The 70665-nt window shown below is 45.2% G+C and overlaps 4 protein-coding genes across 10 annotated transcripts; 3 read left to right on the forward strand and 1 right to left on the reverse strand.

Moving 5' to 3' along the window:
* Window positions 1-8031: 8031 nt before the first annotated feature.
* On the reverse strand, window positions 8032-16151 carry lyrm1 (LYR motif containing 1). Of its 4 annotated transcripts, XM_056429901.1 has the most exons (6): window positions 15794-16151; window positions 14677-14753; window positions 9510-9691; window positions 9362-9422; window positions 8574-8605; window positions 8032-8486 (listed from the first exon to the last, which is right to left on the reverse strand). In XM_056429901.1, the coding sequence occupies exons 3-6, from the start codon at window positions 9666-9668 to the stop codon at window positions 8373-8375; spliced, it is 366 nt and encodes a 121-aa protein (XP_056285876.1). In that variant the 5' UTR covers window positions 9669-9691; window positions 14677-14753; window positions 15794-16151; the 3' UTR covers window positions 8032-8372. The 4 variants fall into 4 exon arrangements, with proteins under 4 accessions (XP_056285876.1, XP_056285875.1, XP_056285878.1 ...); XM_056429900.1 differs by lacking the exon at window positions 15794-16151 and having other exon boundaries at window positions 14677-14760; XM_056429903.1 differs by lacking the exon at window positions 15794-16151 and having other exon boundaries at window positions 14667-14744.
* On the forward strand, window positions 15188-23577 carry dcun1d3 (defective in cullin neddylation 1 domain containing 3). Of its 2 annotated transcripts, XM_056429899.1 has the most exons (6): window positions 15188-15246; window positions 15488-15528; window positions 16164-16205; window positions 16459-16541; window positions 18975-19507; window positions 21596-23577. In XM_056429899.1, exons 5-6 carry the CDS (start codon window positions 19086-19088, stop codon window positions 22137-22139), a joined length of 966 nt encoding a protein of 321 aa, XP_056285874.1. In that variant the 5' UTR covers window positions 15188-15246; window positions 15488-15528; window positions 16164-16205; window positions 16459-16541; window positions 18975-19085; the 3' UTR covers window positions 22140-23577. The 2 variants fall into 2 exon arrangements, with proteins under 2 accessions (XP_056285874.1, XP_056285873.1); XM_056429898.1 differs by lacking the exon at window positions 16164-16205.
* Window positions 23578-23836: 259 nt separating this feature from the next.
* Window positions 23837-39978, forward strand: LOC130204059 (katanin-interacting protein). 3 transcript variants are annotated; one of them, XM_056430556.1, is made up of 29 exons: window positions 23837-23902; window positions 24406-24515; window positions 25943-26031; window positions 26291-26451; window positions 26875-26987; window positions 27066-27167; window positions 27314-27463; window positions 27700-27940; window positions 28100-28231; window positions 28372-28523; window positions 28715-28821; window positions 29776-29872; window positions 29985-30194; window positions 30559-30696; window positions 31360-32188; window positions 32576-33331; window positions 33460-33668; window positions 33899-33977; window positions 34061-34238; window positions 34488-34653; window positions 34799-34965; window positions 35062-35126; window positions 35581-35691; window positions 35783-35922; window positions 36015-36116; window positions 36201-36361; window positions 36979-37005; window positions 37271-37356; window positions 37473-39978. In XM_056430556.1, exons 2-29 carry the CDS (start codon window positions 24504-24506, stop codon window positions 37529-37531), a joined length of 4839 nt encoding a protein of 1612 aa, XP_056286531.1. In that variant the 5' UTR covers window positions 23837-23902; window positions 24406-24503; the 3' UTR covers window positions 37532-39978. The 3 variants fall into 3 exon arrangements, with proteins under 3 accessions (XP_056286531.1, XP_056286528.1, XP_056286529.1); XM_056430553.1 differs by lacking the exons at window positions 23837-23902; window positions 24406-24515 and having other exon boundaries at window positions 25367-26031; XM_056430554.1 differs by lacking the exons at window positions 23837-23902; window positions 24406-24515; window positions 36979-37005 and having other exon boundaries at window positions 25367-26031.
* Window positions 39979-40040: 62 nt separating this feature from the next.
* LOC130204061 (gap junction delta-3 protein-like) lies at window positions 40041-42601 on the forward strand. Its single transcript, XM_056430560.1, has 2 exons — window positions 40041-40364; window positions 40668-42601. The coding sequence occupies exon 2, from the start codon at window positions 40876-40878 to the stop codon at window positions 41743-41745; it is 870 nt and encodes a 289-aa protein (XP_056286535.1). The 5' UTR covers window positions 40041-40364; window positions 40668-40875; the 3' UTR covers window positions 41746-42601.
* The last annotated feature ends 28064 nt before the right edge of the window (window positions 42602-70665 follow it).

The following is a 70665-nucleotide window of genomic DNA, read 5'->3' on the forward strand; positions in this document are numbered from 1 at the left end:
TACTCATTCAATGTGTTTATGTAACTCTGTAATGATTCCTTCTGGTCACATGACATCTATTGCTTCTGTCCATCCTGGAGAGGGATCCTCCTCTGGTGCTCTCGGTTTCTTCCCTTTTATCCCCAGCGAAAGTTTTTTATCTATTTTTTGGGGGAGTTTTTCCTGATTCGATGTGAGGTCAAAGGTCAGGGATGTCATATGTGTACAGATTTTAAAGCCCTCTGAGGCATATTTGTAATTTGTGATATTGGGCTGTATAAAAGAAACTGAATTGAATTGAATTAAAGAGTCTCTTCGGTCTCTCTCGTGGCTTCTTTAAGTTGTTTTTCTCAACCTTTGCTCGTCGTAGGCCGCTCGTCATCACCCAGTCTGACACGCTCGCATACGCTTCACACACTTTCCCCTAGTGGACCGAGTTCAACCACGCGTGCATCATCACCCGTCTGCGCCCTCTCTCCGTCCTGCAGGCGTTCAACAATACTCGCTACACTATACTCGAGTCGACCCCCCCCCTCTCTCTCTGCTCATCTCAGAGTAACTGCTCTTGGAGCTGAGACAATGTGAGAGCGAATAGTCCAAACAAAAGGCGAGAGAAAGACAAAGAGCGAGTGGGACGGGAGCGAGCAAAGGGAGCCGGAGATGAGACAAACGTCTGCGGCTACACGAAAGGGCAATTAAACGCTTGATCATGATAGAACATATCATCCTTTCATTGTCTTCTTTGTGCCATTCCAAATATAACACTCTCGTGAAAATATATTATCACTGTCTGACATTTTTTTGGGGGTGTTTTTTTTTTGTCGTCATTTCTCATTGAGACTTCTGAGGTAACTCAAACAGCAAGTTATGTGCACTGAAAACAACTATTATATGACATCATTTTTTATATTCTCTGCTAAACCTGTGTGCTTTTGCCTGTTGCATGCGAGGCTGTGGCTATTATCTGCAAAAATGTCTTGTTATCTTTTTATGGTTAATGGAGATTATGTGTGGCAAAGGTCTGAATAAATGTGGCACTGCATCACAGATACGTATTCTCTATTTATGGAAAATATATTCCATGTATGAATTTATCTTTTTAAGTGTTTTATGAAGCCCTCCAAAAGATATAATCGATTTTAGCCCACTCACTGTATAGAAATAAAATGCCTGCGAGTCTTTGAAATGAGTACAACGCATAACCCTGACGAGTATGAATTGTTTGGAATTGAATCACAGCAGCACCTAATCAAGAACTAACAATCATTTAAATAAAATGTGCAACGGAGAGCCGCGATTGTGCTTTTTACGTTACACAGCATCAGAGGCTGTCAAGTGTAGCCCACTGATTGGCTCATGGAGGCAAATAATTTAATCGACCAATCCAGGTCCAGAGTCTTGATAAATATCCAGGTCAAGGAAGGTCACTACCTGTTTTGATTGGCGTACCGGACAGCGCGTTGTACGTGACCAACGTACCTTAAATGTTATATATTCCTTGCAGACAGCGGTCAGGTTTTTGAGGTGGTCAGATGCAGATGACCACCACTTGGTATCAGATGGTGAGATTCCCACAAGTTGGATCAACATGGATGACCGCCCACTTTAACCAAGTTTATTTTTCATTATAAATATATGTGTGTGTTACTTGATTCATGTTGAAATATCAGTAAAACCCTTAAAACTGAATTATTTGGTTTGGTGTTTTTTCCCACAAGAATTGAACCTGGTGCCTAGTGCATATAGACTTTGGTTATAATTATTAAAATAGAGCCACGGGTACAAAATATACAGCAGCAAATGCTGGAATATTATGGCTGTGGTATTGTTATTGCAATTAACAGTAAAAAAAAAAAGAATTAAATTGAATAGCTATTAGAACATAGTATGTTATGGTTGGTCTTGTTTCTTTCTTTTAATCAGCATTATTATTAGTAGCGTTATTATTTGCTTTATCTTGGTTATGACTGCTTTGTCAAGTGAAATTAAGGACGGATAATAATGTGATCGACTTCCAAGCATTTTAGGCACGTTGACAAGATAAGATGAGGAGTTGGATTTCCCCATTTACAAGCATCTATTTACCGTTATTACCCGAGTAGAACATTAGATGTCCACCCCCTGCATCATTCTTTACCCTGTAATTTTGCTTTTTTTCCTGCTCCCACTGGTTCTTCCACCATATTTCCCCCAGGGTCTCTCTGAAAAGCCTAAATAATGCACACAGAGTGAAGGGCTTTAAGGGGCTGTATGATGGATCGCTCCCCTTTCTGGAGCTGTTGTATTCTTCTTGCACTGAAGCTTATTTATCATTTCCATAATGAGCTTGCTCTCAGGTGAGTCTCCAAATATCTATATTTATACCAGACCAACCTTTTTTTTTCATGAGCCAGTTTTTTTGTACGTGACATCATTGCAAAAATGGGTCACATGCCTGCTTTTAGACTTTTATTTTGAAAGTTTTTTACAAACAGGGAAGTCCGCAAATTGTCAAAATTAGTAGTACTTTCAACAACTTCAGATTATGGTGTTAATCTGAAATTGTTGAAAGTACTACTAATTTTACAGCATTAGGGGAGAAACATTTTTAAGAAATTCTAATTACAAATCTTTGGTATATTTTCTTTACAAAATCAAATCAATATCTCCAAAAATACACTGAAAGCTCTTTTTAAATGTTTTCAATGATGCAACAGATTCCTTCATTTGTTAATTTGCTTTATTGTCGAGACAGAGATCTTAGGTTTTAAAACGTTTGTTCCTGTAAATAAACGTGTTACTCCGATAATCCAAGAAGTAATAATAAAGATATAAATGCACCAAGGAAACAGATACAAATCCAATAAATTGTTTTGGTTGAACTTCTTGGCTTGTGAATAAAAGAGAAAATGACCCAGAGAGGAGTTTTCTCACCACCCTGAAACACATAAAGTCTGTTTAAAAGATCAAATGAAACTGTAATGGTCCCCGTTGGGAAATTAACCCGCTGTGGAAGAATAATAAAATATATAAAAACACTACAAAATACTAAATATTCCCCTCCTGAAGAAGTTTGAAGGTGAAATAACTTCTACCCACTTTATTGTAAATGTAGTGTTAAATAACACAACATGTTTTCTAATTAAAATGTGTATTCTGTGCAGGATAGGACAGATGGAGTGGTCACAGCTATAGATATAAATATGGTTTATATGAGGTCAGCGAGAGGTTGTTTCCCATACATTCTCCCCCAATGCAGCCTTAAATTATCTCCACTAACTCTTTAAATATGTACCTTCTCCACCTGTGTATCAGAGTGTTATAAGATCCACAACACAGCTACATTTACTATGAGGCACCCTCACTGCACACACTAGTCCAGCGAAAAGAGTCAATACAGCTGACGATGATGGGAAAGCCTTTAGCTCTTTATTCAAAACTAAAGTAGGTTTTGTGTGTTCAGTGCATTAGATTTACAGAAATAAATCGATTCCAGATACACTATTTATTCATAAAGCGTTTTCAAATGGGAATTAGTGCAATTGGGCATGATTCCCTGGGCAAATGATGGACTTCTCTGACCAAGTAACACATGTTCTGTAATTTGTAAGTTCTTTAAATGAATGAAATAAATTCCTAGCAAGAATGACTGAAAAGAAAAAGAGCAGCCATTGTTCAACAGGAATGCTATATCAGGAATGCTATATATATATAAATATGTATATATAGAAATATGTATACATATATATATATGTATACATATTTCTATATGTATATTTCTATATGTATATTAATATATATTTATTTATATATATATATATGTATACATATTTCTATATATATAGATATATCTATATATATAGAGTGAGTTACTGCTCGGCATTAATAACAATGTTTCCAGTTAAAACCGGCTGCTCTCCAATTAGTGGTCCTTTATAGTGAGGAGAGTGATTTGAGGTCACAGGAAGAGGACGAAGAGAGCAGCAATATCCCCACACGTAAACTTATACTGAGTGTATCTCATGTGCGTCAGACAAGTATTTAAGTCTGAAGTTTTAAAAATATACTTTTGTGGAAAGCTGGAGACGAATAATATTTGTCGCTCGGTTTAAGTTAAAAGTTTCTTTGCTAATTCCTGAGCCGAATGTGTTTTACACTGACCGTGTGTGTGTGTGTGTGTGTGTGTGTGTGTGTGTGTGTGTGTGTGTGTGTGTGTGTGTGTGTGTGTGTGTGTGTGTGTGTGTGTGTGTGTGTGTGTGTGTGTAGGTGTGTGTGTGTGTGTAGGTGTGTGTGTGTGTGTGTCATATTTAATGCCAAATGAATGATTGGATCACACGTAGCTCGAATGCACAGAAGAGCCAGTGGACCAGTCTGGTGAAGTTATGTCATGGTTCTGAAGAGTGAACCCTCCACCAGTACTTGGTATGGTGCGACCCCTGGTGGCCACAGAGGGTCAGGACTGGGTTCAAAATGTTCTCAACTGCTTCCGATCACAGGACACTTCCCATTTAAGATTTTGTGGTCAATCCAGCTTGCAAAAATAGTTAAATGTATTCATCAGAGATACACACTTATGTGTGAGTTTTGTTAGTAAATAAACTCACACATAACAAGAATAATCAGGCTGAAACTGTCGTTGAAGTCCATAATTACTCATGACCGGCTGTCTTCTTACTGGTCTAAGTTTTTTGTTAAGCTAATTCTGATGTTCCTGCGGCCTCCTTTCCCCGCTGTGTCTCCTCGTCTGACCACTTGACCTTCAGGAGATTACTTTACAGAGAGTCTCCCTTTAGTTGCCTTTGCTTTACCTTATTGTTGTGTCCCGTGTACCTTTGTGTAGGATCTGTGATCTGTGTGACTGAAGCATGTCTTCACTCTTTCTTTCTATAGGACAAGTTAGCTCCAAACCCAAATGCATTTCATTCTACCAGGTCTGGTGTGTTGGATATCACTCAATAAAAACATTTTTTATTTCCACTTGTTGCTGATAAGTGGAGCAGAACATAATCGTCCCCACAGGATACACCAGAGAGGGCGTTTCAAGGACATTTGGGCTGTGGACGACTCAAGGAAAAGAACCCAACATTGAGGTGGAGGTCCATCATTCACGCGAGCTGGTTTAATCTTATAATCAAGTTAAACTTTTAATTAGTGACGCTCCACATTTCTAATTTAGGGAACCGATTGGATGAAAGTACATCTTTAGCCTACCCTTGTGAATACAATATAATTAGTTTAAATGGCTTTACCGCCTTTTTAAAGGAAAGGTAATTGGTTCTCTTGGAACGGTAATTTAAAAGTGCATCTTTTAGAGCAGCAGGGAACATTTTCACCAACACTGCATAGATACATTGCATGTGGAGGATTAGTATGCTGTTTGTAATACAAGAGCACAAAATTCACAAAATATGGTTTATTATGGCGAGTTTGATTTTAAAGAGAGCAGAAATGTAAACATTTACTTTCTGCATTGTCGTGGTATGAATAAACAGTTGCTAGTTTGCAATAAAGAGCTCAATATTCAAAACATTTGCACACAAAGCAGAATAAATATGAATCGTTGACCCTTTTATCCACATTTTAAATGAATCAACAGGTACATGAAAGAAAAGCTTCTCTCGGCTCTGATTTCTGAATAGAACTGAGAGTGATGCTCTTTCCCCCCACTGGATTCATTGTTATGGAGAAAGTGACAAAGAAAACATCAATATCAAAGCAAACCAGATATTAAGAGATCCAGAAATGTTGTTATTCTGAGTATGTAAAAAAATTAGGGCTGGGCACGTTAACGCGTTAATCTTGCGTTAACGCATCAATTAATTAACGCCGACAATTATTTTATCGCGCGTTAACGCAGGTTTTATTATTTATTTTATTATTGTAAAAGTGTGTTGCTCACAGGCTTTTATTTTGTAAAAGTCTGCTCCTGATTTCTGCGGAACCGGAAAAGAAAGTCATTCGCGGTTTAACAAACATCTCAACAAATGACGGCAGGTATGAGACGCCCTCAAGACACACATCACACGGAGAATACACGAGTTGTATGAAAAGGAGAGGACTGCAAAAGCGTCAGCTTTACAACGTGCACCCGCTGTTGCTCTCACTGGGGACGACTAGACATAGGGTGACCAGACGTCCGGTTTCCCCCGGACATGTCCTGCTTTTGAGACCTAAAAAATGCGTCCGGCAGGGATTCCAAAAACGTCCGGGATTTTGCTTCGTCGGATATTTGTGTTTCTCTGGGTTTTCATAAACTAGTTTTGGAAATGGTATCTCCCTTACGTTCCACCTTCTTGCGTGAGCTCTGACAGTATAGAGAACAGTCATTGGTCGACCGATCTCAGGGTTGCCAGATACACGATAATTATCCTCCAAATACAACCATTTTGAGCCTTTGATACGATACTTCACCATTTCCAATCTGGCAACACTGAGCACCTTGCCGCCTCCACTAGTTGCATTGTTATTTGTGCGGCATGCTATAAACTACTACCAGCGCCGCCGCTCCCATAGCGCGCACTACACGCTGTGCGTAGGACACCACGTCCTGAGGGGGCTCCACAAAATAGGCAACTAAAAAATCCTCATAGTTACAATAATTATAATGCCGATATTATTTCAGTCTAGAAATATTAGGCACCTTTTAGGCATGTATATCACAAAACAGGCAGAACAAGAGAGATGTTTAATCTCCGCACCGTGTGTTTGTCATTTGACAATGTCCTGACAGATTTTATGGCACTTTAGTTCATATGGCAGTACATTTAAAATAAGTGTCAAGTTCTAGGAATTGACAAACTGCACTGAAAGTGTTTTCTGGTGTCTCACTCTAACAGGGACAACAAATGTTATGGCACTTTCATTTATATTGCAGAACATTTCAAATAGAAGTGCGCTATATACTACTTTTGAATTAATTATTGGATTTTGCATATACAAATGCGATTAATCAGGGAAATCATGTGATTAATCGTGATTAAAAAATGTAATCGTTACCCAGCCCTAAAAAAAAAAAATAATAAGAAATAAATATATAAGAAATGTTGACTACATTGACACATTGTGGCCACTTTAAATTTATTTACACCTTTCATCTGGAAAACCTGTGAAGCATTTCCATGTTTTGAGAAGTCTATGTCCAGGAGTATGACTTGGAAAGTTTTAAATGCTTCTATTCACACACATAAGGCGTCTGTAGCTGAGTTGGGTAAGGGGGTCGTCTTGCAACCCCAGGGTCGTCGGTTCGATCCCCGCTCTCCCCATTAGTTGCAAGTCGAAGTGTCCATGAGCAAGTCACTGAACCCCCAGTTGCTCCCCGGCGCATCACTGCAGCCCACTGCTCCTTAATAACGAAGGATGGGTTAAATACAGAGAATACATTGTCGGTGCTGGTTACCTTCTGCCCCCAATGGATGGGCTTAGATCACCCAGTTGTTGGATTACCTCCCCTCCCCCCTTCCTACTCGTTGCAAGTCATGTCTAAAATGTATGTGCTTATGTGCTAAGGTGTTTTTTTCCTGCTCCCACACTGTACCCCTCTCGGGGCATAGTCGGGGGGTTGGTGTTTTTTCTCGCCTTCTTCCCTCATGTTATGCTGTAATCTTTCATCCACCCTTTCTTGTAATTTCGATGCTTTTGTACCTGTACTCTGGCAAACGACAAATAAATATATCTATCTATCTATCTATCTATCATTTAGGTGCCTGTGTACCTGTACTCTGTGCAATGACAATAGATTGAATCCAATCCAGCTCACTGTCTTTACTTCCCACCTTTTATCTTGCCTCTCATAAAGTTTACACGGTTCTGTTTTTTTCATCCCCTTGGTTCCCTTTTCGATGTCTTTCTGGAAAGCTCTTTGTAAATTCTGCCTCATTTTCACTACTGCGAGTGCTTTGAGGTCTGTGAAGAATTAGAAGAAGAAGAAGAAGAAAAGTCCCTAAATATTAGCTCCATTTCTCAGCTCCTAGAAACATTCATGCCAGAAAAGAGAAGATGCCGAGAGTCTCAAAGATCTTACTTAGATACGACAAATAATCTTCACGTCAACTCACAAAGGTATAACTAGAAAAACATTTTTTTTCTGACAACTTTATTTTATTTTTTTAATCAGTCGTGTGAAACAATCATATATTGTTTTTCTTGCACAGGAACAGACAAAAATATACAACGTAAACTTATATTACAAGGCCTTCCTGAGCCGAACAGAAGCAGAAACCCTTTAGCTCCACCGAGGAGCTCATTAAGCAAATATAAAGTAAATAAATAAATAAAAAGACAATGAAAAATGCCCTTTTTCCTGATGGACTGGTGTTCTAGCATCACAGAGTGCTTGTTACATCTCACCCCGTGAGATCAACTTGTGACTGCACTCTAGTTTCCTACTCGTGGTAACTCGAGCTGCAGCTCGAGCATCAGGTCTCGTCATATGACTGTAAGTATAGTGGCTTGGCCTGCTTCCTCAGGCGCTGCTGTGCTTTCAGCTTCCTGCCTTTCTGAGTAGCCAATCCCAGCGGTGGCAGGTACGTCTACAGGGAACAAAGCAATCGTAGGAGATATATCGACAACACAGGGAGAAACTTATCCAATCTGTCTCATAAATGCTTCTTACTCACAGGCCTTGGATACGGGTTCCTGTAATGTAAACCTGGGGAAATAATGACAGCGTTAGTCACTCTTCCAGTCTATATGACCATATAGCGGAGCAGCTGATTCCCTCAATTTATAAGTGATTTATGGTGCATTTTAATTAGTAATTGTATCACTTTTGCCTGATTTACTCCTTTCAAAAGGCAGAATGTAAACTTTTGTCACAGGCTATACATGTTCAAGGGCTGAACATGAATACTAAATGGTAAATGGACAAGCTTTTCTAATCTTCCGACCACTCGGAGCGCTCTAACCTATCAAACCTATCCATACACCGACGACAGGGGCCACCATGCAAGGTGCCACCTGCCCATCAGGACTGTTTCATTATTCATACCCAGCCTTGTGTCTTGCCAAAGGGCACATCAACATGGATGAGTGGAGGCGGTGAATCGAACTGCAGAATCTTCGATTGAAGGACGACCCGCTCGAACATTGATTCAGTCACACCATGCTACTCCGTTCGGCAATATTTTATTCATGACCATGTTTTGATCCTACTTGGATCTTTGTCAGGTTGGAATATTTAAAACTCCCATATTTATAAATAGTGTTATACCCATGTCCACAAATAAGACTGGGCCACGCTGTTGTATGACAGATTCAGTGTCAAAGTGGAAGTATGACACGTGGTTTATAAAGTCTGCATTTGCATATGATAAATAGAAAACATAGAAAGCAGAACAGTATTACTGTAGTCTTCACCAGAGTCAAGACGTATGTAAGGAAACTGGTGGAATCTCTCCCCGCTTACCTATTTCTATCCTCGCTTCACATTCTTCTATACTCCTTTGTATTGATTCTTGATCTGTGAGCTGAGAAGGAGGAAACAACGAGTCATACAAACTGCCATAACAACTACTACGTCGTCATTTCTGAGACCAGTGTAGTGTTGTTCACACCTGCTGGTTCTGTCTGAACAGAGTGCAGGCCTCTTGGAGTATGTAGTTCCTCTCCGTCTCTGTGTCACCTTTCACTCCACTCGGCGCCTGCCAGCTACGGGCGATGCGAAGCACCCGCATGTACAGTGACAACACTGTCCTGCGGGTGGAGGCCGTCATCGGGGATCACAGACAGCAGTTACCTGCACCACAAAGTAGTTTTGAGTTGGAAATGATTAATGGCTTCACAAGTCATGTTACTGATTTGTTTTTGTATGCAGTATTTGCCCAGAGACCAATAAACCAACCAGTCCACCATGCTGGATTAAGGCCCAGGTTCAGTCAGGTCAGTGTCTCAGTAAGTTTAATTAAACTGAACTTTATTTAAATATATCATTACATCATGCGAGTAAAACAAAAGAAAAAAGAAAATAAACAATTGTCTACAAGAAGTTCCTACAATAACAATAGTAGCTAATCTATATATATATATATATATATATATAGTATCTTACGGTATTAAAGCTTATAGGAGGAAGCTCAAGGATAGCTAGCTTTGTGTTGACAAGTGCTGCAAAAGTATTACCTTGAGCTTTTTGTTTACCAAACACGAATTAATACAAATGCATGGGCATTATTTATACAAAACTTGCTTTAATACCATACGATACTATATACATGGTATATTATGGTATTAAAGAAAGTATTGTATTAAATAAAATGATTCCCCTTCATCAAAATGGCACCGTGCCAACGGCAGCCTGTTGCAGTAGCTGCCCATTGCTTTATTTTTTTGGTCTTTTTTTTCCACTTTTCCTCTCTTTTTCTTTTCCTTTTCTTTCACGTTGGTCTAAGTTACGGTCGGACAATGGACAGTAACTACTTTTTTTGCTACTTTTCCCGTGGCATTTAGTTCACTTCGTCGTGTGTATCGGAGAGCCACAACAAACAATGACGGGGACCGTGGCTTACTCGCGTGCTCAGCTGATTGCGCTGTGCAGGCCGCAGCTTCTGCCTGGAGACAGACCTGTGATCCCGGTGGAGCTACGGAGAAGGGCTCGGGGCTGCAGGGCGGGTGCCAAGAGGCGGGCTAAAACGAGGAGATACAAACCCTCGGTACCGGCGATCATAACGGGGAATGTGAGGTCTTTGGCGAATAAGACTGATGAGCTCGGTGCGCTGGTAATGACAGAGGATCTTCCGTGAGAGCAGCCTCTTGTGTTTTACTGAGACGTGGCTGCACGCGGACTATCCGGATCACAGCGCGTCCGTGCCCGGCTTCAGGACTGTGCGGGCGGACAGAGACGCTAAGAGCGGTAAGAAGAGAGGGGGCGGGATCGCCGTTTATGTGAATGAACGGTGGTGTAATCCCGACCATGTGTGTGTGAAGGAGCGCTTCTGTAGCCCAAACATTGAACTGCTGGCCGTGGGGATGCGCCCTTATTATCTACCGAGGGAGTTCACGTCTGCCATTGTGGTTGTCGTTTACGTGCCACCATCAGCTGACGCTGAGGAAGCTGTGGACACCATCCACTCCACTGTGTCTGCACTGCTGAATCAACAGCCTGGAGCTTTCATGGCTATCACTGGTGACTTTAACCACACCACATTGGATAAAGCTCTGCCAACCTTCCATCAATATATAGACTGCCCAACAAGGAACAATAAAACTCTGGACTTGCTGTATGCTAATACTAAGGATGCATACAGTGCCACTGCCCTTCCCCCCCTCGGCAGGTCTGATCATGACCTGGTCCGGCTGACACCCAGGTATGTTCCTCTGGTGAAGAGGCTGCCGGTGACCACCAGGACTGTGAGGAGGTGGTCTCTGGAGGCTGATGACGCTCTACAGGACTTCATCGAGTCAACGGACTGGGATGTGTTGTGTGGACCGCACGGGGAGGACATCAACAGGATGACAGACTGCATCACGGAATACATAAAGTTCTGTGAACACACCACCATCCCATCACGGACTGTGCGCTGCTTCCCCAACAACAAGCCCTGGATCACCAGGGACCTGAAGGCGCTTCTTAACATGAAGAAAGCTGCTTTTAGGTCTGGGGACAGGGATGAGCTGAGGAGAGTCCAGCGCAACCTGAAGGTGAAGCTCAGGGAGGGCAAGGACTCCTACAGGAGGAAGCTGGAGGCCAAACTCCAGCTGAACAACTCAAGGGAGGTGTGGTCTGGGATGAAGCAGATAACTGGCTTCAAGGTGGGAGGTAGACAGCCAGGGGGCTCCCTGGAGAGGGCCAACGAGCTAAACTGTTTCTTCAACAGGTTTAGTTCACAGCCCTCTCCTGTCTCCTCCACACATCACACCTCCCCCTCTGTCCCCCCTGTTGAGCTGCACATTCACCGAGCCCTCATCAATGGGCTCTTCCACCCTCCCCCCTTTCTCTGTCAGTGCGTTTACATGATGGTATAATTCGAATCTTGCTTTAGTCGGACTATGCTATCTTTTGGGGGATCTGCTGTTATCCCAATATACATGGCAGTGAGTAATTCGAATCATTGGCCGAAAGCATGTCATATACGATACGATAGGCGGCGCTGTTTTCATTACAACTCGTGGTGATACAGCCATTTCCGCTTGACCTCTTGACCACCACCAACAACAACATTTCGAGAAAGATGGCGAACAGAGAGCAAGGCGAAGCTACATCCCTCTGCTATTCTTCCATGGTGTTAATAGGAGTACAGCGAATGCAAATGGCGCTATTGGCTGAGTTGATAACGGAGAGAAGACGCCGTCACCGAAGGTACACGGAGAATTTAATTTATCGTCTCTTTCGACTTCCGGGTCACGACATGGGAGGGAGGGAGGGAGGGAGGAGGGCGGCGGGATCTCGAGCATGCGCAAAGACGCAAAGTCCAGTTCCGAATCGAATTCACCGTTACATGCCGCGAGAGTCGAGTTATCAACTGGATCGGACCGAGCTATCCAGGGGTGTTAATCGGATCGAAGTCGGACCGCACATAGTCCGACTAAGGTGTTTACATGAAACGGATAATTCGATTTCAGTCCGACCAAGCCAATAATTCGATTGCATGTAACCGCACTGTGTGACTACTGACCAGGTGAGAAGACAGCTGGAGAAACTACACCAGCGCAAGGCGGAAGGTCCTGATGGCATCAGCCCCAGGGTCCTAAAGACCTGCGCCACCCAGCTGTCTGTGTCCTGCAGCACCTCTTCAACCTCAGCCTGAGGCAGGGGGAAGTCCCGGTGCTGTGGAAGACGTCGTGCCTGGTCCCTGTCCCAAAGAAGTCAACACCATCTGGCCTCAACGACTACCGACCGGTCGCCCTCACCTCCCATGTGATGAAGGTGCTGGAGAGGCTGGTCTTGGCCCACCTCCGGCCGCAGGTGAAATCATCGCTGGACCCTCTGCAATTTGCTTACCAGCCTCATGTGGGAGTGGATGACGCCATCATCTACCTGCTGCAACGAGGTCAGTCGCACCTGGATGGAACCGGTGTCTCTGTGAGAGTCACTTTCTTTGACTTCTCCAGTGCATTTAACACCATCCAGCCACTGCTACTGAGTGAGAAGCTGCGGGTGGTCGGTGTAGACGCGTCCACCATCTCCTGGATCACTGACTACCTCACAGGCAGACCACAGTTTGTCAGAATGGGCCGTGTGCTGTCTGGAACGGTGGTCAGTGATGTTGGAGCCCCACAGGGAACTGTTCTGTCTCCCTTCCTCTTCACCCTGTACACTAGTGACTTCCAGTACAACACGGAGTAATGCCATCTGCAGAAGTACTCTGATGACTCTGCAGTGGTCGGGTGTATTAGGGATGGACGGGAGGAGGAGTACAGGGCAGTGGTGAGTGACTTTGTAAAGTGGGCCGATGAGAATCACCTGCGGCTGAACGTGGCCAAGACCAGAGAGATGGTGGTGGACTTCAGGAGGAAGGCGACAGCTCCTACACCTCTGAGTGTCCTGGGAGTGGACGTGGACATGGTGGAGGAGTACAAGTACCTGGGCGTCTCCATCGACAGCCGACTGAACTGGAAGGCCAACATCAACGCTGTATACAAGAAGGGGATGAGTCGACTCTTTTTCCTGAGAAAGCTTCGATCCTTCAACGTGTGCAGCAAGATGTTGGAGATATTCTACCAGTCGGTTGTCGCCAGTGTGCTGCACTTCGCCATTGTCTGCTGGGGGAGCAGCATCGGAGCCGGTGACACCAGCCGTCTTAACAAACTGGTTAGGAAGGCTGGCTCCATCATCGGCTGCCAGCTGGAGCACCTGGAACAGGTGGTGGAGAGGAGGACGTTGAAGAAACTTGTGTCCATATTGGACAACCCGGACCACCCTCTCCACCACCTCCTACAGGGACAGAGGAGTACTTTCTCCAGACGTCTCCTCACGCTCTGCTGCCACAAGGACATATACAGGAGAACATTCCTGCCGACGGCTATGAGGCTCTACAACAGATCACCTCTTGCCAGATCATAGTGCAATAACTGCAATAATAACTTCATATCCACACTATGTTGATCTGCACTTCACACATTTCATTTACTTACACTACACACATACACTTCATTTTCATTTACACTACACACATACACACACTTTGCATTTTGCACACTGTCTATATTTAATATTTTTATATTTAATTTAATTTGTCATTAGTATTGTATATTGTGTATGCATATATGTTGTATAGATACATATATATTTTATTTTATATTTTACTTTGTATACTTCTTGTATACATCTTTATCTTTCATGCCTGTTTTTTATATTTTATTTTTTATTCTTGTGTGTTTAGTTTATTGGTGCTGCTACTGTTACGACAAATTTCCCCTTGGGGATTAATAAAGTACATATCTATCTATCTATAGTATATTAAAATACTTGCTTTAATACCATAAGATACTCATATATTTAAAAAATCTAAAATTATATATATGGTATATTATTGTATTTATTGAGATTAAAGCAAGTATTGTATAAAATAATGCAATTAATTTGTATTAATTCGTGTTAGACTTTCGCAGCACTTGTCAACACGAAGCTAGCTATCCTTGAGCTTTCTCCCGACAGCGAAAAGAAGACACAAACATGAGGACGGAGCTCAGATCAATAGAGAGACGAGATCCATTCACATCAAGCGACTTACGTTGCCGCTCAATATGTTTTTCAATGTTACGATGTTACAAACCTTGACCTACCGACTGTTTGGAGAGGAGGCAGCAAAAGCGCATATGTCGCAGGGCGATGACGTCATCCCCGAGGTGGTTTCTCAAGGCTGCAAATAAGAAGGAAAAAAACATTAGAATAATCTTGGATAAAGTTGGCGATGTTTTACACATTTAAAGTCGTAGCATCATCTCTACAATTAATTATTTATAGGGAAACATTTACAAATTCCCTATGAATTATCAGGTTTTCCACACATATTTGGGTTCTGTAAAATGTCAACAAAACACACGCTTGAGTTACGTTAATTGGTTTTCGTGGCAGTATATCCTCCTGTGTATGATGCGGCATTCACATTTGTTTTTATTTATTCCCAATATATTTCGGCGTATTATTTTTATTAAAATGTGTACAAAAAATAAATACATCTCGTCGTTGCCATCGCTGAGATGCAGATCAGCTGTTGGCTGCTTGTCGGCAAGGAGGAAGTGATGCAGAAATGCCCACCGAGTAGCTACACTCAATGACTAAAAGGGGGAAGCACAAAGAAATGGACAGCTTTGGTGCGGGATGGTCCTTTAACTCACTCTAAAGAAGCGACCGTAAGTCAGCATTGGTCAGAAAGCACCCTCTGGTTACCGGTGTTTCACCTCTTCTGGTTTAAAAGCGGGGGGAGGGGGGGGCAAAGGCGACACGATGTGGAAGTTTTGTAGTCAGCTGAGCGCTACTTAGCTTTAGCTTTCTGAGTGAATGCGACGAGTTTGCCTCAGTTTGGTTTCTGGTCGCACGCGCTGAGCTGACCGACTTTACTTTTCTTCTTCACTCGTAATGGCGAAACTGAAGTGATGCCCACCCCATTCCAGACGACACCGTTCCCCAAAAAGGTGAGTTTGTTGACGGGCGTTAAAAAAAACTGTGTTCAATCGGAAGACCTAGCTTAGCCGGGAGCTAACTTTTTAGTTGACCGAGCTGATGCTAGCTAGCTGTGGCGACGTCGTCAGGGCCAGGCATTAAACGTCCCGATGGCTCGGTGACGTCAGTCAATAAGTATTTTCTGAATAAGTGGATGGGTGAAACACGCCGGGTGTTTAATGGCGACCCGAACACCGCTTGACGTGACATGTGTAATTGTCGTGCTGTTAAACTCACTTGATCCTGTTTATGTCGCCGCTTCCCTCAAGACCATAACGTGGTAAAATGACGTTAACGCTCGCTTGCCTTTTTGTTTGGAGGACACTTCTGTTCGTTGTCACGCAGTCAGAAATCCAGCTCCAACTTTTGTTGTCTAACAGTTTTCGAGACTAAATCTAGTTCAGACATATTGTCTTGATTGCTTGGCGTTAAGTGTTTGGCTGCCTCAGCATGCCGATGATATTTGAAACGGCCCAATAAATTATCCATTAATGTTTTTAGCTATGTGAGAGCTGGAGTTGGCCAGAATGTGCCGGTGAGACACTTGCCTCGACATGCCCCATGTCGATGTGCTCCAATGCAGAACACATGTTCATTATTATCCTAGGACCAAGGACGGTGATGAACACACAGAGTCGAAGTTTCAAAAGTAAGTCGAAAGTTATGGACTTTACAGCAGTGCAAATGCGTTGGAATAGACACCTACGGAAATTTAACCAAAGGTTTATTATCTCTTTTTAACTGTCTTCTTTGTGGTTATAAATCAGTAACTGAACAATCCTTCTCTGAGGCTAACTGTTTCGGGTATGCTCAAATTACATATTCGTGTCCATGTTAACAAATAGTCCTGCGTGTGAGGGATCACTTTCTGCTTATGATGACAAGGTAATGTGTCTTTTCAGCACTGCGGATGTCAAGGTCACCACGATGGAGCAGAATAGAAAGACACGTTGATCTGCTGTCAATGCCTTCAGAGGGATCGTCTGTAAGTCATTTCCAGCTCCTTTTTCTTTTGCTCGTTATTGAACTCCCGATCTGTTAAAGCTGAATGATTTAATTCAATTCAGTTTATTTTGTAGGGATGCGCCGATCTGATCGGCGTCGATCCATATCGGCCGATGTTTTGATCGGCGTTCTCAAAACAGCTTGTGCTGTAAAGCCCACGAGCAACCTTCGCCCCGAGCCTTTCCAAGCCGACCTTGAGCAACGGAGAAAATGAGCCCGGCGAGGGCCTGCCAACAGAGTGCAGAGGTCCCACGAGGGGATCCTCACGCACCGAGCGGCGTCCCTGTCCCGCTGAGTTGAATCCCCCGAGCAGACTGCGCGGGCCCCACCCGTTTACCTCTCAACGGTTTCACGCCCTGTTGAACTCTCTCTTCAAAGTTCTTTTCAACTTTCCCTTAAGGTACTTGTCGACTATCGGTCTCGTGCCGGTATTTAGCCTTAGATGGAGTTTACCACCCACTTTGGGCTGCATTCCCAAGCAACCCGACTCCGAGAAGACCGGACCCCGGCGCGACGGGGGCCGTTACCGGCCTCACACCGTCCATGGGATGAGCCTCGATCAGAAGGACTCAAGCCCCCGAGCGACACCGGGCAAGCGATCTTCCGTACGCCACATGTCCCCAATCCGCCCGTCGGACGGGGATTCGGCGCTGGGCTGTTCCCTCTTCGCTCGCCGCTACTGAGGGAATCCTTGTTGGTTTCTTTTCCTCCGCTTCGTAATATGCTTAAATTCAGCGGGTTGTCTCGTCTGAGGTCGTGGTCGACTGAGGCGGCACCCCGGAGGACGGCAGTGTGGCTCTGGCTCCGGCAAAGGGAGCAGAGGCTCACGGCATCTGGTTCGTCGGGTACCCCGCCGCGGCACAGGAGACGGTCGAGTCCACCGGCAGCCGCCCGCACGAACGGGCACAGAGGGGCGCGCCTGCCCGTCCCTCCCCTCGCGAAGGGGCAGTGACAAGCAGGGGGGCGAGAGGAGGTTTACGGCCAGAGGGGCGAGACCGACAAGGGCCAACGCACCGGGTATCCCGACGGTCTGCATTTAGGGGTTCTACACTGGAATGTTGCACGTTCCCTGCAATAAAACGGATGGTTGTCAATTCATGATACTCTCTCGTCGCGTAATTTAAATACTTAAAATACAAAACAAATGTTGTTAAGAATAATTCATTTCATAAATAATGCTACACAATAAATAGAATGCTTCAATCAACTCGGTAATCGGTATTGTCGGATCGGCAGATACTGATTTCAGTGATCGGTGATCGGCACTAAAAAACCTGATCGACGCATCTCTATTATTTTGTATAGCTCAATATCACAATTTGCCTCAGAGGGCTTTACAATCTCTCCACGTACGACATCCCTGTCCCAGACCTCACATCGGATCATTGCATTGACGTACATGTAAAATCATGCCAGTTTGTGAGGAATGGAGTAGTTGAGAGATGATTCTTTTACACATTGCGTTATAATAGTTTATATGCACTACTATGCAATTTTCATCCTCCTCTTCAAATCATAATCTCAAGCATTCCCAGCTTGTTGCACGTTCAGCATATTACGTTTTTTTTATTCTCACGTTATTTTACTGCGGCAACATGTTAGTTCTCAGTGTGACATCATTCCCCTTATCTTTTCCATGCCAATGTATGTTCTTTCTTAAAAGACTGAAAACATGTAAAGGGACACGCATGAAGAAGTAGTCATGTTCTCACAAAAGAGCCTCACGTTCAATTTTTGCTGTGGAAGGTTGGGTTGTTTGTCATTGGCAACCAGTAGTAGCTCCACAGATTGCTATTTTTGAAATAAGCATTTCATGATTGCATTTTTATTTTTCATCTGCTGCCATTAGTGCTGGGATGTAGTAAGACAGCAACACTGCCTATTGAAGAACCTGGTGAAACTGTCTCTGTTACTGTTTTCACTCCTAAAACCAAATACGTCATTTATATGCACATAGTACATAAGATTATCGTGAAATTCAACACAATAAAGCCAATAGGTAACATAATAAATGTTCATCAAGTTAAAGGAGAACCTTTTTTAGTGGCTCTGTTTAACACAAAACCACTTGAGTACATGTTATATGGTTGCCTGTAATGTTTGTTCTAGTATTTATTTTGTAGAGGTTTCTATGGTAATCAACACTGTGTACGCATTGGATGCATGCATACATATAGACTGTTTTTTTCTCTGGTCTTCAACTTTTTAGGGGTTTTAAGTCTGGCAGTGAATCGTGGCAGATTTGGCACGGGTACCGTAACTTCCTGACCTTCAATGCTCAAAAATCGTTGTAGTTGGGGCTACGACTGGCAACAGAAATGTGGATCCTGACCTTTTGATTTTGAGGAAGGCTGACTCAGTCCAGGGCTGCACTCTACCACGGTTAACATGTTCCCATTGTTCTCCTCCTCAGGCCTGAGGGTATGTTGAGACTTCTCGCCGTGCTAGAGAAGAGGCGTCTAGGTGGCTCGGACGGGGACTGAGGGCGAGGAGGAAAGACAGACGAGGGACCAGGGAGGAAGACATGGGTCAATGTGTCACCAAGTGTAAGAATCCGACGTCCTCACTCGGCAGCAAGAGTGGAGACTCCAAGTCCCACCACAAGAAAGGCGGTGGCGGGGGCCACAAAGAAGAACCCAGCGGTCTGTGTAGCAAAGCCACCAGCGAGCTGTCGAATGGCACAAAGGCCCTGGAGGTTACCGTGGAGATGCCCGTCATCGCTGCAGTAATGGGGGAAACTCGCAAGGACGAGCGTCTGGACAGAGACGGGCTGTCAATGCTACGCATCGACGAGCTGTTCCACTGCTACAAGGACGGAGAGGAGGATGCCATCTTGGAGGAAGGCATGGAGATGTTCTGTAACGACCTGTGTGTGGACCCGGCAGAGTTTCGTGTGCTTGTTCTCGCCTGGAAGTTTCAAGCAGCCACCATGTGCAAGTTTACAAGGTACGACCGAGTTCTGGGAAATGGGGGCGTGTTGTTACTGGTATCTGTTCATCAGGATGAGCGAGCATTACTACTGCACAGTTATTGGGTGTCGGAGAGAACTGCACAGGACTGGTATTTCCTCATCCCTGACGACTGAAACATATAGTTTAATTATTGCCTGTCCTGATTTAAATGACCAAACAGTATGCCGGTCTTTATATATTTATTTGATATTCAATTGGGCAATTCTTTCTTTATTTTGTCTGGTGGTTATTATTTTGTTTATCGTGTGTGTGGGGTGGGGAGAGATTCCTGGAAGTTTACACGCACAATTTCATTTTACACACAATGACGACCCAAAGAAATGCAGTTGCAGAGATGTTGGCGTGATACGGTCGTGGTCAGGCGCCAACTGAGCAGTTAGATGATTGGTTGCTTGCTCAAGGAACAAGTAACTCTCCAGCTACCAGTCCAAACTCGATACTCGGGCCGTGCAGGACTTCAACTGGCCAACCTCCAGTTCTCAAGCAAAGTCCACATGGACTAAGCTATTGTCACATACCGTATAACTGCAACGTCAGTCATTGGCCCAGTCGAGCCACAATTTCCCTTTTTAAAAACATCAACAAGATTAAGTTAAAAAAAAAATTTAAGCTTGTTCATAGTTTTTATTAACAAATAAAACCAGTTGCTTCATAAACTGGTCCTTCCCTCGGTAACATGCTATCAACTCAGTTACACCATGTGAAAACGTTTTCCCTGTGGGAGCCAAACGAGGCATTAAGAAACGACTCGTTGCACCTTACAACTCTCTTTAGGTCACTTCAGTGGCGTTTTTACACCACGTGCTAAAGTATTGTTCGAGAGGCATTCTTCCTGCCACTAAGTTCCACGCTGACACTATAATATGGACTACGGTCCAACACATTTCTGAAGAAGATTGGCATCGCCCTGCATGTTCTACGGACAGCATAGTGGTTCACCTTCACATGACCAGCACCATGTCAGTGACGATGCCACTGCTATTCCTGACGAGGCAGTTTGCCACAGGCTGCGGATGTCAGTGCTAATGAACGATGAAATGACACATTTTGAATAAATGCGAAATACAAAGAAACTTGGAGGACTTTAAAAACAGCTCTGTAATGGTTACATTTTAATTAGAATGTATATTATAGCTGTAATAAACTGGCTATGGACTTTGTTTATTAACAGACCCATGAGGTGCAGATGGAATGAAATCTAATGCTATGAATCTCACCAGGATCTTCTTCTTCTTAACTTTTTTCTATCCTTGTCATCTCTCCCCTATTGTGAACACACACACACGCACACACACACCTTTATCTATCCTGCGCTGCACTCCCAGTTGATGTCTGAGATGAATAGACCTGGCCGGATCACTTGTCACCTCCCCCCTCTGATTTTTAACTCAGCATTTTCCGTCCAGAGACTTTGGACAACGCCACACTGGTTTCCAACGTGTTTCATTGTCAACTAATGCTTACTGAAGCTGTTCCTCTTCCATTTGACTTTGAAAGCCTATATTTTTGGAGTGCTCACATATCAAAGTATATCTGCTTGAAGTGATAAACTGTTTTTCAAAGTTTCATTAATGGTAGTACTATGTTTAAATGTTATTCTGAAACTGCAGGGGGCAGGGTTTCGTTATGTTTCTGGTGGTGTGTTCAAAGTAACAGTACAATATATTTAACAGAGAAAATACATACAACAAAGTTATAGATAGTTGTTGTAAATGTAGTTACTAGTTAGCTCTGGTGCTGCTAATTCATCTCTAATAATTATTCACCTTTCTTTCTCCTGGCATCAATTCAAACACAAACTGGTTGTTTACAAAATGACAGATCAGCAACTAAAAAAGCATAAATGCCGATGTCCTGCAACTTTTACTGAATATTGGCAGATATGGATCGTTAGTTGAACTTTATTGCACACTGTGATGGTCAATATTAATTAATCCAAGGTTCACATGCACGCTACACCGTGAAGGGGTGATCTGTATGGATAGCAGGATTGACAATGGTCCGTTACACCACTAGTCCACGATCATTCTGATGTCTGTTCCTGTTCCCTTTGTGTCACCAGGAAGGAGTTTGTCGAAGGATGCAAGGCCATCCAGGCCGACAGCCTCGAGGGCATCTGCTTGCGTTTTCCCGTCATGCTGCTGGACGCCAAGGGCGAGGAGAACTTCAAGGACCTGTACCGCTTCACTTTCCAGTTTGGCCTGGACGCCGACGAGGGCCAACGCTCGCTGCAGCGCGAAATCGCAATCGCCCTGTGGCGCCTGGTGTTCACCCAGGACTCTCCTTCGATCCTGGAGCACTGGCTGGACTTCCTGTCAGAGAACCCCTCAAGTATTCGGGGCATTTCGAGGGACACGTGGAACATGTTCCTCAACTTCACCCAAGCTATCGGGCCTAACCTGAGCAACTACAGTGAGGATGAGGCCTGGCCCAGCCTCTTCGACACCTTCGTGGAGTGGGAGCTGGAGCGCAGGAAAAAGGAGGACGAACAGGCACTGACAGAAAAGGAGGAAGAGGGGAGGTGTACTGAGACTGAGTGTTTTCCCACCACAGATAGACTTGAAACGGAGGGAAGCTGCGGCTCACAGACGTGGGGGGGTCACTGACCAGGAATCAAGAAATAAGGGAGCGCACGATATGATCTACACCTGAACTGTACATCTGTGAATCATTGGGATGAATATTAGTAGTATTACAGCTGTTCATTTTGTTCTCCTTTTTTCTATGGGTGGGATTCCTGCTTTGCACCCTTTTTTGTTTTTTTGAAAGGGCTCTACGAACTGTGATTTTCAAGCACTTCTGTTTAAGTTATTATTTTACCATTTATTTCTCCTCCCATGTGTGTTTTTAAATTGGATATGTGGTCCATTTCCACCTCCATCTACCGACCATGACCAGGCAGAGGTAGCGCTTGGTTTTAAAAACTGGTGACAGGAAGCCATTACTGTTTCCCCACAATTATATTATAGACTATTCACTCTAACTTAATGACACTGCGGATACGTTAAGTACAAGGATATAGTGAAGAAGTGACATTTTGGCAACCTGTCCATAAATATTGTTTTACTATCAAAACATGAGATTAACCAAAAGGGTCTGGGTCAGTGACATCATCTTGATTGGACTAATCAAGTTAGATTTTATGCTTTTTTATCTTGCAGTGCTGTGAAGATAAATTTGCTGCATTTGTGTCGCCTTCACAGCTGCATGGCAAACAGTAATGGATTACAATTCTGTCACACGGGCATTTGGTTTTTAACAATAATACAATGTTGAAATATCTATCTAAATCCAAGTAGATGGTAACTCTGTGTGGAGTGTTTTTTGAGTGCTACCGGTGCAGCGAGTGACTTAACCTGTGCAGCTGGCTCTGCTCCCTTTTGGCCTCTTGCATCTTCCATTTTGATGTCAACCTTCTTGCAACAAGCGTTTAAGTGTGTACAACACAATGATGCTGGCTTGTCTCATTGGTCTCATTTTAGGAAGTCCGTAACCCACAGATGGGCTAAAGCTGTAAGCTTTGGTCATTTATCAACAGACGATGCCTACTAAACCTGCGTTACATTCATGACCATTAGAATGGGCTTCACACAAAGCTTTTATTGTTTACCTTGAGTCATCACATCCTTGAACTTCGATACAACATTTTTTTTAAATGATGCGTGCATCACAAATATTGTTGACTGCTGCTGGTAATGGTTGTAATGGATTGCACAAAACAATGGCATGCTTAGTCGCTATACTTGCAACACTTTGCAGAAAGATTGATGTCAACCTAATTATTTTAATCTCAAACCTTTTCCAAAACTAGATTGATCTTAAGTATAGCCTAGGGTGTTTTGGGATGAGTGAATGTAAACAAGGCATGCTGGCTAATCAAGGGTCCAGTGTGGTAAGAAGGTGGCGATAACCTAATCTGTTTGGTTTACATCGACAATGATTATATTTCAGACCCCCCCCCCCCCTTGTCCTTTTTATATATAAAATGTATTGATTTATAATAAATAAAAACAGTGTTGATTTTTTTGACTGTTGCACCATGAACATTGTGTGATTATTTATGTCTTGTTTTACTTCAATGTCCCTATTGCTTTATAATCTTCTGCTGTGCTGATGCTGACATGCTTGCATACCAGTCTCCAATGCCCCTGAGGGTGGTTATGCAGCATCGGGTAGTGTGGAGGCTTGTCTGGATATGGGAGCGAGGAGCAGCAGGCAGGGGGCGTGGCTAACACCGACGCGGCTCTCCCCATTGGTAGACAGCTATCCTGGTTACTAACCAACACTACTGACTGGGCACATGAGAAAACACAAGAAAACTCGTTCATTTTAAAGCTAATGGCGAACAAAGTGTAGTTTAACAAGGACAGTAAGTATGTTTCTAATATTTACATGAACCAGAATCAAATGTGTCCGCGAATATAAGAGCAAGAGCCTTTTTTTGTGTGTAATTTAATGTGTTTAAATACATGCTGACGCTAACTAGTGAGTATTTGTTATTAGCATCGATGCTAACTTAACTGCTCGCTAACGTTGCCTCTGTCACTAGCAGGAAATAATACTGCAATAAACTGTTAACCCGTTAGTTAGGTGTGTAATGTTAACAGTGAGAAACGTGATCGCTGTTAATGTCAGACTCATCAATACGATGAGCAAACGGTACCACACATCTGTAAATGCCCTGCAATAAACGTAACGTCAAGCTAAAACCTGGCTATAATAAGATGGGTAACGTTCACGTTCGGCGCGGAAATAACGGGTATTGTGTGAGTTGTCCAGCGGGTGGGGCAACATTGTAAACAAACTGCATTCAAGGACATTTATGTTTTAATGTCGCATACCTCGGGTCTCTCATCTGTGTTCCCTCTGCAGTGGTGATCAAACTCCACACAGATGCAATGATCTCTTTGAAGGATCACCAATATGGGATATATAGGATTATGTGAGCAGCAGCTGTCTGCAGCCGCACCATGGACAACGAGGTGAGCTTCTCGTCAATGTCACATTGACATCTTCTGTCATATTACTCGACATGAGGCCATATATAGAAGCTCTGTGGTTTTCTGAGCAATACACAAAGCAACGCATGTCATATTTAAGAGCAGTTGTCTCTGTTTCTCTATTCTCTGTCACTAACAAGTACGCTCTATTCTTCCTTCAATTGTCTTTGCGTCTCTTCTGATTTTAACAGATGCTGTAGCCTAGTTGACTTGTAGACACAAAGTAAGGGCTTTCTGTATTTCTTGGCATGAATGGCATGAGCTGTATCTAGGTGACTGTGTTATGCACACAACTGATGCTCCTTCCCAGACACACGCATCTGTCACATTTACCACTGGCTTTGGGTAAAGGCCAACATGTCTAAGCCTGAAGCAGACAGACATCTGATGTTTTAATGTGGATGATTTCATTTAAATTGAGTCCAGTTGAGGATTGCTGCTGGACCCTCACTTTAGAATTGTAGCTGATGTATTTGTTTATTTCTTACAATAAAACATCTGATCATGGGTGGCTTTTAAACACAAATGGTCACTTGTTCATCACTCTCTATTTCCATAACATTTCAAGTGACGGTAGATTGATAGTTGCATAGATTTGTGACACGTATTGTCAATGATGCATTATGTATCATGCAAAGACACAGTGTAGTCGCTCTAGTTCCAGTCACTGTGTCACCCCTGTAGTGTTCATACCTAATGAGTACATGGTGGCACCACCTTTTTAAGTAGAGCATGAATTTGACATGGCATGGATTCATAAGAATGTTGGGAGTATCTCTACAGGGACCTTGGCCCATGCTTCGTCAGGTCGACAGTGAAAGTATGCATGGCTAAAATGTTCTCTAAATATTGGCATGATCCAGAACATCAATGTCTTAGCGTGTACACACACACACACACACTATATCTAGCCGGAGATAAAGTGAAAACAAAAGGTGTGTTTTTCAGCAGAAAATATGGATGGATGCACATGATCTCCAACAATGTTAATGTTTAAGTACTGATCTGTTCTTATTCACATTTTTACCCTCATGACAGACACTGTATTAATATCTTCTACCATCCATGTGCCATGAGTGATTAAACAGGCACATTCGGTACCACAGACTACATTGCAAGTCACATAAATATGTTTTGTCTTATTTGTTATGTAACATTAACATCTGCATTGCATTAGCCGTATTTATATTTTATTTACTCCAGAAGTCTGGATGAACAAGTTGTTTGCTTACAGTTATGCACAGAATAAAATGGATATTGATTGTAGTCTGTGATTGTAAGTACTGGTGCAACAATGCGGTGTATTGTATACACAATACACCGCATTGGACGGTTCTCCTCAAATGTGTGTGCGTGTGCGTGTGCCCGTGCCCGTGCCCGTGCCCGCCCTCATGCTGGTGTTCTTAAAGGAGGGTACGAAGTGCCTGGGAGAGAAGCTAGCCTCGACTGTGGACGACACCCTGGATGAATATTTAATCGCCCTCCAGCAGAAAAACAGGTGAAGTGTGAGCATCGGGCTGCTGGGGAGAGACAGATTAGTTTTCACAGAGGAGTTATGGAACACCTCCATGACTTTGCACTGATTAGTTCTTGGCTTTGAGATAAACTAAATTAGTGTGTTAACTGTGGTTAAGTGGAGGTCAGAATAGCTTTAAAATGTTTCACGGCCTACTGTGAGTCTCAAACATCTGTCACATTGTTGGCCAGATCTTTACTTATAACTGTAGAGGAAGTCAACTGTTTTCTTTGCTCCTCAGGATCCTAAAGCGCCTTAAAGTCAAAGACTCCAGGGAGATTGAGTTGGAACAGCTTGAGCAAGGTTTCTCCATTTATCTTAACGGAGCCAATGCTGAAGACAATAGGAAGCAACCCAGGAGCGTCACCTCCTCACCTGTTTGGAGACATGCACGTACAGCAGGTATGCTGCTGCTGCTGGACTACGATAAACCTATAGACACTCTAAATTTGCAGTGTTATATAAGACTGTTATTTATTTATTTTAATGTGTAGAGAGAAATATTGTTCTCGTGCATGCAATACTTTTTTACACTGGAATAGAAAGTGCCATCTCATACTCATATTTTGGTTGCTTCTGTCATCTTCAAACCATATGGAGCACGAGTTAATGGCCACCACTCCTCAGTTTGTAGTTCGCTTGGTATGATCCTTCCCAGTCCCAGTGAATAAATGATAGTGACAGTTGTATTTGGCAGCCAGTTCTTCGTCCTTCCTGTGTGCCATGTGGACCATCTGCGTATGTGACTGCCTGTTCCTTCTCCACTGAGGCAAGAGTCTGCTGCAAGCTGCTCATGTTCTTCTCTGTGCCGCCGCTCATTGTCAGATGTCTGTCGAAGCGGCCGCCGGTTGACTGAAGACAGCGGTAATGTGGAGCAGACCCACAAGAAGAGGAGCCACACTGCCCCAGAAAAAGTCCAGAGGAAAGAATGGGTGCAGGTAGGGGGCTTCTAATTCCTTCATATATTAAATCCTGCAGAATACATGTTAAATATTTCCTCTTTTGGTCGTATGTAGGATTCGGTCAAAATTCGAACCGAGGGAGGACCAAGTTTGCGGATCTGTCCAGAAAAGCACTACTCTGAGGATTTTGAGCCATATGAAAGCATAGATATGGAGGTAGAGTCACGACATGATGACGCCTACTCAGCCTGTATGGGTGTTTTTTCTTAGGGGAGGGGCTATGTGTCAGATTTAGCTGTGTGTACTACTTAGCAGCTCTTTATCGCTGCTTCCCCGTCATCTAATCACCTTGTTTCCTACAGTGCTCCTGTCCACGCTCGCCTCGTAGTCCCCGCGCCCCGAGAGACACCTGCAAGGTGTCCCACTCCTTCAGCTCCAGGCACGAGAGCCAAGCAGGCAAAGCAAATCAGGAGCACAACGAGAAGGTGCTTCTCAACCCCGAGGAAGTGAAGGTGAGCAGAAGAAGAAACATGCCCAGTGTTATATTTCATCATGTCAAGGCGGCATGAGATGTAGTGAATCATCTGAAAGTGTTTCCTCGCGCTTGGGTGGGAATTTATGACATTTCTTCAGTGGCATTCGCACAAATCAAAGTGGAATGCTTAAACTGTCAGCATACACATGTTGCGTCTCAAACCAATCGCTGCCTCCATGGATGCATGCATAATCGCTGACCTTTGCAAACTAGGTTCTGCGTCGGAGCCTGGAGGTTAGCATGCGGCGAAGCAACCGCGGCTCGGCGGGGGAGGAGTCCGACGAAGAATGGGTGGAGGAGCAGATTGAGAGGGAGGAGAGCACCGAGAGTCTCGATGAACTGGGGCTGCCTCTCTCATCCTCCAAGTCCTCCTCCAACCCTCGGCCCAGTGGCTCCCGTAGCCATTTTGACTCCTCAAACCTCATTGTGCTGGACTTTGGACCCTCAACTAAAGGTAGGTTTTAGCATCCACTTTCATATGTACATTTCTATTGATTTACGGGGTGAGTCTCAATTTCCCAGAGTGATTCAATCTCCTCCATATCGACTTCATCAGCCAACTGATAGCCCTGATTCTAAAATATCCTTGTTTTGATTTTCTGTATCATTCCAGGTCGTAACATTGAACGCTCTCTGTCTGCAAAAAGGAAAGAACACACTGACACCTTTATACCCACCAAGCCCATGTTGGTGAAGAGCAAAACATTAGATATGCCACCTTCCAAAGAAATCTGGGAGGGTCAGAGTGAGTCTTAACTAATGTTGAACGCTCTTAAATGTGAAGTATACCTTCCACAAATACAAGATCATAACTCCCATCATGCCCATCTGTTAGAGAGCGTGGTGCACGATTGTTGTTTACAAGATGTCTGCTTCTCGCTTAAGGGCCGAGGAGTCGGGTGGAGAGGCCGCTGTCGGCAGCCAGAAAGCCGTCTGCCGAGGAGCCCGACCCAAAGGAGATGGCGTGCAGGGTGCGCCAGGCCATCCAGAGAGAGAATGATCCCGTGCAGAATCCTGAGCTCTTCAACCGCAACACGGTCAGCCGGCCTCACGTCGTCCACGTCCCACTGCAACTTTAGGCCCCGAATTATTAAATTCCCCTTTAACAATTGTTTTTATGCTCATTTAGAGGCACTGTGTGAGATTTTTAAATAGAGTGATAGTGTTATGGTTTATGGCTTAAGCGTATGCTTCTCTGACTCGTCTATGTTGCTTCCTCTTTATCCAGGGCAGGGGACAACAGATAATGAATGGCTTAGTGCACCGCAGCAGCCACAACAAGGAGGAGAGCAGCGTCACTGTGGCCATGCAGAGAATTACGCTTCTGGGCCCCGGGTACGCTGACAGCACATTGCACCTACACACACGGTTGCTATGGTGACGACGCACATCGGTTAGGCCAGGGATTCCCAAAGTGTGGTGCGCGCACCCCCAGGGGTGCGCGAGCTGCCTCTAGGGGGTGCGCGAGAGGAAAAATGTAATGGTGGTCTAATGGTGTAATAATTAATATTAAACATTCTCAGGGCTCTCAAGTGTCATTTCGGTCTTAACTCATGCACTCCCGCCACACATCGTATTTCTTACGCTGAAAAAAACTCTCGGCTATTTAATGTTTGAATGCAGGGGTGCGGGTGCTCAATACGTCGATCGTGGTCGCCGCAGACCCCCCCCCCCCCCCGTCAACAACTCTTCTCGGCTCGATGCTGGCGCGCGTAACGCTCAGCCGTGATGCGCGCACAGGTGAGCACACGCTCACTAGCACCCCCCCCACCCCCGTCAACAACTCTTGCATTCTGTTGCGTTTTTTTTTAAGGTGTGGGGGATTGGGGGTGCATGAACCCGGTCGGGATGTAGAAGGGGGTGCGTGGTCTAAAAAGTTTGGGAACCCCTGGGTTAGGCCATTTAAAGCATGGCGACTACCCAGCTGTCCGCTAGTTAGGGAGCTAGATGGCTCATTTTCTGAGCCGAAACAAAGTTGTATACTATCTATCTGGTGATTAGCAATGAGCTGTGACGAGCGTGTGTGGATGAAGCAGTACGTTGTTAAATTTGACCAGAGATGAACTGATAAGTTTCTTGGAAAAAAGTCATTCAGCATTTATTTAAGACCAATCGACTAAAGAAATCTTTCAAATTGGACCAAGACAACCGAATAGTCAGAAAGTGATGGTGTGGGCACCCTCTGACAATGAAGAAATATTCATCATCACAGGCACTTATCATTAATTTGAAGGTCAGGCACCGGAGACGAAGCTGTGGAGCTGAGGATGTGATCCTTTTTCTCTTCAGGCAACAACAGAAACTGCTGAAGGCCTTGGAGAAACTCGAAGCAGGACCCAACGACAACATACCTCAGAGTTTTAAAACGGACTACAGCAAGCAACCGGTGAGTCAGTAGCACCGTCTCGCAGCATGAATAATCCCAACACCACGGGTGTGATCGACACATACGTTTACCCAGGCACTTGTGAATGTATTTTTTTAAATAATCATTGCAGAGAAAGATATCTTCGGCTGAGGTCACCCCTGCGTTATACGTTACCATGGAGATCCTGTCGAACTGGGGGAACGCTTTGCAGGTCGGGCTGACGGAGTTGCAATTCTTCTGCCTCCGAAACAAGAAGCTGTATGTGTCTCCTCACGACCTGGACATCAGAAACACCGACTACCCCGGGAATCTGGGGGCACTCGTCAACGGGAAGGTGAAGGTGAGCCTCCCCTCATTTAGCTAGTGTCATCACAAATGCAAATTATTATTTGGATGAAATAAAAAATCCAGTCAATCCTTTTCCAGCATTCACAGACATTTTGGAGACAGACATTCGCAGGATTGCACATTAATTATGACTATTCCATTTTATTGTTCCGGTAGGCCGTGACGGTAAAGTGTGCACGATAACAGAGCTTTAATAACTAAATAAGATGCTGCGGTCGTTTCACATCTGTCTGTTGTGTAAAAGGCCTCTTACATACAATGCTGCAAAGTGCAAACATTTGTGGAAACAAAATCTCACTATTTACATGAACAATGTGTTTTATTGATTTCTTTTGTTTATTCTCTTGGGTTGACAGACCACCAAAGAGCGTCACATGTGGACGTGCCCGCTCCACCCCCCTATCCAGCTCTACTTTATCATCAGGAACACTGAGTGCTCCCCAGACTTCGGGATGTCTTGCATCAAAATCTGGAACTACAACAGAAGCCTCAATGTATGTGCTTTTTTTATTTATTTGTGGAAATTTTGTTCAACAAAATGTGTTTCCACATAACTTTTGATTTTGTGCAGAGATTATTAATTTAGCTGTCTGTAGATCTCGAGGACCTGAATCCAACATGCTTGTGTGTTGTCACGATAATGCAGGCACATGTATGTGCGTGGTTCCGTCAGGGTCGGTCCTCTCTTATCATTGGCCGGCTGATCTGCCAGTCACACTGTCCTAATGTGGAACAGTGAGAGATTAGCCTCAGAGGATTAGTGTGTGTGTGTGGGGGGGGGGACGTGCACTTCTACCTCTCAACCTCACTGCTGTTCATAGAGGGCTACAAATACCCCGCCGTATCTCTTCCTATGTTACCATAGTGATCTAGAGTTGCGTGATGTCTTGAACCTGGAAGGTAAGGAGCTGCTGATGGGGATTAGATTCTAGGTTAACTGTATATTACTGTCTCTGGGATTGAACATATTTGAGTTGGGCTTCAGCCATGACTTCGTATCTGAGTGCTAATTACTGCTAACTTAGAGGACTCTTACATGCATGTAAATGTATAAATTATACGTTACGGACATTTCCCAAGTGATATCCAAAATCTTGAATAATCAGGCATTTTGTAGCTTTTTTAATAAATAAATTGAAGTTCTGTTTCTTTTTTAGGATCTTGACATTGGTGCACGGCATATAAAGCTGTACCTTAACAGCACCTTGGTGTTTGAGGGTGAGCTGGAGAAGGGCTGCGGCAACCAGGTCTTCGACTACAGCACCACAATTGACCTCCAGGATTTCCAGGTTTCAGACGCCTTGTTTTCCAGCCCTGTGACCTCAGGACAGAATGTACGGGCGACCAGCCCCCAGCACCATGAGGGTGGGGAGGGCGGCAGCACCCAGCACCAGCGAAGTTGGAATCAGCAGCCATCAGACGCGGGCCAGGCGATGATGGACATGCAGGAAAAACCACATTCACTGCTCCCACCCATCGCTCCTTCACCGGCGGGGGTTTCACCCTCAACTCGTTGCTCCTCCACCCAGAGAAACTCTTCTGACCCGTCGGTCTCAGAGGAGCCTCTCTCTCAGCAGCCTGCGCCCATGGAGCAGACGGTCACCACCCAGCCGTCCTCCTCCCGGGTGGCCCCGCAGTGGCTGCAGCCCCTGAACAGAGGCGCTCCGGAGGGCTGCGAGGCCAGCAGGGAGAGGCCCCGGTGGCTGGTGCCTCAGCACTCCGCAGAGCCCAAATCTCCCTCGGCCTCGTCGTCGTCCTCCTCGATGCTCCCGGAGCTGCCGTGTAACCCTGGCCGGGTGTGTAGGATAATCGAGGGGGCAGCAAACGGGGGTCATTGGAAGGCGGACTCTGACCTGCTGGAGGAGCTGGCGGAACAGAAGTCGGACCGGCCCGTCAGCGGGCGCAGGAGCTCCTTTCGAAACAGTGCCGTCATTGCAAGGCACCCAGAGGAGCCGCATCATAACGCTGCTGCGCTGTCAACCACGGGTAGGAATGTGAAAGTTATGATACCAGAAACAAAGGGAGATTTTTATGTTGACATTGTGCTTTTGTTTTGTGCCGTATTTCACAAATTAGGGCTCTCAGAAGTTATTAAAACTCTGGATTTAATGTAATAATCTCTTAAAAGGATAACTAATTTGTTAGTTAACTCTACCAACTCCCAAACAAGGAATCGGAAGAAAGACTTAGCAGACAGTGCGTCAGGGTTCTTCACCCAAATACCGAAAGGCTTTGCATGAGTACTATCTTCATCACAGAGACAGAGGAGATGTTTAAATGTTTAGGCAGTTTACAGTCCTACAAGAAAAAGGCTTATCTTAATTCTTAATTCTGCTTGTTCGTGAATAACATCAGTCTTTCTGTGTTCTCCAGAGGAGCCAATGTCGCTGATGAACACGAGCAGGAGGCAGCACACCTCTCTCAGCCAACAGGATGACACCCTCATGGAGTCCTGGGACTCTCTGACTAAATTCAACCAATTCCAGCGCGGACGCATCTCCAACATGGGGTTCGAAGGCGACATCTTTGACGAGTTCCTCCAGCGCCAGGGCCGTGGTCCACCGACAGTCCCGGTCAACCTCTCCACGGCACCCAGGAGCCCACATTCCCCCGTCCCCGCGCAGGGGGCGCTGTGCGAAGGCCTCGATGACGATCCATCCACGGAGCGGGAGGACGAGTTTGAGATCCCCGTGCTGCCGCTGGGCCAACGGCTGGTGCTCAACATCCTGTCCACCTGGGGCGATCGCCACTACGTGGGCCTCAACAGCCTCGAGGTGTTCAGCTCCAGCGGAGCGCCCCTGCGGCCCGCTCACATCTGCGCCGACCCGCCGGACATCAACGTCCTCCCCGCGTACGGCAAAGATCCGCGCGTGGTCACCAACTTGATCGACGGTGTTAATCGTACCCAGGACGACATGCATCTGTGGCTGGCGCCGTTCACGCCCGGTCGCAGCCACACCGTCTTCCTGGACTTTGGCGCTCCGTGCCAGGTGGCCATGATCCGTGTGTGGAACTACAACAAGTCACGTATCCACTCCTTCCGAGGGGTGAAGGAGGTGGAGATGCTGTTGGACGGGATGTGCATCTTCAGGGGCGAGATCGCCAAGGCTTCCGGGACCCTGTCTGGAGGTAGCTGACCGCAACGGCCTCACACATCGTGTTACGCTCCTTGTGTGTGTGTGTGTGTGTGTGTGTGTGTGTGTGTGTGTAGCTTTTGATCCAGCTCTTCATTTGTTCCCACTCTGCTGCCACTTCAGAGCTGGACCAATTTGGTGACACCATCCTGTTCACGACTGACGATGAGATCCTGGAGGCCATGTCTCGTTATGATGAAACCTTCCTCGGTGACGCTGAGGGTCCTGAGGGCCTGGTTGCGGAGGAGGAGCTGCAGAGGCCACGCACCGCGAATGGAGAGGGGGAGGAGAGACCCTTCACACAGGCTGGCTTCCGGGAAGCAGACCTCAAAGTGAGTACATGGCTTATCAGCACTGGGGGCAGTTGTGTTTGCCTTATTTCCATCTGTGACCCCAAACATTCAATTCATCAGTTCAGCTCAATTAAATTAAAATTCATCGTGCAGGAACTAAACAGTATTTGTAAAGACGGTAACAGGCATCAAGAGTAAATTAGCCATCGCAGCATCTAGAATACAGTGTCACACTGTTCTAGTTTCAATCTGTTTACATGTTGTCTTAGTTAAAACTCCACCTCAACCCCACTGTGAATCAGTCCGAGGAAAACATGGAGCTTATTCCTGGGATGTACACCGGAAAGTGTGAGTAGATCCTCGGCATCCCGTCGTCACACGACCGGTTTCTCTGTTAATGGATCCTCCTAATGGCGTCCCCTCCTCTCCAGGCCTTCGACTAGAGCTGGTGTTGACGTGGGGCGACTCCCACTACATGGGCCTGGCCGGTTTGGAGGTGGTGGGGAAGGACGGAGAGAGTTTACCCATCGACATCGGCATGATGGCGGCCTCTCCCGGGGACCTGAATGACCTGCCCGAGTACGAATGCGACCTGCGCACACTCGATAAGTACGCCTGACACTATGCGGAGAAGGTTGAATACACTGTTGTTGGTTTTTTCATGTTCCGTAGATGTTGTAGAATAATGTTTATTTTTGAGTGATCATTTCCTCCCTCTACTCTGAGTATGAATACATGACATGTCACTCTCTTACACCCTCACTTCCCCTCACCCCGCTCTCAGAGAACTCTCCAGGGTCTTAGATCGGATCATTTCTGTGTGTCTGCTGTCGGCTTCAACGTCTGTTTTCTTTACAGACTTATAGACGGCCACAACATCACCACTGATGATCAGCACATGTGGCTGATCCCGTTCTCCTACGGAGAGCCACACACCGTGGACGTGACATTCAACAAGGCTCAGACTATTACTGGACTCCGTATCTGGAACTACAACAAGTCCTCTGAGGACTCTTACAGAGGGGTGAGGAACTGTTTCTGTCGGGTATAAATTATGGAACAGTGTCTGTCGCTTCAGGTGGAGCCAGAGATCAACTCGTGTGTCGGGAGGACATGGATTAGATATTAGTTTCCATTCAGGAGACGATAATAAAACATATTTGGTTCAGGTGAAGGTCATCCACGTGTTCATGGACGATGTCGCCATCTCCCCACCGGAGGGATTCCTGATCAGGAAGGGACCCGGCAACTGTCACTTTGACTTCGCCCAGGAGATCCTCTTCATCGACTTCCTCCAGACGCCCACCGACAACCGGAGCACGGAGGAGTTCCACAAGTAGGAGTCGTACATTCAATGTGCACGAACTGCTTTTTCATGCCGAATTTTGGGGAAAACTTGCACTTATTTTTAATGTTGTCGTCTCTAATTCAGAGGACGCTCTAAGAGGCAAGAACAGGCCAGCATGGACTATGAAGCTCCCATCATGCCTTGCGGCTGTATCCTGACATGCAGTGGAAGACATGATGCCTAATTCCTCTACATGCGGCCATGTTTTGTGCCACAGTAACGGCTGGTTTACACTCCAGTCGTGCTTTAATGATAATTACTTTTCGATTATTATTTCTAAATATAGATGTGCGTGTGTCTCGTCATCGATTCACAGAAAATAGAGGATCTGTTCAGATGTTTGTGTCTGAAAAATCACTCCAACATTCACTAATCCCAATTTCTACAGTGGGATTTATGACATTTACTGTATAAAAAAAATCATTGACAAAGTCGTGCACACTTTCATGGTCACTATTTATTTATTTATTTTGTAATCATTATTTTTGAGGGATGTCAGATTCTCCATTGAATGATAAGCGGGTAAATAAAGTGCACTATATAATATATATATAGTGAATGACTTGGACTTTCATGTTATATTCCTTGACCTTTACGCATCAGTCATCTTTCAGCTGCAGCTGTTAACGACCTGGGGCGACCCCTACTACATCGGCCTCAACGGCCTCGAGTTTTACGACCAACACCACGAGAAGATCGGCCTCAGTGACAACAGTATCCTTTCCTCTCCGTGTTCACATTGCCCGTCACTGCACCCGCCTCCACAATCCCGAGTATAAAACCTCCTCAGCGCGACATCTGTCAGACATCGCCGCTTTTCCCGACAGCGTGAACGTCCTGGACAACGTGAGCGGAGACGTGAGGACTCCGGATAAATTAATAGACGGAGTCAACAGCACCCACGACGGAAGGTGCATGTGGTTGGCCCCGATGCTCCCCGGACTGGTGAGGATCTGAGAGAGAGTGAGTTCAGCTACCGCTCCCGGAGGAGAGCGCTCCATCACGTCTGTGTGAGCGTATCGGTTGTTTCCACGCAGGTGAACCGCGTGTACGTCGTCTTCGATCGGCCGGTGAAGGTGTCTATGATCAAACTGTGGAACTACTCCAAGACGCCACAAAGGGGAGTGAAGGAGTTTGGGGTAAGCCTCTCCGTCTGCTGTGAGATGAGCAATCTCTTTATTTTTTACAAGTGCAGCAACTGGTCCGCCCCTCTGTGTGAACAGCTGTTGGTGGATGACCTCCTGGTGTATAACGGCGTGCTGGACAGCGTGAGCCATGTGGCTCGAGGCATCCTGCCTACCTGTGATCCGGTGGTGCCCTACCACACCATCCTGTTCACTGACGACACCTACATTGCACACCGCGAGAAGAACACCGTCATCAGGTACCCCGTGCTTTTTAGGGTGTAGATCAGGGGTGTCAAACTCATTTTCACCGTGGGCCACATCAGCATCAAAGGGTTGTAATGAAATGTATTAAACTTCTTAACTACTCAAACATATTATGAAATAACTCTTTGCATTTGATTATTGTTTATTTGAGTGTAAACATATTGTACATAAGAGCATTTCTCTAATATTATGACAAATCTATTTCATTTGAAACCTTCAAAATAAATGCACAGGATATTTTTCTTAAATGTCTTGAAGAAGAGGTGATCCTATGTCTTTCAAGTTGTCAGGGGCCACATAAAACGATGTGGTGGGCCGGATTCGGCCCACGGGCCTTGTGTTTGACACCTGTGGTGTAGATGAATGATCGACTACTTGGTTTTCTTTTCTTTTTTTCACTCTTTTTATTTTATTGAGAGTGGGCTCAGGGATGCAGAAGAAGATGCACTCTGATGAATATCAGCAACCAACCATTAATATCTTTATCGATAAATACAGAAGGAACTAAGACGTAGTTTTTCAGTTTCACCCTTTCCTCCCGTTTTTCGGGAGGAACACAGATGGTTGAACCCATGTATATCCCTTTTTATATCCGTTGTGTCCACTGCAGCCCCCGTGGGAGCAGACACGCCCCACGGTAAGTAACAGAGCTTGTGAAAGCCTCGCTTCAGCACCCCCCGGTGGTCAATCCCTGTAATGAAGATTCCTGTAGTGACCTCAGATGTCCCCCGCCATCCCACACACCCTCCTTCCCATGCACTTGACTTGTGATGCCCCAGAACATTCTCCCTCCTTTGTCGCCTCTCTCACTCCAGTATTTGGGCTAAAAGTTTTGAGTTGTTCCAGTTCTCATAGGCGCCACCGATTTTGCTGACATGTTATCTGCCGTGTCTTTGTTGCAGTAACTACGTGGAGGACCAGGATGTAAAGATGACCAACGAGAATCAGATTGTGCATCACAACAACAAGAAGCAGACAGCAGATCCAGGTGAAACAATCGGACGTTTTCATACACAGTGCTCGTCAATCATCATCAGTACATATTAGTCATATTGCCGTGTCCTAATTCTTAACTAAAAGCTCCTTTGCTCCGCCTCGTTGCAGCTCTTCGGCCTAAAACCTGCATGACTGACGGCGGGAAACTCGGAAAGAGGAGGTACTGACGGACAGACAGCGGATCTGAAAGAGAGGAAGACTGTTTGAGCCCAATGGACCACTTCTCAACGTTTACTCTCATTAAAGACCCAAAGCAGCCGTGGTTTGTAATAGTAGCTCACATGGGCCACACTGAAGAGAACAGCTTGCATAGATAACGGTACACACACACACACACACACACAGGATTCCACTTTGTGGTTGAATCCCTTTCCCCCCCCCACCCAGACACTTTATCCTGAACCTGCACTGTCTGCTGCCCCCCCCCCCTCCCCCCTCCACAGTGCCAGGGTGAACCTGCGAGGCTGCATTTGATCAGTCTGTTATTGTGCCTCGTACTCAACACTATATCCGCGGCTGCTACGTGTGACTCGTGTGCTGCATATTCAAAATGCTGCTTGTGGCGTGCAAATACTTACAAAATAAAAATAAAAACAGAAGCTCCGAGGCCACTTGAATACACTCTGGCATCAGGGCGTGGCTGATGTGACGGTTATAACGAATGAATCATATCCACTGATGAGCCTTCGATAGTCAGCTCTCTGCCTCCATGAGAACTGACTCACTTCACCCCATCGTAATGCTATGCAGACACTAATTTATATATATAAATATATATGTTAATGATTTATAGCTGTTGGCTAATATATTTACAAGCCAAATGCTTTTACTTGGAAGTGCTTCCAGAGAGATTTTCACGATTAGGTCAGCGGATTTTTTTCTGCTTTGCATCAAGGTGAAAAACTAATTGTTTGCAATCCAAGTGACCTTTTATCAAAGTGGATATATGCGGAAGATTTGAAAGGGGCAGACATTTCATGAGCCATTGAAGCTGTTTTAGAAATTTGGTTGGAAATCGAAGAAAATAAATCTACATTTGCCAATTTCGATTTTCAGTAGATTCAGTAACGGGCAACTTCTAATATGCAAATACTATAACCTTACCTCAAATTGAGAATAATTATCTTTAAAAAGGGATTCATCTGATTCTACCTTCACTATATTTCTTGGTAATTGATGTTGTACTATTAATTCATTCAATATTTACTGTACTTGTTGCATGGGAAATTAGCTGTTATCTTTAATTGGTAGACATTTTTATTTGGAGGAATTTTTACCCTTTACTCATGATGGGAGTAATTGTATATGAAATGCACTTTTATGTGTTTTTATTTCAGTTCAACAGCAAGAATGGTCATTATTACTCCCATTCCTGCTCTATTATTGTATGTGTGACATTTAGGTTTTTTTTTTTTATTTAATTATTTTTCGAATCTTGATTAAACATGTATATTTGATGTTGGTTTATTTAAAATGAATAGAATAAAGAATAAAAAAAGGTTGTTGTGAATTGTGAACTTGTGTGGACTTATGAAAAGATTATATCTTTTCAGACGTATAGCTTTGGAAATGGCAGTCCCGGATTCTTCCAGGAAAAGTCCTCTCTCCTCTGGTCATCCCATTATTGGTCATAAAGTACACACACGTACACACACACAACAAACAGGTTATTGATACAAATGTAATTTCTGATATTTAATTTTCATTAAACATGTTAAACCTACGTATATATTATATTAAATAAGAACATAAAATAAATGATATATTGTTTTAATGAATATTTAATTTATGGAAAAATTATATATTTGTCAACGAGTAAGTGAAATAAAAATGTGTACGCATCTAGTAGCTTGACTGCATAATACCTGTTTGAAAGTCTAGTTTTAATCTCGTAGTTTTTTAAATGTCTTTAATAATTCACTTGTTTGTTTCGGCTTGTAAATATTTCATTATTGTTAATTTTATATTCAGAAGCGAGAGACGAGCCCTCACGAGCCCGTCTCCCCCTCCACTGCATAATCCCGGTTTGCAAGTCTAGTTTTAGTCATTACATTCTTGAAATGTCTTTAGTAATGCATTTGCATGTGTTTGTATTTTCCCTGTAAATATTTCAATGGTTGTTCATTTTACATTTAGAATTTTCTTTTTTTTCTTCTCCTGATTGTGTTTGGACTTGTTCACCTCGGGGCTAACGTCTGGTGACACCTCATCTGTCTGTACAAGTTAGGTTCTCAGTTGTCAAACTATTGGTGAGAGAGGAGCATCAGCTGCACGTGTGTGTGTGTGTGTGTGTGTGTGTGTGTGTCTATCTATATATTTACACTGTGATTTAATTGGGATCTGGTCATTGCGAAATCTGAATGGGTAAGAAACATTTAATTTCCACATCAAGAGTTGGTAAAGACACACTGGCTAAGATTTTTTAAATTTTCTTTTTCAAAAGTTTAGTTTATGATCATTTGGAGGAAGTAATTTATGTTTCTTGTTGGACCGACCCAAAATCATATAAACACAAAAATACAATCTTTGTATTGCTTGCATAAAATAACCAATAGTCAGGTATCATGGAAGCTGCTACTGACTGAATAAAGCGCTACTCTGCAGGGACACTTTTCTTTGAGTTTGTCCTCATGTTTTCCACCATGGAGAAACCTCCAGAGCAGTTTATAACAGATCCTCCCTACTACTGAGGAAGCTCTTTGAAAAAAAATGCTCATTAAGACTGTAAACACGGCTTCTGTCTGGGACCCTTGATGGGTACAGATTAGGACGTGTTTCCTAAAGTGTGGCCGCCCTCTCAAACCTCAATCCTGTGCCCTTTTGGAGCGAGAGAGAGAGAGAGAGAGAGCGAGAGAGAGCGAGAGAGAGAAGCTGGTGTGCACATGAACGTTCTGTTGGACACAATTTCTATTTGTTCGCATCTTCCTTTGGTTTGTTATCCGACTGGGAAAAGACAACGAGGACAACATTGGAAAACCGCTTTCAGGATCATCAGAGAAGGTAGGTGTTGTTATGCTAAACCTGTTATTCTTAAAAGCTGTTTTATGTGGAAACTTCAGACAGACAAGTGCACACAAGTAGCAGCTTGTAGCAGATACAGGCTGTAGTCATAAAGTCACTAATAATCTCCCACTGTTGGGTTCAACTGTTTTCTCTTACAATCTCTTTAAGATCAAGTGTTGAATTAACCTAAATCTGACTTACATTGGGTTTCTTAATACAGGCAAATGTTGTTCTTTTATTCTTTTAGTGCTTATATCTATTATGGCAGGCGGTATAATCATGTTTAATTTTTGGTTTCAGGTCATTGGAGCGGGAACCTCGCCACTGTGGGCTCATAAACCTGAAATCGACTGTTGACCTGAAGATTGGTCCGATTTCATCTCACCATGAGTCACGATTGAATCAATTCCAATAAGACAGTTTAGTTTCCTTCTTGAACCAGAAACGTACGGACGGATACATTGACGAGATTTTTTTTTTAAAAGAGCCATATCCAGAAGACGAAATCATGAGCGAATGGGGCTTCCTCGGCGGACTCTTTGACAGCCTCCAAGCCCACTCGACGATGCTCGGCCGTTTCTGGCTCTTGCTCATGCTTGTCTTTCGGATTCTGATCCTGGGAACCGTCGCCAGCGACCTGTTCGATGACGAGCAAGAGGAGTTCGCCTGCAACACCCTGCAGCCGGGCTGCAAGCAGGTGTGCTACGACATGGCCTTCCCCATCTCCCAGTACCGATTCTGGGTGTTCCACATCGTCCTCATCGCCACGCCGTCGCTGGTCTTCCTCATGTACGTCATGCATCACGACAACAAGAGGGACGCTCGCTCTAAAATCCGCCGAAATAGCAGGCGGGTGTACAGGGAAGACCTCCATTTGAGGAGGATGTACGTCGTCAATGTGGCGTTCCGCATATTCGCAGAACTCGGCTTCCTGGCAGGCCAGTGGAGGCTGTACGGCTTCAAGGTGGAGGCCCAGTTCCCCTGCAGCCGCTTCCCCTGCCCCTACACGGTGGACTGCTTCACCTCCCGCCCCGCGGAGAAGACCGTCTTCCTCTGCTTCTACTTCACCGTGGGGGTGATATCGGCGATCTCCAGCTGCGCCGAGCTTCTCTACAGCTCCTTTAAGTGGTTCTGCGTGAGCCGGCTGCCCTTGGCCCCGGAGAGCTCCTGCGTCTGCCACAACCTCCTCAACATCAAGCATGAGGAGGTGCAGGAGGAGGAGGAGGAGGAGAAGCCACGAGGAAGGACGGCGTCGGAGCCCGGCAACACAAGGCCGAAAGGGGGATCGGTGAGGAGCGGCGCCAGCAGGAAGGTCTCCGGCGTCGGCCACAAGCCCAGGGGAGGCAAATATGTGAGCACCAGGACGTTCATGGTGTGAGGCGGCCATGATGCTACGTGATCGTTAGAGCGATGCTCCTCGTGCCTCCTCGCTCTTTCGAGGATATCACATGATAACGAAGAAAGGGTGTTTCATGACTGCAGACATCATGAGGAAATGCTCGGGAGAGGTCGCAGGAACAGGAAGTGAACGCCGACAAAAGGAGAGCGACGGCTCCGATAAGGCCGGCGCGCGTTGTTGATTTGTTTGCTCTCACGAATCAGACCGACCCGTAAACAGTTCGGGGGGAGGGTGGAGCTTGATACACTTGTGTAACACTGACTCTGTCTCTGTTTCAAAGATAATGGGTTGTGTGCCACGCCCTTCCTAACAATAGTGAACGTTGTGTTATTCCAGTGATTTTGGGACATTGAAGTTAAAATCTATAGATGAAGATAACTGCCGGAAACCGTTTCCTGGCATGGCACACACACTGGAAACGGGCTCTCACGGGCTCAGTGATCTTTCATCCAGATGTTTTACTGAATGTAATGAATTGTTAATATATTTAATTTTCTTTGCACGATAAGATATGTATGCTTATCTTTTTTTGTTTAATTGCACTGTAAAAAGTTAAGTGGAAACCATATCAGAATGAGATGATTTGTCATCTGCTACTTTTAATCTCAAAAATTACATTTTATTCTCTCACTCAAAATGTGATTTCTATTTAATCTTTTTTTAAATCACTCTTCATCCAACCACATTAATAGGATATGGTCCTTATTAACCGTATCACTTGGACACTCGTTAAACCTGCCTCATATCATCACCTGCAGAACATTAGAAATACACTCAAAAATGTGTTTCCCTTATTATCAGATCAAGTTTTTATAAATAAAAAAATGGAAATATGTCTGGAGGTCATGTTTTCAACCTACCACCTTGTAGTCAGACGTTGACACCTGCACAAAATAACAAAACACTATTCTCTCTCCCCGTTATTAGTTTATTTTCTAAATGTATTTCTTAGGAAATCATCAGTAAAAAAATTCCATATAAAACTTCAGGAATTTACAGGAATATATTCTGGAATAATATTTGTAGAAAATACTTTGATAACGACAACATCACCAATCGTCTTCCCTTCCTCCTTCTACTCAGTGTTGTTTTCTGTCTCACCACTAGGTGGCAGCATTGAAACAGAAACAAACACGCCCACTTGAATTATTACGCTCTCTTCAGCAATATGACTTAATTTGACACCTGACAGCCTCCACCCGGCTGAGTTCCCACTGGAACATTTATTTCCCGAGACCTCTGCATGACACCGCGTCGTTAATTTGTGTAAATCATGGAGCCAAACGTAAGGACCTGAGTCTCTGTTCTGATTGGCTGCTGTATTTGCACTGAGCAGGCTCTCAAACGCCGGACACGTGGTTGTCATTCGAAGACTTAAGCAGTCAGAGATCTGAGTAGCTCATCTAAACACAAAGTAATCTAAATACTCTCCAAAGAAGCGTATTTCTGACTCAAAAACACACCCACACGCACACACACACACACACGCACGCATGCACATGCCTCCTGCTGTTCCCGGGATGCATCATGTATGCAGATAGCAAAGCAGTGCAGGCTCTTTGATGTGCATGGAACAGAATTCTAGATGTGTTTTATGAAACCGCTCGAGAGGGGAGGAAGGAAGGATGAAAGGAAGGATGCAAGGAAGGAAGGAAGAGGGACTCCAGTCAAAACTTTCCTTGTTTCCTTTTGTTTGCCGTGCGTCTCCTCCACCTTTTCATGTCTGCCTCGTCGAACTGGAAGTCTAGCCTCTTTCCGTCCTTCTTTACCTTCCTCCACAACGCTTCCTTTCTTCCTTACCCCCCTCTTTCGTTCCATACTTCCGCCCCATCTTTTTCTTCTGAATCTGGGAAGGCCTCAAAGAAAAATGTAGGGCATTTGTTTCCAGCGACTCCCTTCACACCGACTCGGAGGAGGCGATGGAAGCGAAAACATCTTTCTCTGCATCTCTCGTCTCCTCCTCTTCTTCCTCCTCTTCCTCCTCTGTTCTCTCTCCTCCTTGAATGAGACACTTCAGGGGCTCCATTTGCTCTGTGGCTGTGTCCCCAGTCCACTCGGTGCAGCTGACTGACACCTCCACGAGCTCTCAGAGCGTCTCCCGTTCTACCGAGTCATGTCGACAAGAAGCTTTTTCTTCTTTTTCAAGGCGGTGAATTCAAGAGACGTCACTCCAGACAGCGACGGCTCACTCAGCCGCATTTATCTTTGATTGATTTATTTGCGGCGGAGTAATGTTGGTTAATAAAAGAAAATCTATTTTTAAAATGTGAAAAAACCCAACGTATTTCTCAAGAATCTCCTCCGGGGGGGGGGGGAGTAAGTAAAAATGTTCACATTAATTTCCTTCGAAGGACTAAAAATGTAAATGACACGGAAAGACTCAAGTAAATATTCATTCAGCATTAGGCTCACATTATTAGTATTAATTTTTATTTTTTAATGGAAAGTATACGCATCAATTAGACAGATGTCTTTCAAATAATTCACATTGCATTTGCAGATTTTTTAGATGATGCTCAATTTAGTTATACACATTTAGAGCAAGGGTCTCACTTTACTAAGACGCGTTTTATATTCATGCATCAGATGACCTGCTGTGTTATGATGATCCGGAAATTTACACTAAATTATAAACTCATTTTGTTAAAAAAATAATTAAACGTAGAATAAAAGATCTTTTTAAAAAGTTCAAATCGATCCGACCTCCAGCTTCTCCCAGTCAGATTGCATTGTGGGGGTCTCCTTTCACCTCTGAGCACCCATTGGCTGCAGACTCGCACACCAAACGTGGCTTCATTATATTTTGCCCAAAGACCCAGAAAACCAACGGATGACGTCATGCTGGTGTAGCCAGACAGCATCAGTAACTAGCCCGTTAGCTGAGTGGAGCATTTAGCGGCTTAGAGAGACGGATATTACTCAAGAGAGACCAAAACACAGCAAAAAGAGAGTGAATATTGGAAATTTTTTAACGAGGACAATAAATATGAAGCTCCAAAACAGCTGCATGTTACGTTAGCTTAACATACATAAATATATATATATATATACATATAGATACATATACACTACCGTTCAAAAGTTTGGGATCACTTAGAAATGTCCTTATTTTTCAAAGAAAAGCATTGTTTTTTCCAATGAAGATAACATTAAATCAATCAGAAATACACTCTATACATTGTTAATGTGGTTAAATGACTATTCTAGGTGGAAACGTCTGGTTTCTAATGAAATATCTTCATAGGTGTATAGAGGCCCATTTCCAGCAACTATCACTCCAGTGTTCTAATGGTACATTGTGTTTGCTAATCGCCTTAGAAGACTAATGGATGATTAGAAAACCCTTGAAAACCCTTGTGCAATTATGTTAGCACAGCTGAAAACTGTTTTGCTGATGAGAGAAGCTATAAAACTGGCCTTCCTTTGAGCTAGTTGATTATCTGGAGCATCACATTTGTGGGTTCGATAAGACTCTCAAAATGGCCAGAAAAAAGAACTTTCATGTGAAACTCGCCAGTCTATTCTTGTTCTTAGAAATGAAGGCTATTCCATGCGAGAAATTGCAAAGAAACTGAAAATTTCCTACAGCGGTGTGTACTACTCCCTTCAGAGAACAGCACAAACGGGCTCTAACCAGAGCAGAAAGAGAAGTGGGAGGCCCCGTGCACAACTCAGCAAGAAGACAAGTACATTAGAGTCTCTAGTTTGAGAAATAGACGCCTCACAGGTCCTCAACTGGCAGCTTCTTTAAATGGTACCCGCAAAACGCCAGTGTCAACGTCGACAGTGAAGAGGCGACTCCGGGATGCTGGCCTTCTAGGCAGAGTGGCAAAGAAAAAGCCATATCTGAGACTGGCCAATAAAAAGAAAAGATTGGTATGGGCAAAAGAACACAGGCATTGGACAGAGGAAGATTGGAAAAAGGTATTATGGACAGATGAATCCAAGTTTGAGGTGTTTGGATCACACAGAAGAACATTTGTGAGATGCAGAACAGGTGACAAGATGCTGGAAGAGTGCCTGACACCATCTGTCAAGCATGGTGGAGGTAATGTGATGGTCTGGGGCTGCTTTGGTGCTGGTAAAGTGGGAGATTTGTACCAGGTAAAAGGGATTTTAAATAAGGAAGGCTATCACTCCATTTTGCAACGCCATGCCATATCCTGTGGGCAGGGATGGATTAACCAACGGGCCTACCGGGCCCAGGCCCAGGGGCCCATGAGCTCAGGGGGCTCCTGGGCCTGAGCCTCCGCGCGTGACGTCGCTGTGATTAACATTGTATTGATATGAATATGATGATATGACACGATGCGCCGTATGCCGGTATATGCTAGGCTTAAGTCATTCATGTCAGTAACAGGGCCCCAATAGTCCTACTGAGGGATGGATTACCGAACGAGCCTACCGGCACCAGGGGCCCGTGAGCTCAGGGGCCCGTGAGCTCAGGGGCCCGTGAGTTCAGGGGGCCCGTGAGTTCAGGGGGCCCGTGAGCTCAGGGGGCCCATGAGCTCAGGGGCCCATGAGCTCAGGGGCCCGTGAGTTCAGGGGGCCCGTGAGCTCAGGGGGCCCATGAGCTCAGGGGCCCGTGAGCCCAGGGGCCCGTGAGCTCAGGGGGCCCATGAGCTCAGGGGGCCCCTGGGCCTGAGCCTCCTCGTGTGACGTCGCTGTTATTAACATTGTATTGATATAAATATGATGATATGACACGATGCGCCGTAGCCGGTATATGCTAGGCTTAAGTCCTTCATGTCAGTAACAGGGCCCCAATAGTCCTACTGAGGGATGGATTACCGAACGAGCCTACCGGCACCAGGGGCCCATGAGCTCAGGGGGCCCCTAATCCAGAGCCTCTGCGTGAAGTAGCTGTTATTAACTTTGTATTGATATGATGATATGACACGATGCGCCATAGCCGGTATATGCTAGGCTTAAGTCATTCATGTCATGGTCATATAATTCGCGTTATGTTGTCTGCTCAGCTCCGGTATCGTTGTTCCATACGGACTGTTTTGTTAGCGATGTAAAAAAAAAATAGATTTTTTTGCGGGTCGGGGGGGGGGCCCTTGACACGTCCAGGCCCAGGGGCCCGTGGTTTCTTAATCCGTCCATGCCTGTGGGCAGCGCTTGATTGGAGCCAATTTCCTCCTCCAACAGGACAATGACCTAAAGCACACCTCCACATTGTGCAAGAACTATTTAGGGAAGAAGCAGGCAGCTGGTATGCTGTCTGTAATGGAGTGGCCAGCACAGTCACCAGATCTCAACCCCATTGAGCTGTTGTGGGAGCAGCTTGACCGTATGGTCTGCAAGAAGTGCCCATCAAGCCAATCCAACTTGTGGCAGGTGCTTCAGGAAGCGTGGGGTGACATTTCAACAGATTACCTCAACAAATTAACAGCTAGAATGCCAAAGGTCTGCGATGCTGTAATTGCTGCAAAAGGAGCATTCTTTGACGAAAGCAAAGTTTGAAGAAAAAAATTAATACTTCAAATACAAATCATTATTTCTAACTTTGTCAATGTCTTGACTATATTTTCTATACATTTTGCAACTCATTTGATAAATAAAAGTGTGAGTTTTCATGGAAAACACGAAATTGTCTGGGTGATCCCAAACTTTTGAACGGGAGTGTATATATATATATATATATACACATATATATATATTTATATATACATACATATATATTTATATATATATATATATATCGTTTAGTAAGCATAACAGGGGACGGCAGGCAGATTGTGTTCAGAGCTTATAGTTAGGGCTGAATCAGGTTCACCTGGTCCAGCCCCTGGAGACGCTGTTATAGGCTTATAGCTGCTGGGGGACGTTTAGGATACACTGAGCTCCTCTCTCCTCTTTTTTTTTCTCTCCTTAGGGATGAATTTTCATCTCTCCATCACACATTACTAACTCTGCTTTCTCCCCGGAGTCCTTGTGACTTGACGTCACATGGGGTCATCGGACCCTATGAGACGGCATAGATCCTATCTGCTGATGGAGCATCGAGGTGGAGATGATGTGGGGGGGGGGGGGTGGGCATCAAGAATATTTCACTGTAAATACTGGGCAAACCCCACTTCATCTTCCTCGCCCCTTCTTCATAACATATTGCGTAAAAAGGCCCCTGGGCTCGGGCCATTTAACCACATTGCCATATAGCCAGGGGTGCACATAACTGGTACGCAGGTACGCATGCGCGAAAATAATCAACAATGCGTAATGCCACTTGTTTTACTTCGCGCCTTTGCGTACTTGACCGATCTGATATTGATCGTCTCTAACCAACAGCATGTCATTCTGTCTCTACGTGTCACGTTAACACTTCTCGGCTCTCCGTCTCCCGCGCCGCAGAGCTCCGATGCTGGCGTGTGCGCGCACATCGGGCCGGAAATGCAGTCACTTGCACCCCCCCCCCCCCAACACCATCTCCTGGTACTCACCTGAGTAACTCACTGAAAAGGTTATGTGCACCCCTGATAATAATGTACTTTAACGCAGCCAGGGAAGCATCGTTGTCGTCAAACAGAGCGATATCTTGTCAGCGGGGGTGGGGGGGGGGGTGCAGAGCAATCAGCTCATCCACATATGCAGGGGTGCACATAACTTTTTCAGTGAGTTACTCAGATGAGTACCGGGGGAGATGTTGTTTGGGGGGGGGGGGGGGTGCTAGTGAGAGTGTGCTCACCTGTGTGCGCGCGTCACGGCTGAGCGATGCGCGCGCCGGCATCGAAGCTCTGCCGCGCGCGAGACGGAGAGCCGAGAAGTGTTAACGCGACACGTAGAGACAGAAATGACATGCTGTTGGTTAGAGACGATCTATATCAGATCGGTCAAGTACGCCAAGGCGCGAAATAACACAAGTGGCATTTCGCATTGTTGATTATTTTCGCGCATGCGTACCAGTTATGTGCACCCCTGATTATTATGTTTCATTTGTATCATTGTTCCGTCTGGACATCTGGGTTTGAAGAGCTCTCCGAAAAACAAGACGTTGGCCCGCGGTACCGAAGCCCAGAGCCAAGAACATCAGGTTGCAATATCTTCACAACATAAACACGCTGTGTTTTTTGGGACAGGCAGACGTCACATGATTCTGATTTATCTTTCTTCTGACTTCCATCTAGTGTGTGTACAGTTGTTTAATATATTAGATAAAAAGTTAAATCAATACTTTTCTGTGATTGGCTGTACCCGCAAACGACCGACAGCATGTACAGAGTGCTGTGGAGGTGAATGGATGGAGAGATGGGAGGAAGTAAAGTTGGGAGGTTTTGGATGTCCTCACGGCCCTCGTGGGAGATGACTGTGTGTGTGTGTGTGTGTGTGTGCACTCAAGTGCAAGTTCTGTGTGTCCTTGTGAATTTAAACCTGTGTGCGTGTGTGCAGAGCTGTCCAGAGTGGTGTGCTCAGCAGTCGTGCTCGGCTGCACACTAACGCGATGTGACAGGGTAGAAATACCAGTACCGACCGCGCTCTCGCCCACCCACAGACACAGACACACACACACACACACGCACCAACTCCACCCGCCACAGCCACCTCCATTACCCCCTCCCCCATTCCCTCTCTCACTCCTCCGCCACACCCCATTGGCTGTCTGCCTCAGTCACTCCACGTCTTCTGCTCGGAGACAGCGACACATCAGCCTACATGGTCTCCGCCCCCCCTCTTCATTTCAACCCCCCAAAATCCTTTCGCCCGGGTTGTTTGCTCACCAGCAGCATTAAGGGGGGGGGGGGGGGGTTCTAATGTGTAAGTGACATATTGCTCAACATCCCATGTCGCAACGCCACATTTCCATATGTTCATGCGCCCGGCCTCCTGAGGCAGCTTCTTCCCCCCCCCCTCTCCTCTGCTTACACTCTCTCCTTCCTTCCAATATCTCCGGCCTTCTAAACGATGAGCCGAGGTGACGGTCACAGCAGGGGGCGAGTCGTTTGACATTTGCACTTGTCGACAGTTTGAACTCTGACCTCTTGTTCCCTTTGCAGCTGGCGAGTTCAAGCTGATATGACAAGGAGAAAATTGAATGCCACGATCTTCTCGTCGTAACGCGCTGGTGTCAAATGCTCATGAAGATACCTTTCTCTTTAACCTTCAGTGACGGTATTCGGGGAATAAAAGTTGACTTTTCATGCAACCCCTTGCTTCACATATTCATAGCATGACACACCTTTTCACACCCGGATGCTGCTGGATATAAACATGAACTCTGGCGACTATAAGCAGCTCCACTGGAGCTCTTGAGCTCCTAGTGCCTTGCTCATGCTCAGGGACATTGCTGCTTTACTGAGAGCGTTTCAATCGTGATGAACAAGCAACAAAAGAACAGACGAGATCCCTCTCTATACACTCCCAAGGTTAAACGAAGATGCTGTATCTTTTCATTAAATGTATGTAATAGCATGTTCCGTCTTTTTCTCATGATATATATATATTATAAATAATATCTCACTGTGAACGTATCGTCTGTGAAATAACACGGGAGGTACTTTGTGCAACACTCTTCATTGTAAAAATGATGAATTCATCAGGGTCATTATTTATAAATTGGATAGTTGGGAAACAAGCAATATTATCCTCTATGATATATAACAGATATGGTTTACACAGTGGAGATGCCAACAATGTCATTTGTTATAAAACCCCTTGCAGTGCACACAGAACAATGAAGGTGCCATCTGGAACCGAAAACGGTTCCTCAGAGTGATACCATTTCTGGTTCCACAAAGAACCATTAAAACCAGGGTTCTTTAGAGAACCATTTCCTTAAAGAGTAACTTCAAAGAACCTATAATGGGGCCTCAAACAAAAAAATGGCTCTTCAGTAGGTAATTGTTCTCTCGTAGAACCACGAAGCCTTGTAAAGAACCATTTAAGAAGCTTTATTTTTTGTGTGTGTTTAATATGTCCTATAAATATACTTCTCATGCACCAGTGCAATGTAAAAATACTCTTTTACAAGTAAAAGTCCCCAAAATATATATATAAATATATATATTTCTAACTGTTATGCTATTACTATCATGTTATTGGATTGTTATTACTGACGTATTCATGTCATAGTAAAAAAAAATTGCGGTGCATTTTAAGTGACTATAGTAATAAATGCTGCATGTGGCATGAAGATAGTAAAAAGAAGTATAACGTGTCATGAAATATCATAACCATAACCATCACCCAGGAGAAAGCCACCTGCGCCTGATTCCTCCATTGTCACTGGGGGAAGGTAAGAAAGTACAGTTGGATTGTATTTTTATTTAATGTTACTCATTTAATGCTATTTCAGTGGTAAATATATGATGTGCTTTTTACTCCACTGCATACACTTAACAGCTGCACTCGGTTATTTTTCAGACCCAGAATCGACATTAAAATCGATGTCTCCTTGTTTCAGACGATGTGTCGTTAGCAGTTCCACTCATTAGTGATTTTATACTTTCTGCTAACACATAACATATTTTGAATGCAGGGCATGTACTTGTTATGGGTTATTGGGTTATGTTTCCTCCACCGTGGGTGATAAAGATGAGAGAGAAGGAAAGGGACGATTAAGGACACAGGAGGGACGCCATTTCTCCCTCTCCTCGCCATTTTGACCTTTTATACAGAATAATCTATATTAAGACTGAACACGCTGTCTACATGTTCTTTCTGCATCACTCTCCCTCTCGCCTTCTCCTCTCTGTGGGCTTGTGTGCACTTTCTCGCCCCCCCCCCCCCCCTCTTTCCTCCTCCCCTCTCTCCATCCTGTGTTTTTCCTCTCTCCTCGGGGAGGCGGCTGCATTGTGGATCACTGAGCTTCGAAGACACCGGCTCTAAAAATTTCTCAATTCTTCCACAGAGCGTTTTCGCCTCAAGCCGCCAACTGAGAGGGATCGGCAGTTTGATATGATGCTGCAATTTTCTGTCTTGGAATTTGTCCTGTGAGCTGATAGATAGGGGGAGGGAGGGGTATAGGGGGCCTGATGCATTATTGATGTAAAGTGGTTTTATTTTGTCTTTGTCACAGATGTTCAAGTCATATTTGAAATCTTAAAGTAGTTCAAAGTTGACAATTTGTGTTGCACGTGATGTGATATTATCCGAAACATGGATCATCATTTGAAATGTATAAAGTGAGAGCGCTGATGGATGCAAAGCTCCTCTCCATCAGATTTCATCCACCATCGTGTAGGTTTCACAGCCCCGGAGGCATCCAAATTGGATCTTCTCCAGTCCAGTGGAGGTGTGGGATGGGAGGGATGAGGGTGGGGTTGGGGGACTACATTCTGGCTCCCTTCCAGCCTACTGGGCATGAAGCTGGCCTCAGAGGCTCCTGGGATTCCCCCCCCCCCCCCCCCCGTGCCTTACATTAACCAATTAGAGACAATAATTGCTTAACTGGACATATAAAAGACTGCGTACAGGCGGTGGGAATAAATCAGGGAGTATAACGGGAGTCACGAAGAAGCACCTTGGGAAGGTAGATGACAGAGAGAGGGGGCAGAGCGAGAGTGTGTGTGTGTGAGTGTGTGTGAGAGAGAACTGTGCTCATATAAAACACAGGAAATATAACGCAGGCCCCGTCAAGCTCCATTGCATCTGATTCATAGGCCGTGCATTCCAGACTCAGATGTGTGCTGCCGAATACACAGGCCCGTGATAGATGTTTATGAGCTAATGTCAATTTTCCTCTTTGAATTTACTGTCAGCGGATGATGCATGCACTCAATATCCCCGGTTATTCTTCTCATATATTCTCTGCAAAGGCGGAACATTGTCGCACGTCCACCAATAGGTGTCGTCATTGTCCAGCTTGTTGTCAGAACTACTGTGTGTGGTGTGTGTGTGTGTGTGTGTGTGTGTGTTTGTGTGTGTAATGTAGCATTGTTGCCACAGCCCTGTCAAGAGAAAGTGTGACAGAGGCCAGGAATTGTTTAATTTGTGTCAACGTTAAATGTGTTTTTATGTGCACAGACGTATGAATAAACAAATATTTATGACGTGGACGCCGAGGCTTGGGTCCAGAGATGGCCGATGAGAGCAGGTGACAGGTGAAGGACAATGTGTGTACACAGTGTCACCTCACCCTGGCGGTTCACCTTTATGTGTCAGTCAGTGTGTGTGTGTGTGTGTGTGTGGGCCTGTCCTTGCCCCGGTCATGCTTTTGTAAGTGACCCACATCAATTCATAAGGATTTTGCCCTTTTCCTAGGGCTGTCTATGAAATGCAATGTGACATGTGGGATGAGCAAGACGGAGAAAAGGGAAAGCAGGAGGAGGAGGACGAGGAGGGGACAAAGAGGGATAGGTGAGGTTGTTGTCGGTAGATTCCAGAGAAACATCTTACGACATATTTCACGTTGCAACAAAATGTACATGAATGATCACGAATCCACCAATTTTGGAAGATTGTCAATTATTAACTAATCAATCGTTTTGAGCTCCTCAGTACATTAGACTTTGTAACCTGTTGCAGTGGACAGGAAGACAGGAAGTTTTCTTTATCAGCTTTTCAAAATGACCAGTAAAACCTGAGGAGAACAGCATCTTGTGTACCAGATCATAAATGTGTGAGTGGATGGAAAAATGTATGAAATCTACGTTAACGTGTTTGCCGCTGGAATAGATGGAGAGAGAAGAGAAAATATCATTGAATTCCCTCACACCGTTTGGACTACTGCAGCCGGTGGTGAGCAGACACTCGTGCCCCCGTGATGGGCAGCAGATGAGAAAGAGGGCGAGAGAGGGACTGACAGCGAGGGAGAATATGAGTGAAGGTGGAATCTATTAGTGTGACGGGCCTCCCATGAAGCTGGAGACCTCTGGGGACGCACTCCGAGTGCTTAGCACCAAGAAGAAGAAGAAAAAATGACAGAGAGAGAGGGGAGAGACATGGGCGAGAGACATAGGACTAACATTTTTTGAAAATATGCCATAGATGTCCAGGAATGGATCTCTGTGCATGAACAGAAACCCCTGAGCTTGAGTTATCAGACAGCCTGGATGGGAACGTGTGTGGAGATTAATAGGCCGGCATGTATATGCGTGTGCATCTACCCCCCCTCTCTCTCTCTTGAGTGCTACCAGGATGAGTGTGTTCCATATGTATGTCATCTCCGATCCCTCAGTGAAACAAGGAGGGGCAAAGGGAGAGGAGGGGAGCGTGCGGAGACTCTACACTCGTCCATGGGTGACTGAGCATCTCAGACTTGAGGTGAGAAAAAGAGAGTTACACAGTGTTTTGGGGAGGAGGTGATAGATGAGAGTTGAGAGAAGGGGTTCTTTGGGGATGGAGGGATGGATGGAAATAATATTCTTTTAGTGGTTTCAGCTCCTCGGGAGAATTACTGTTTTACTGCTGACATTAGTACCTCCCTTTCTTTCTTTTTTCTTTCTTTCCTCTCCATATATTTCTGCCTCTCTCTCTCTCTTGACTGTCAGTCTCCATCCGTCTCCCTTCATACTGCCCCACCCGAGTGTACTTTGACACCCAACTCCCTCCCGGCGAGGCAGAGGGGCCGGCCCCCGGCCTTCAGTGTCCTAGACCTCAGACATGTGATGCTGACCTGCTATGTTTTACAAGGCTGCAGTGCAGCGAGGGGGGCCTCTGAGGAAAAGGGCTGTGTTCACCAGCAGCAGGTAACAGAGCGCAGCTTGGAGGGGAGAAGTGGAGTGTGTATTTATGTGCGTGTGTATGAGTGTTAGTAGGGGTGGGGGTGTTCAGGAAGCAGCAATTCAAGATATGGGACTACGCTGTTAAAAAAAATCGAGAAGTACAGCGTTTCCATGCGAGGCCGCGTTCAAACGTGTGGACCGCCTGAGATGGAAAGTCTTTGATCAAAGCAAGTTGGATTTTTTCCACCTGGCTGACGTTAGATTTTTCAACTCTTATTGACATGCTTAGATGACCTCTGGCCTTAATCTCCTCTCCTTCACTCGCTCTCTCTCTCTTCATCTCCCTCGCAGGCCTTAAATCTCACGCATCTGAGCCTTGTCTCCCCTCCTCTCCGACTCTAGTTTACTCCCAAATGAGTTGACCATCACTATTGCACAGCTTGCTGCGCGGCCGTAATCTATGGCTGGAGACGTATCCTGTTGCCCTCCCACGCAAATGCACACGCACACACTAACATGCGCACAAAAGAGACTTCATACAGCAAAGTAAGGACATCAAAGATGATCAGGGATACTCACAGGCCAGTGTGGTCACACACAAGTACATGTACACACACACACACACTGCACACACACACACATTTGTGTCATTCCTAGGAGATTTTAGCCCATTAAACAAGCTTGCAGCCCGGTCCAGTCTCTCAGATAGCTGCTGCCCCCCCCCCCCCCTTTGTTCCCAAAATCAGAAACAGCTGTGCTCCTCCACAGTTGTAAGTCACTCACTCAGTGGACATTTAAAAGCCATTAACCGAGCCCCTCACTGCTACCCCACCCCTTTGGTGTGTAGGAGAGCGAGTGTGTGTCTCGCTTATCTGCCTCTGCACACAGACACACTCGTATGCTCACTTGTGTGTACACGTCGAAAGCCAAAATACCCCCTTTTGGCCCCGGCGCAGCATATTTGAGCCGGCGTCTCTTAAAGCGGCCTCTCTTGTCAAATCATTGGTTTTTTTCAAGTAAAAACATTCCGAGCAAAGCGACGGACTCATCTGCACGGTTTTGCCGCGTTTAGCCTCCCACACCTCGAAGACTATATGCCGCGTTACAGCCGTGAGTGGCTGGTGGAGTGGTGGGGGTGGGTGGGGGGAGGGGTCACGTGAGGTCATGTTGTCTTTGAGCGTGGAACAACAAAAACAAGGCCCCGCTGGAATAGCTCGCCACTTGTCCACTTTCTTGGCTTAGCCAGCGAATTACTGTGCCAGGAAAGAAGGAGAAAAAACACGCCTAGGGTCTTTCATAAGGTGGGCCCTTCAAGCTCACTCTATAGGCTGGACCCAGGAACCGCTCCATGCACGAACACACACAGCGGGCAGATGTTCATGGAGATGGACACCCAGGAAGATAGATAGACAAGAACATGGAGGTTGATATAGGAAAAGGGAGCAGGACCATGAAGAGTGCACACTTGGATGCCAAAAGTAAAACGTATGGTTCTTTCCACTGTTTTTCTTTTGTCCCCTCCTCCACTCCTTCCATCCCTCCTCTATCTCCTGTGGAGATCTCTCATTTCCTGCAAGCCCAATGTTGATTTCATACTGGAGCTCAGGGCTTAGAGTGGGAGTCTGTTAAATGGGTAAGGGGGAGCAAGGGGGAGTGTGGGGTATTTGAGTTCAAGCCAAAAACAACCTTCACCTCCACTTCGCTCAATTACTCTGTGTGGATTTATTTTAAATCCGAACATGCCGGTAGTGTTTTTTATATATATATCTTTTTGGCTCACCCTTCAACCACACACACCTCAACAACTGGGTCAGACTGCAATGTTTTATCATTGGAAAGACAAGCTCATTTGGGGATGATGGTGTGATATCTTGCTTAAGAGCAGCTCCACACTAGTTTTAGGGAGAGCACTAGTTCATTCACCTTTGCTGTGGAGGCTTCTCCAGGAGGCAGGCTTGTCCTCTTGTTGAACGTCTGATAATGGCCGCTATTAGCCTTTTCATTCGCAGTGAAGTCTAATGAGTTTTGTTCAGAGGAAAAAGATTAGCCAGCTGCACAAAGCATTTGTAGCATTTCATGAAGCAATGATGACAGCTTCTGCTCCACCATGGTCGCTTGTGTTTCATTCAGTAGTGAGTTAAAGGGGACGTATATCATGCTCATTTTCAGGTTCATACTTGTTTTTGTTGTGTTTCTACTAGACTAGAGCATAATTACATGCTTTGGTATTTCTAATACGGTCAGAAAAACACATGTAAAATAGGGTAGCCTACATGTTTGCCAAGTGGCTGGAGATACTCAGATAGGGTCAGTTCTGATCGAGACAGCTAGCTAACCTAGCTCGCTAACTACTAAATATAAACTTGACTGCAGTGCAAGCTACGGCGAAAGTGTTTACATAGGTTTACCTTAGGGAGAATGATTAGGGTGCAATGGTTCCTCTACTACACTGCTGGTCGACACGGCATTATCAGCTGTAGCCGCTGTATGAGAGCAGAGTCGTAGCTGTGTGTTAGCTAGTGGGCGCTAACGTGCACACTTTAGCGAGCTAGGTTAGCTTGCCGTCTCGATCAGAACTGACCCTAGCTTGCTCACTACTAAATATAAACTTGACCACAGTGCAAGCTACGATGAAAGTGTTTACATATGCTTACATGAGGGGGAATGGTTAGGGTGCACTGTTGGTCAAGACGGCATTATCAGCTGTAGCCGCCGCATAAGAGCAGTGCAGAGTCGTAGCTGTGCGCTAGCTAGTGGGCGTTCACGCGCACACTAAGTTCATGCGTGGGCGGCAACGTTAAGCTGGGTTAACAACACACACACAGGGAGACTAGAGGTAGATATTACTCCATTATGTATGCTGCCAGTCACCGTGACCTTATCAAATCCAAACTTTTAAGGGCACAGATGACACATAGCTTGAATGAGGAAATAGTCTAGATGAGGTTTCAGAGTGCCAGTTTCCATGTGGTGCCACTTTGACCTTTTCTCGTTGAGACAGATCAATTTGTCACCATAGAAAACCCGGATGAGTCATTTTATTTTTCGTAAGTTGCAGGGAATGATAACAGCTTTCTTCACTTGTGCTGTTTATTTCACGAGTGGTAGGCCTATCCAAGGAAGAGGAAAAGGGCTGAAAACGGAAGTGTGTGTTATTCACAGACGTGAATAACACACACAGTTAAGACTCGCAGGCATGGCAAATTGTTGCACTTAGATAGCTGTGGCACGCAGCCAATTTCTGCTCTTTGCTTCCTTTCTCTTATTGTTAGCATAGATGAGGCCTTCTAGACATGAACAGCTGCAGCCCTCCGCTTTCACTTCCCCTTCTATAAAACCACATGTATCTGTTACCACAACAAGTTCCCTTCAACGTGGCCTCTGATGGCCTGTGTACCTCCCCCATGCAAGCACATGCACACATGTGCCTGCAGTCATGTTCACACGTATTTATAGAAAACTGTTGCCACCTAGCTTCAGTTGGGGCTGTCCAGTTTGTTCGTGCGGTTGTCCCCTGAGTCTTTTGTTGTAAACTCATTATAATTCGAAATCTGAGAGCAGAAAAACCTGTTTGTAAGCATGGAAGGGCGTTGTCAGGAAATATGACTTCCTGTGTGCAACGTCAGATTTGTCACCTTTTGTATCCATAGACACACTCGCTTGCTAACCTCAATATACATAGCTAATTTGGCAGAATATTGGTGGCACCCAAAACACACACACACACTCACACACACACAGCGAGCCAAACAGAGCGGCATTGCGTGACTGTGGCTTCACACTCTCTTTCTCTCTTTCACCCAACGAAAGCATGAAAAAACAATCCCTCACCCACAATGTGAGTGACAGTGAACATGTGGGGCACAGACTGACTCTGCTCTTGTGTTGGCCTATCGCCTTCTTTACTCACTATACTGACTATGCACACACAGATATAGACTAAACCCCCTCACACAATGGTGTGTTAGCTTAGAGCTCTTCAAATGTAAATCAGATCAAGACCTCACAGTCCAGATAAGCTACTACACATTCACACCGTGGCATCAACACCCTCTCTTAGTCATTTGTGAATGAACTTGCTGACACACTAGCTCAGCCTCCCGAGTGTTTCTCATTGTTGTCTCTTTATGCAAAGGTGTTGGTTGCTCTCGGATGATCTCATTACCTTCCACCAGCACTCCTGTCGAAGAGACGGTTTACGGACGATTAGGAAATGAAAACAATGTCCTTTGTTATAAGGTGCTCTCTTAAGCCCTGTGTGTGCAGCTGGCTGCCAACATGCTCCCGTCCTCATGATCCATCGCAACTGCAGGCCCACGGACTGAAAAAAGGCTCAGTCTTGTGATGGCCTGCATGTGCATTGGCCAGGTGGCTAATTGAGCTGTTCCCAGGGCAGCCTGTGACAGCGTGCCACCCTGTGCCAAGGTGTTGGGGTTTCCCAGGGTTCGGTAATAGACGATTGGAGTTGCCGTAGAGTGTGTCCAATCGCCCTGCTCTGCTGCGAGCAGACAGTATACAGGACGCACCGGACAGACCGGTCACACTTATCCCCGTGGAAAGATTTCGGGTTGAGAGAACTGTTGATTCAAACCCCCAACATCATTTGTATTTGGAAATGCTGTTACATATATTTGGATTAGAGAAGACTATTGTGCTTTTTGTGTCTGCACTATTTATTTGAAGTCAGAAAGCTTTCGCAGTAACTCATGATAATACCAAACAAAACCTGAATGTTTGCTTACGTTTCATGCTCCAGTGCAACATTTTCTCAATCAGTTATACACTGCTCCATTGTTTTCTCTTGCTACAGGGTAAGTAAATATATCTTCGTGTTTGCCTGCACGCTAAACTAGATCGAGGAGATAAAGGTCGGCTGTACTTCCTGCAGACGGAATGTACATGCTGGGCAACACAAGCTTGATCTTGAGTCTGATTATGATACACACACACACAAGATGTACACATCTTGATTAATCGAAGAGGAGATGGAAAATATTTGGACAGTTGAGAGGCATATAGACGGAAAATAAATGTCTCTGGGGGCTGATCATCTTGCAAAAGTCATTTCTAAAGTGTGTTTGTACTTGTTGAGGATGGAAGCTTCAACAAAAAAGTCGGTAAAACGACACCTTTATGTTTGTTTTTGTGGAGATGTATTTCTAATGCTGCTCGTGCTTCCTCTGAATTCTTCCAGCATTTCAGTAAAAAGTGGAACGAACTCAACATAATCACCGGAAGATGCATCTAATATGACATGTGCTGCTGACATTTGAAACGTTCTTATATCAAAACAGTGATTTCCTGCATAGTTTCTGCTGCTTTTGAAATTTCTTTTGGGGGGGGAGGTGATGGGGGTACGGAGGGCAACGCTGGAAGGAGATTTGCCCGCTGTGAGGGATCAGTTTCAGGACTGTAAACATGGCGGGGACCACCCCCACCCCCCAACTGAAAAGTGCCTCTTTTGAAATGGTTGAGCTTATATGTGCCCCCCTCCTCCCCCCCAAAAAACATCCCAGCCCCTCCAGCCGTGCCACCCCCCACCCAGCCCCCTTCCTCTTCGTGTTTCCTGTTGAGCTGGCTAGACTCCTTTGACAGATTTACAACTCGGGGGGTCAAAGTTTTCCGACTGCAACAGATAAATCTTCCCCCCCCCTTTCCCCCCTCCTTGCTTCTCCTTCACCTGATAAAAAGACAAACACAGCCTACCCCCACTACTAGCCCCCCCGTCCCATCCACATCCTTTCATGTGTAATGCGTGTACAAAATCTGCTAGTGCACCTATGTGTGCGAACATGTGTATGAGGACGCCTGCACAATGCGCGTGTGTGTTAAGGAAAAGAATGCAGAACATTGTTCTTGAACCATAAAGGCAGGCTCTTCATGTTCCAATCTTTTCTTCGAGGGAGGAGGTCTGGTCTCTCGCCGTGTCCGTGACAAACATCCTCAGCTCCACCTGGGCAGAGAGAAGTACTGGAGGAGAGTCTACATACACACACACACACACACACACACACACATACACACATACCTTGAGGTCTGCCTGGCCCACTCTCTTCGCTCTCTTTATCTGTACAGGAGGGGTGAGGTGGGGTGGGGGGGGGGGGCCAGATGAACAAGCTCCAGCCAGAGCACATCAAATATGTTTTCAGTTGTTTTCATGAATCTGCTAAATTACCGTTCCTCGTGTTTGTCGTTTGGCATGCTGGGATCTGTAGCCGCTCCTCTCACGCTCATCCTGTCTTCTGAGAGCGAGCGGATGTGAAATTTGGATTCGTGAAATATATCAATCGATGTACACTGAAATTATGATATTTGTGTTATAGTTATGAATACTAATGAAGTGAACTGCTCCTGCACTGAAGCTGAATACAGTTCATATTTCATACAGCTTGGGCTCCTGAACTTTAATGTGACAGTAATATCACATTCTGCACACACACACACACACACTCACACATTTATTCCCATGGTGTCGGATCGATGGACATGCTTGATTTGATGGAGTGTTGGCAGCCAGTCCTGATCAATGTTGGCTTGTCTGATGGCCGCAGAGCGTATACATCACTCATTCAAAATGCGTGTCGAAATAAGTGTGAGTGAGTCCTCTGTCACTTCCACTGCTCCAGACAAATAGTTTTCTTATTGCATCACATTATGTTTGGCTTCCATTATGTTCATCAAATGTTGCTCTTGAGATGCCTGAAATTAATAGGGTTGCATACTGATTTTAGAGTTTTCTTTAATTTAATCATAAGCAGACAGGAAATGAGGGAAGTGAGAGAGAGGGGGAGGAGGGGGGATTTACAGCGATCACTATCCTCCATGGTTGAGAAACACTCTCTAATCTTGAAAATCTATTAAACTGTTTTCAAAAGAAGTCGACTCAGAATGAGACTCTACCAAGCTGAAAACAACGTTTTCTTCTTGGAAATTCAATCAATTTGGAGATAGAAGGTTTTTCCACAGACATCAGATGTGTGTGTGTGTGTGTGTGTGTGTGTGTGTGTGTGTGTGTGTGTGTGTGTGTGTGTGTGTGTGTGTGTGTGTGTGTGTGTGTGTGTGTGTGTGTGTGTGTGTGTGTGCGTATGTGTGTGTGTGACAACATGCAAATAAAAGAAACTCCAACTAAAGTAGACTGAGTCAACTCGATCAGCTGATGTTGGATCAGATCACCTCACTGTCACTGCTAGAGGACACACCCTGTCCACCGCAGGTCACACACACACACACACACTATCAGATTTGCAAGGGAAGCGCATCAAATATTGCAAAACATCACATGCCTTGTGAAACACTCCACGCGCCGCAGCGTTCACTTTGTCAAGCGGTGACCTTGAATACTTAAGAGCCCCCCTCCTCCTCCCCCCCCCCTCGGTGGAGGCCTCTCCCTTGGTGCTCTTCACACGTCAGTACCGTCGCGGGAATGAGTGATACGATGGCACGAGAAGGGAGAGGAGAGAAAGAGAGAGGTTACAACTTAAGAATAAGAAGAAAGAAGAAAAAAAGGACACAGAAGGGAGGTAAAGAGGTGGTGGTGGGGGAGTGGACTCTCTCCAGGGAAATCTTATCACAGTGTAGTGGTGGGGGGATGGGTGTCTTTCCACTAGAGCGAGAGATTGAGATGAGCAGGGGGATTAACTGATGAACAAACCTGTTGTCTTCTCTTCCTCTCTCGTCCTCTTCTACATCAAATGAATAGGACTGATCTACAACAACGAGGGCATTATGCCTGATATACATATTTGACCCATGAAGTCCTCTCGTTTGACCTCTCTGGAGTTTTATGGTCAGCTTGTCTTTTCACAAGACCTGTTATTAGATTATGGTTCGCTCCACAGCCTCTCTTTCTCTTTCTTGTGTTTGGCTCTTCGCTATTCATTTTTTTTCTCCCCTCTCTAAACCACTCTTCCATGCTTCCTTTCTCTCTCTCTCTCTCTCTTTTTGTTCCACGCGTCTGTGTTTGATCTTGTCCTGCATCGGGTGAGAAGACAAAAGGGCCGATGTAGACGTCGTCTGTTCTGTTTGGCGTGAGCCTTTTCTTTTTATTCGGGGGCGGGGGGGTGGGGGGGGCTATGCACACCTTGCGTCCCTCCACTGGTCCTCTGTCGGCTATATCAAACGGCAGGCCGGGTTTCCACTCCAACAAGCCCGCGTCCTTAAAACAGGGGACAAGAGAGGATGTGAGAGGGAGGGGTAATGAGGGATGGGAAAGGAGGGGGGATATACAAATAATAATTAGATGACTAGATGGAAGGGCGGAAGGTCAGAGGATGAGGGAAGAGAGGAAAACATATTTTAAAATAGTAATGATATCCATGCAGCCCGAGCTCACCTCCTTCTTCCTGCAGCACAGAGGTTGTTTGTTCTGTGTGGGATCCGGTGACCTTTGAAGGCGAACTTTGATGTTAACTTTGCATGATTTGTTTGGCCACTCCACTATGGTGGTGACAGAGAGAGAGAGAGAGAGAGAGAGAGAGTGTACTGTATTCCTGAATCTAGGCCAGTCACTGTCGAGAAATGTGGACTCATGTTCCCATTTCTGACCGTTTCCTCAGGAGCGAGCCTCCGCCCGCTTCGCCGCCCGCTTCGCCGCCTTCACCATCCTCGTCTGTTATCCATTTCCTGCTCTTCTGTTGTATGACATGCTGTGGTGCTGAAACGATTATCTGACATGTTTGATTATCGACAATCCGTGAAAGAATATCGCCGCTGATAGGTTGTTGACTTTGATTATCATGAAGGAAAGACTCTAGTTTATTGGGATTCAGTCCCACGTACACGCTGCCATGAATACTTTTAACATACAACAAGTTTATTAATCCACGGATAAAAATAGTCCAAAACAAAACAAATGCACTGTTTGAGTAGCATTGTTCTCTCTGTGATCCCTTAGCTAGAGAGACAGACCAACGTGTTGTGGTTTTAGTCTTTTCATGGAATTATAATGTTTGCCTTATTCTTCTGAAATATGCAGCCAACAAAAATGCCAAATATTTGCTGGCTCCAGCTTCTGAAAAAGGTTTCTCCCTTTTATAGATCAGTGTAAAATGTAATGTCTTTGGGTATTTCTGCAGAATGTCAATCTCACAAAACAAGAAGTCAACTGGGGAACTTGTGATGTCGACACCTGCCACCTTTGCCGTCGCTCTGCATGGCACTGTCATTCCATTAGCATCATGTAGCGCTTGGCGCTCGTCCAACCAGGGCCGTGCGACCTTAATCTGAGCCTGTCACTGAGCTGCCAACACATCTGGCCATCCCCGCCTGCCTCTGCTGCTCCTGTGTGCCCTGCGGTGGGCGTGATAATCCCTGATGTTCTTACATCATAACCGTAGGTTATCAAACTGCGCTCCCTAATCAGCTCTGGTGTGAGCGGATTAACGTGGACACTGGTTCCACCTTTATGAGACTTTTTAACTTTTTGCCTCTATCTTCTTCCTGGGGAATTCTGGTTGCACAAAAGTAGAAAAAAACCTAAGTAGAGTATACTGTAGAACCTCTGGTTTATTTCCTGTTTAATTTCCATCATTCACTATTGCAGAATATACACTAACCTTTTTTAGGGAGCCGCTATTTTTGCAGTTGTCTGTGTCGTTTCACACAACTAAACCACGCCTCTCGCTGCCAATAGCTCCTCACCGGACACCGATTGGTCCGTGCACTGGAAAAGCACTATATTTGAAGCTTGACGAGATGCTTTTTTTTGGTGTGATATGTAATCCAGAAGACTCCAGCTGCCGTGCAGGATGGTAACCTCATTGGGGAGACCACTTTCGAGTACTGTGGCAATCAAACTATTTGGCAACAAACTGTTCGCACAGGGGAACTCTTAATTTAGAAGCTAATTTGGATTACTAGCACAACCCACATCATGACCTGAAGTACCTACTTTGCAGTATTGGTTAAAAAAACAAAAGAATGTTACACAATTTTTAACATGTGCTGAAGAAATGAGCTTGTTTTGCTCTCGCTGTTATGTGAAACATGGCTGTGCGAGATTAGCATCGCCCTGCTGCGGTTCTAGGAGACCTTCTGTTCTTTCCTCGCGGAGAGATCAAGGGAAGGAGATTTCTTTCTCTGCCTCATTTGGATCAGATCAGCAGCAGACTCCTGGCGGATCACAGGGAGACATATAAGGATTACGGCCCGGCCTCCTGCCGGTCTCATAGCGGTTACACGTAGCCCTGGGAGGAGCAGCAGCAGCATCAGATGAGCAACATCTGATCCCGACTCATCATCATATGGAGGGTATCATTTCCAATTCACGTGCCTGCGTGAGACGACTCCCAGCTGAATTCTACATGTATGAACATAATTGTCTAAAAAGTCACTTCATAACTTCACGATTTAAGATCAGTAATAACGCACGATCACACCGAGTGTCATTTTCCATTTAGAACATTTGTTCTTAAACTTATTGGAGGTAGCGAACCATTCGTAATTTAAAAAATATAAAACTTATATATTCTATAAGTGCACAAAATAAACCACATTCCATCAGTTCGACACAAAATCAGTGTTGAAAGAAAAAAACCAACAAAATGAAAAACATAACTCTATGAATATTTACTTCAAATCAATGTGACTTTTGCCGTTGCCGATCAGGTACAAGTTTAGAAATTCGCAGAAAAAGTCTGTTCTTTTTCTTAGTTTTCATGTCTATCATCCTCGAAAAGGATTGGAAAGAAGATCTCAAACACACCAACGTACAAAGATCTTATGCTGGAGCCACAGTCAGATTGTATTAATCATTGAGACAGTGCTGCTCATGTTGCATTCATTTATCAAATTAATCTGGGGACTTTTTTCTTACTTCTCAAAAGTTCCTCAAAGTAAGTCGAACTCTGGTCGTGCAATTCAAACTGTGTGTGAGTCATCGAGGGCACACTAACACAACGTTGACTGACACAGGAAACCCAAAAAAGCGAGAGAGCAAGAAGATTCGGGTGGTGTCAAAAAGCCTAAACCTCAAATTTCCGTCGCCGAGCTCATGTTGTTTTTCCCTTTCCTCAAAGAGAGACAGACGTGATGCCCAGATGACAGCGCCGTGCAGGGCGTGTTCTTCTTCTTCTGTCTCTTAAATCCTCTTTATTTACTCTCCAGCAGAGTTCACCACCTCTGAGACTCTTGCTCAGCCAAGCACCATGCCTCTAAATTCTCATCACTTCCAGGTTGTCCTCCGTTGTTCCCCCTGTTTTTGTCACAGCGTGACATAGTAATCAATAAGCAATTAAAAAAGAAAAAAGGCCACATGGCACAGGGCATTGCTTACTTAGTTCCAGTGGATGCTCGTGCAGGGATGTGGTGCAGGGATAAGACCACTGGTGTATGTGTGTGTGTTTGTGGACTTTGTCTCAGTACAAGACGTTTACAAAAGCCGACCGCACTTTAAGCTTTCGCATCCTGCGGTTCCAGTGTTCTTTTATTGACATTGCAGTGGTGTTTTGTTATTTTCCTGACTTTTGAAGAAGTTGACTATGCACGTTCCACGAATAACATTTGAAGCTCCGGCTTACTAACAGTCTTCGAGGAGAGGCTGGGGGGTGGGGGGTGGGGGGTTAACGAGTCGGCTCAAGGTCAGGCGATGTGCTCGGCGGTAATCTTAACCAGGAAGAGATGTCGAAACCACCCATCCTGTGCGAAGGGAATAGGTGCTGCTGCTTTATGAGGGAATCACACGCAGCGGCTGCACCGCCGCTCGCTCTGTTTACCGGCTGTCACTCTGCACCGCAGCGACCATTCGGAGGCCTTTTTTTATTACGACGTGATCTAACAGAGTTTGAACTGTGTCGCATGACCACTCATCCCCAATTACAGCCCAGTTTACTGTAACCGTAACAACCATGAGCGTATCGAGTATGATGAGCGTATCAAGTATTACGGTTATGTGCCGTCTGTGATGGTGGTGGTGGGAGTAAGACGTGTCGATTGAGTGGGGATATTTCTCTCTCCCTGCACCTTGTATGTTTGTCTGTACATGTGTGATGGGTGGGTGGGAGTGGGGGGCTGTTTTAACACAGTGCTGACACCTCAGTCTATAGTCTTTTTTGACCCTGATAGACAGGCGGCCAGGGCAGATGTCTCCCATCAGCCGTGTCCAGTGCCCCTCCCCCCGACACATCTGATATGACAGACCTGCCTTCGTGCCTGGATGGCTGTTGGGAGAGGCATACGTGTGTGTGTCTTTGTGTGTGTGTGTGTGTGTGTGTAAACTATGTGCTTCCCTGCGTTAAAGTGAGTAATTGGTGATAAAAGCCAGGGGGGAAAAAAAGTATTAGCACGGTATGTCTTGCATTAATGTAAGGGCTGAAGAAAAAAAGAGAAAGAAAACACAATTCCCAAAAGTTCCACTTCTCCCCCTTTTCTCCTCCTCCTCCTCCTCCTCCTCCTCCTCCTCCTCCTTCTCTCCTTTCTCTTAACACACGTTGCTTTTTACAGGCTGCCATTTCCCACTAAATTAGTGCCCAGGGTTTTAATTGCAGTTTATGAAGCTCATTTATTGGCGCGAAAGTCCGTGTCTGTGTGAACCGGCATCCAGTCCTCTCCGAGCCTCCCTGCGGTTTACGCATTTCTTTTTTTTCTTCTTTTCTTCCCCTCTGTTGTGTTTTCCTTTCCCCCTCCTTGCTTTCTTTTGAACACCAGAATGTTGCTGGGCTGAACCGTACATGCAGCTGTTTTTATAGAGAATTAGCACTTCTTCTCTACCCAACGCTGGCTGTGTGGCTCCACACTCAAAGTGTTGCCTTTATATCAGCCCTCCCCTTTAAAACATCCCAGGCACGTGCCAAAAACCACACATTTAGCATACAGAAGCTAGCATTTCTCATGCCTTGAGGGTACATAGAGGGGTACATAGAGGGGTACATAGAGCTTGATACACAATAAGTAGCCTACAGTAGGTTGTTTTTTGATTGTTGTACATATGTTAAAGAGCGAACATTGTTTTTACGACAATCTTACTATCTCTAAATTTCTCTTCCGCTTCTCTCTATTTCTCCACATCAACCCCTCTGTGGCATTTCAGTGACACCCTGGAGGCTAATCAAGCCTTAATTACATTTGTTGGAATTGATTTGTGATTCAGTCTTTCCTCTGTTGTTCCAGCTCATTGGCTACCATAGAAATGTCATTAATGCGCCACTATTTTCACGGGCGGTCTAATTAAAGGGACATACTCTCTGGGTTTCCTCTGATGAGATGCTGAGAAGGGGAACATTTTGGCGATTGGTACCCTGACGAGCCAAAATGGCAGACGCGGCGAGAAGGAAAGGGGGGGGGGGGGTGTATGTCTGCCAGGTGGTTAGTTTGACAAGCCTCATTCATGTTGTGAGAGTGCAAGACATATACTGTATGTGTGTGTCTGTGTTTGGAGGATCGTGTTGACTCTGCTAGTTTAAACAGAAAAGTTCAATAGGATCAATGCCAGCTAAGTGTACGGTAACCACAGACATGAGACCGTTAGCTTACCTTAGGTTCGCATAAAAACTGTAAGAAGGGGTAAACTAAACAGTGAGCCTAGCCCACAACAAAGTTTCTAAAAAAGTCTACAAGAAGCTTTAGAGCTCAGTGTTAACCTGTCTTGTTTGTTGAACAGCAAACAAATAGAAATGTGAAAGCTGCAAGTCCCAGTGATTTTAATGTGTTGTTCAGTCATATCTAGAGTTGCTAATAGGCATATTTTTTCGGTTAGCCAGGCTAGCTTTCCCCCCACGATAACAAGTACGGTGGTTATTTGATGGTAAGAAGTGGAAACGAAGAGGTACGCAAGTATGACGGCGTCGCACATTTACCGCCATCCCCTCTGGGTGTGATCCCAGGCCTAAAAACACGGTCCGTCTCATTGGGGTGGCCTGAGTAACGGAGTATCAGGCTGCTCACAACACACTCAGCTAAGGAAGCAAAAAAAGCACGCTTGATTCCCCTTCAGAAATAAAAAGCAGAATTTGGAATTGGCAGTTGTTTGTACTTATTTTCATATGCTGCTCTTTCCTTAGGGAAGGCTTGTGGGAGGGAGGGAGGCAAAAAAAAAAAAAAAAAAAAAGGGAGGGGATTTTGCGGCGCATTCACATGTGGAAGCTCAAAGCAAGTAACAATCTTTCCCAGCCTGCTTTGCCCTCATGGCCTATGGTATCCAGTTAAGTGCCTAGCAGCACAACAATATTCTCTCTATCACGACTGCTCCCGTAACTTCACCGACTCGCTGCCAGAGCGACTGCCTGCCGCTCTCCTCTGCCCTCAATTTGAGTGCAATTCTATCAGTCGTCTGCTTTCTGTCTGTTATGATTGTGCATAATGGGACTCAGACCAACGTGCCGGCTGGCAGGCTGACGGGTGTGTTGGACAACTGCTTCACAGATGGCTAGGCTGGTGAGAGAGGTGGACGCATAGAGGGACGGAGAGAGAGGGAGGGAGGGAGGGAACGATGGCACTGAGGATAAAGAGGGAGAACAGGGAACGGGGTCACTTGAGTTTGTTGCTCGTAGGCTATCAAGCTGTTCACTCTCTCCACCCCGTTTAGTCGTTTGGCTCTTCTGTTACCTCCCCTCCCCTCCCCTATCTCATCGAAAACCGCCATCTTTGGAAGTGTTACAGCAACAATGTCCTTCATTAAAATGAACTCCTGTTTTTGAGTCCTGGCTTAATCATAACATGTCAACAATAATGATTAAGTTCAAGTGAAGCACCAAAGCACGAGAAATGTTCTGCTTTGTTGCAGGTTGCTTGGCGGGGTGGAGCAATGCAGAGAGAAGTTAACCATGTAGGAAATATGAGTTGTCCCCAAAGGTGTTTTTCCTTAACTTTACCAGGTCCAATGCGATTGCTGAGTCATCTGGAAAAAAAAGCAGCACTCTGGCATTCTTTATTCTCGGGTAATGCAGCATAAAAGGACTTCCATTTTTAGCTTTTCCTAAATTACATTAAGGCACAGTTCAGTGAGCCCTAATGGTTTAGAAAGTAACAAAAATCGACGGAGAAGGATACAAGTTTTTTTGGGGATATTGCAGACTTTCTTCCCCGCAAGGCCCCCCTTTATACCTCCTCTCTGGGAAAAGAAAGGGTTAAACCTGTCTGCGGCCCACATCTGGGAATCATTTGAGACATTCCACGAGGCTTACCACATTGTTTTCAGATGGACTAAATCCTGCAAAAAAAAAAGGCTCGGCTGTCAGAATGTTTGAAAAATCATCTCTTTTTTTTTCGACAGGAGGGGAAAAAATGAGAAAAGAGAACGTTAAAACTGTATAATGGGTTTTCTCTCTCGCAGGTGAAAATAGGTATAGGGACGTGGGTGGGTTTTGCAGGGCGGTCCCTGTGTGTGTGTGTGTGTGTGTGTGTGTGTGTGTGTGTGTGTGTGTGTGTGTGTGTGTGTCGTCCTGCATGTGGGTGGCATGATATTTGAATGTGTTTTTCCGAGGGAAAGCTGCTTCTAGCCACTCGCAGTTCAAAAGAGGCGTCGGGCTGGGCGTAACTGTTCCCATGCGGCCGATACAATCTCATCTGCACTCGCTTTCTTCCCCTCGCTAATTTCTTCTTTATTCTTCACGACCTAGCGCCATAAAGTGAACCAATGAGGAAGCCATGTCGCTTTTCAGCACGCTTGTCCAGACGCAGTGACAGACACCAGGATGGTGCATTCAGCTTCTGGCATGGGTTGCTTCTCTTTGAGTGTTCAAGTGACGTGATATGTTCATCTGGTGATATATTTAGAAGAGCACTTTTATTAAGCCACACTGTCCAACGTCCAGACACGCCATGAAGGTTTTTCTAAGATGGCCATTTCACTCTTGGATGACAAGCTAATAAAGGGGAGTCGCAGAGTGATGAATGGGTCGGCTGTTGGGAGTTCCAATATGGTTTTAAGGAGGCAGCAGCATGCACGCTGGTCAGATTTAGAAAAAAACAAAGGTCTGTGTGGAGGGTGAACGACCAGCATGCTTTTGGCACCTTTGTGTTTTCTGTCTTGCACCAGGTCTCAGATTCTAAAGTATATTTAAAGTATATCCCAGAGAGGCTGTAAGCTGGCCCTCCTCTCAGGCCCCGATGCATTCGACGCCTCACTGTAATTGCCCACTGACATTTGGAGAGCTGTAAATGTTTCTGTTGGGCGTGGGTGACACCCTGTATATGTAGAGGAGCCCCCCCCCCCCCTCCCTGCATGTCTCTACTACCCCTCTCCTCTGCGAAGCAGGCCGTGACATGTGGTATGTGGCCTCATGCTGGGGGTGAAAGCATTGATCAGGCTGGCTAACGTTACCACACGTTGGAAATAGCACTGGATCTCCACAGCTGGCGG

Source organism: Pseudoliparis swirei, chromosome 13 (assembly GCF_029220125.1).
Source record: "Pseudoliparis swirei isolate HS2019 ecotype Mariana Trench chromosome 13, NWPU_hadal_v1, whole genome shotgun sequence".
In the NCBI taxonomy this organism is placed as follows: Eukaryota; Metazoa; Chordata; class Actinopteri; order Perciformes; family Liparidae; genus Pseudoliparis; species Pseudoliparis swirei.

What these genes read in the sequence shown, in the direction of transcription:
- lyrm1 (XM_056429901.1), bottom strand. Translation starts at nt 9,668, where the DNA reads ATGACGGCCTCCACCCGCAGGACAGTGTTGTCACTGTACATGCGGGTG. An exon ending in TGTTCAGACAGAACCAGCAG is followed by an intron (nt 9,423 to 9,509) that starts GTGTGAACAACA and finishes CCTCCTTCTCAG; the next exon opens with CTCACAGATCAAGAATCAAT. An exon ending in TGAAGCGAGGATAGAAATAG is followed by an intron (nt 8,606 to 9,361) that starts GTAAGCGGGGAG and finishes TTATTTCCCCAG; the next exon opens with GTTTACATTACAGGAACCCG.
- dcun1d3 (XM_056429899.1), top strand. Translation starts at nt 19,086, where the DNA reads ATGGGTCAATGTGTCACCAAGTGTAAGAATCCGACGTCCTCACTCGGC. An exon ending in ACCATGTGCAAGTTTACAAG is followed by an intron (nt 19,508 to 21,595) that starts GTACGACCGAGT and finishes TTGTGTCACCAG; the next exon opens with GAAGGAGTTTGTCGAAGGAT.
- LOC130204059 (XM_056430553.1), top strand. Translation starts at nt 25,877, where the DNA reads ATGTGTGTGCGTGTGCGTGTGCCCGTGCCCGTGCCCGTGCCCGCCCTC. An exon ending in AGAAATCTGGGAGGGTCAGA is followed by an intron (nt 28,232 to 28,371) that starts GTGAGTCTTAAC and finishes TTCTCGCTTAAG; the next exon opens with GGCCGAGGAGTCGGGTGGAG. An exon ending in GATCGGCCTCAGTGACAACA is followed by an intron (nt 35,692 to 35,782) that starts GTATCCTTTCCT and finishes GACATCTGTCAG; the next exon opens with ACATCGCCGCTTTTCCCGAC.
- LOC130204061 (XM_056430560.1), top strand. Translation starts at nt 40,876, where the DNA reads ATGAGCGAATGGGGCTTCCTCGGCGGACTCTTTGACAGCCTCCAAGCC.